The sequence below is a fragment of the Panicum virgatum genome, chromosome 7N (assembly GCF_016808335.1).
Source record: "Panicum virgatum strain AP13 chromosome 7N, P.virgatum_v5, whole genome shotgun sequence".
NCBI lineage: Eukaryota > Viridiplantae > Streptophyta > Magnoliopsida > Poales > Poaceae > Panicum > Panicum virgatum.
In genome coordinates, this window is record NC_053151.1 from 48,897,499 (window position 1) to 48,966,391 (window position 68,893).

Here is a 68,893-nt window from a genome sequence, read left to right on the forward strand (position 1 = left end):
TGTGCGTCGCCACTGCGACACCTCAGAGCCGGCGTGGCAGCGCACAGCGGAGGCGCCGCTGCGCACTGCCGCCCCTACGTCGACTCAAGGTTTTCTCTCAAGCAACGGCCACGCCTCCTCTGCGGTGGCATGGCGTCGGCTCAAGGCTTTCTCTCAACATGGAGCCTGGAGCCGACGGCCATCCCGGAGGAAGTTGACCGTGTCGTCCTGCTGTCTCCAGCGCCGGAGATCCACCTCAGCGTTGCTCGGCGCTGCTGCAGACAGGACCCCGCCTCCTCGTGCGGGGGCCCCTGGCGCTAGCACCAAGGACAAGCCGGCGAACGACCGCACTTCTCCACGCGTCGCACCGGCCCATCTGCTGCGCAAGCGCTCTGGTTTCCATCGGCAACGGCGACGGCAGGGGGAGGGGGCCTCTCCCATTCAAAGCCAAAGAATTTGTCTCATGCCATGTAAGCATGTGACAGCTCTTAGGCAAGAAGGGGTCCCCCGAGCTCCCGAAGTGATGCTGGATGATGCGGTTCAGGCATGTCCAGGGCGCCTTCACCTCCGAAGAACACGCTGTATAGCATGCAGCCGTAGGTTACTCCTAAGAAAAAACTAAGAGAATTCCTCCTTTGTAATAGCGTGGCGTCTACGTGTGTGCCCAGAGCGGTCAAGGTCCGACCTTGTAAACCCGACCTCTGGCCCTATCACACAAACAGGCAAAAGCGGTCCGGAGCGGTGGAGGTCCGACCTCGTAATCCCGACCTCCGATGTATACCGTGACAACCACAATAATAAAGGAGACTTTCTTTTTCAGTTTTACCTAGGCTCCACCCTGATTACATCTATTCGCCTTGGTTTAACTATTCTTTTCCCTTGACCGGAGTTTCCCTTATTGCTAACAATCCAAGTTAAGTTGCTGGCTTGTGGTCAGGTGAAGACACCCCTTCTAGCTAGAAGGCGGTCCGGACCCCTAGGGACCTGCTCTGGGGAAGTGGTATTTGTATCCTGGGGTAGAGAAGCTCCGCGTGGCTTAGCCTGGTAATGTACCCTAAAGTTTACGTACTTCACTACCCTGTTACAAGTACTCTAGTATCCAAGACTGCTGTCTTTAGAGGTCCCGGGCTCTCTTCTAGTATAAGGCTTGGTTTCTTTGCACCTTACTATGAGGTCCGGTAACAAGCTTCATCGGATTGTCAGCAACGGTCGCTCCAAGTCCACTCCGGTGGCCCGCTCCGGCGGAGACCGCTCGCCACGGTCGCTCCAAGTCCACTCCGGTGGCCCGCTCCGGCGGAGACCGCTCGCCACGGTCGCTCCAAGTCCACTCCGGTGGCCCGCTCCGGCGGAGACCGCTCGCCACGGTCGCTCCAAGTCCACTCCGGTGGCCCGCTCCGGCGGAGACCGCTCGCCACGGTCGCTCCAAGTCCACTCGGGTGGCCCGCTCCGGCGGAGACCGCTCGCCACGGTCGCTCCAAGTCCACTCCGGTGGCCCGCTCCGGCGGAGACCGCTCGCCACGGTCGACAAAAGCCAGGTCCGGGAAGCGGTGCTTGCTCCCTGGGCGATCCGAAGTCTGTGTAGCCGCTTAGCTTGGTTCCGTACCCTAAGCCTACACCTTCGTCGCCCCATGGAGAGCACTCTAGTACCTAAACCTAGCAACAGGCATACCGGCCTCAGGGGTCCGGGATGCCCGCTCTCTCCGTGGGCACACCAACGCAATCAACTTGCGTAGGAACTCATCACGATGGTGGCCCCACCTGCGGGTTCGTACCTCACCCGAGGCGGGCCCGGGGGCCACTGTCGGTACCCCAGGACTGGGGTACCCCCTCTTGCTGTGTCTAGGCAAGGATCTTATAGTTATCCTTAACTACATCCAAACAACCGGACCCCTGCGGTCCGGAATCCTGTTCTCCCAGCAGCGGCCTGGGCAGTTCCTCAGTTGGGAAAGGTCCGGAGACACCACGTGTCCCGGAAAAGGCAGGAACTCGTGCGCAAGCAGTCGGGACTCCGGACCTCCCCGAGGAGACCGGACCCCCGCAGGGTCCCGGACCCCACATGGGGTCCCGGACCCCCTGTATAATAACCGGACACCTCGCTAAGGGAAGAGATCGACGCCCCGCGTCGGGGTGGTCCGGGGCCGCCACGTGTCTGCAAGACATGGCCGTTTGGGTTTCCATACCAATGTTCACCCACCATTGCATTTATTGCAGTAGGTGAACGTCTGCATTGATATGACAGAAGCTGAGGCGTTTCATTGACCAGGGGATACTATTGATCGCGTATTACCAAGGCAGTGGAGCCGCTGGCGCCGCCCATACTGCGTCTGCCAGATGGATACGACGGCTCAGCTTCGCCCATTATGACGCTACATAATAGCCTCAGCAGGCCACGCCGCAAGCTACGCTACTCCAACGAGCGCCTAGTTGACGGGACAAGAAAAGACCCCCCTGAGTCAGGAGAGCAGCAGTAAAGATTCGCTACCGCTGTAGCCACAGTCACGTTGGGCCCACCTGTCGGGGCATCCACGCCCTATGTATCCGCTCCCCCTTGATCTATAAAAGGGGGAGGACGCCGCTAGAAAACCTCAGGCTGAGCAAGAACCAAGGCCAGCAGAGGATAGGTTCATACACAACCAAGAACAATACATCTCACAGTGGACGTAGGGTATTACGCTCCGGCGGCCCGAACCACTCTAAATCGTGTGTTCTTGAGTCCCCTTTCTCAGCGTAGATCTAGCCCCATTGCCTAGTACTTCCCCGAGTACTCCCTCACTGGGAATAGGCGGGTGCGTTCCGCCACCCGGCTGTGGGTACCCCTAGAATCCCCACGACAGTAAGTGACAGTCTTATCAAGCGTACACGAGCAAAATAAGATATTTAATTTTTTTTGACCAAGAGGTTAATTTAATTTCCTTCTCTTTGGAAAAAGAAGAAGAGAACAACAATACATCCCTTGTTGTCAACGTCTGTTATTAGTTTCAGATAGGCATCAATTTGGCATATAAAAAATATCGTCAGCAGCATAGTACTGTATACTCCACCCGTTTCAAATTATAAGTCATTCCAAAAATCTTAGAGAGTCAAAATTTTCTAAATTTGACCAAATTTATACAACAATATAATAATATTTACGGTACCAATTAAGTATCATTAGCTTTTTTGTTAGTTATATTTTTATAGTATACCTATTTGATATCATAAATCTTTGTGTTTCTCTCTATAATTTTGGTCAAATTTTGATATGATTTGACTCTCCAAAATTCTTAGAATGACTTATAATTTGGAACGGAGGGAGTACTAATTAACAAAAGTCCACTGATGAAAGTCAATAAACGAAGTGACAAGGACCTCTCAAATTGAAAGGTTGGGCGATGCAACGCGTGCATGTACACTTGGTTTCTGGCAGGTGGGGATTAACTTTTAAGACCGTACTCGTCATCCCGTATGTACCTGTATGTATATCTTTATTTGTTTTCTCATCCTCATCTTCATCCATGTGTGCCCAGCAGCTGTCCTTCTCTTCCTGTTCCTGGTCCTTTCATCGAGTTGAAAAGTTGAGGCGTCGTCAGGCGGGTACGTGTGCATCAGTGCATGAATGCGTGCGGTTGAACAATATAATCATCATGTAACACGTACAAGCCAGAACTAACGACCCTTGACGAACAGGAACTGCTTTAAGTTTTAGGAGTCAACTTGTTTGGGTGTCAATGTCAACTAGCTAGCTAGTCGGCCCTGATGACAGCTTCACTGCTCTGCGATGAATCCCCTCTAGCCATTCCTGTGACTCAATTGGCAAAGAGTTTGCCCTATCAAATTCCAGCAAGTAGGCGATTGGGGATGCAACTAAATCTCCCAATAATCCGAATTTAGGCGCCATGGTTTAAAGGAGATTAGGACCTTGAAAGCTCCAACCACCATATATACAAAAGCTGGCCGTTGCATTGGGTACTACTTTACACTAGAGCGAGATAGTCCATGAATCCGAGTATCAGCGTACGCAACTTTTGGCATGGTAAACTGTACAAAAGACCCCAATTGGACGTACTGCCGTGTCCACTAGATCTATTGACCTGCTACGAAAACAGGAGAATTCGAACCTTATAGTCCACGGATCCGTGTTGTTTGCTATGAAACGGGAGAGGGAAAACGAGGCTCAAAACAAGCACGCTTTCATACGTGCCCATCCCAGGGACACACACACACACACACACATAGGGAACTCTCTCTCTTCAAGATGTGGTGACAAAGGATTGGACGCTGCAGCGACGACTTGGTGAGCTAGTATTGACATGGACGACGTACGCTTCGTTCCTCTCTTTGTTTTGCACATCAGGGTTACTGGGTTAGGTAGCTAGGTGGTTTATCTGTTACTGGATCCGATCCTCCACTAGTGCTCGTGAAGAAAACTTTGCATTAAGCTTTCACTGGATATATAAAAGTGACCTCTGCGTGAGTAGTTATCAGAAGTGATATGACTGTATTAGAACGAGATCGCGACTCCCTTTTATTTTCCTTTTCTCATTAAAATCGTGTTGCTGTCGACGTGACAGGGCCCTGTGCGCAACAGGGAATTAAGTGGGCGCACGCCCGTTGCACAAGTCCTGGTGCGTGGTTTTGGAGTAAACAATGGTTCATGTCTGTCGACTGATTAAGTTATCAGCGGGACTAGCGGCGGAACAGGAAAGAAATTTTAAGGGGGTGATGCTGAACAAAATTCGATAATATTTGTAGGTACAAAAATTTGACAATTTGTATTATTTTTTTATTGACCACACTAATACGCGCTAGTTAGTCGCGATATATATTATTTAATCATGTAATGATAATTCACAAAGCAAAATAGAAGCGGAAGTTAATATATCTTGTTTATTTTAGTTTTGCCTTGGTTTTCTATAAAGATTAGGCTTAATTTAAAAAATATATTTTATTATGCGTGCGAAATCAACAATGTCGGGGGATTTTTAGGGTACCCACAACCGGGTGGCGGAGCGCACCCGCCTATTCCCAGTGAGGGAGTACTCGGGGAAGTACTTGGCGATTGGGCTGGTCGGACACTGAGACAAGCACACAAGAACTCACGATTTAGAGTGGTTCGGGCCGCCGGAGCGTAATGCCCTACGTCCACTGGGAGAAGTATTGTTCTTGATTGTGTATGAACCTATCCTCTGCCGGGTCTTGGCTTTTTCCCAGCCTGAGTTTTTCTTCTAGCGGGCGCCCCCTTTTATAGACCAAGGGGTGCGGATACATAGGACGTTGGGGCCCCGACAAGTGGGCTCAACGTACTGTGCAGCATACTACGCAGAGTACTCAAATGACTACAGTGGTTACGAATCTTTCCTCCGATATGTTTCCATGCCCTGCTGACTCTCTGACGAAAGGAGGTCTTCTCTTGTCGTGTCAGCAAGGTGCCCGTTGGGGGAACGTAGCTTGCGGCGTGACCTGTTGAGGCTATTATGTAGGCGTCATAATGGGTGGAGCCGAGCCGTCGTATCCATCTGTTATGGCAGACTGACAGGCGCGGCGTGGGCGGCGCCAGCAGCTCCACTATGTACCTTGGTAATACGCGATCAATAGTGCCCCCTGGTCAAAGAATCGCCTCGGCTTCTGTTGCATCAATGCGGACGTCCACCTACCACAATGAATGCAGTGGTGGGTGAGGCTTAGTATGGAGACCAAGCGACCTTGTATACGTGTCTGTGCTTGTAGACACGTGTCGGCTCCGGACCCCCCCGGGGAGGGGTGCCGATTCCTTCCCACGGTGAGGGGTCCGGTTACTATTCAGGGTCCCGGACCCCTGTGGGGGTCCGGGACTCCGCGGGGGTCCGGACTTCCACGGGAGGTCCGGATCCCCCGGTTGTTCGGGCTGAGCGCCTGCTTCTCCCGGAACACGTGGTGCTCCCGGACATTTCCCAACCAGGGGATGGGTCCGGGACCGTTGTTGGGCGAACATGGCTTTCGGTCCGCAGAGGTCCGGGCGCTGGATGTAGTTAAGGATGACTACAAAGCTCTTCTCGCCTAGACACAGCAAGAGGGGGTACCCCAGTCCTGGGGTACCGACAAACAATGTTTACATAGCATACGATAATATATCTATATAGGTTTAAATTGAAGAAGTATAGACAGAAGCCATGGATTTGATACTAATGCGATCGCATTAGTGGGGCAAGTGGTTTGTTGTTGCCATTCATCTCGGCTGTGGCTGCCTCCTATTTGCCATTGGTGTCTTGTCGCGCATTTGCGCGATGCCAATCGTGAGACGTGAGTCCGCTGGCACCCTCTACTGAGACACTGATGAGTTGTGATTAGCGGGCAGCCACACACGAGGAATGGAGAGAACTTCTGAGGCTAGAGATCAGTGTGGATTGTGTGGACTTTCGAGGAACCGAATGATATTGTGGGTTTTTGTTGTGGGTTGAAATGGGTTAAGATCAAGAGGCATTTAAAAATTTGAGATGAGACTAAGCTGAGATTAAAGAGTGAAAACTTGAACTAAGATTAAGTTAAGATTAAATAATACTTAAAAATTTAACTAAGGTTAAGATAATATTAAAAGATACTTAACAAAAATTATTTTGTTAGGGAGAGCTATGGCCCCTGCCAGCCCCCCTCCACCGAGCATGACAAGCAAGATCGGATGGTGGTAATGGTATAGTATCCGGTCGGCAGAAGGTCTCTGCTTTAGTTTCTTCCCGGAAACAGCTTGACGCAACGGGTTATCCTAGTTTCCAAGCTTCATTTTCAGGTCTTGAAAGAGGAGGATGCAGCTGGTGCATGAACGCGCGGGATTGATTGCGGTGTGCTTCGTAGCACTGTTGCCGTACAGCAACGGATCGGAGGAGCTAGCGCGCCCCGGCCGGGATCTTGTTTTGCAGATTCATCTCGGCCTTGAGCTTGCCATCTCGATCGGTCGTGCCCAGGATTATGGCCATTTGGGGGTAATTGGGTTTGGGTGAGCACGGCAGGGCAAACCGTGTGGTCTTTTCATGCCTGCCACAGCCTCACGGCAGCCGCAAGAGACCAGACCTTGTTCTCAAATAAAGGTCTTTGGGGCTAGGTTAGAGTTAACCATCGCAATCGGTTGCATTTTTTTTTGAACACCGAAGGAAGTATCGTATCTTTTAAATGGCTAGAAGCTAAGATATTTGAATGGTTACCGGCGCTGGCTGTTGCAGACGCACCGCAAATTGGCAGATGGAGCAACAGATGAGGTAGGGAGCCAGCCAACTAGCTAGTAGGTATTGCCGGCCAGAGTCCGGGGAGGTGGGGGTCAGTCCGCAGGGGTCACGTGGTTGGAGTCGCGATCCGGATGCCCGGTGACTTCCCTTCGTCGCGCTGGCGCCGAGCGTGTGCGGTGGGCGCGCATGGCTCGGGCGCTCGGCTAGCATGGCACGGGCAGGCAGGCGATCTGGCCCCGCTGATGACGGGAGTGGCCGGCCGGCCGTTGCGGTGCAGCTACCGAGCTCGCGAGGCGACGCGCCCACACGGCAGCGGCACGGCTGATCGTGACTCCCGCTGCGCGCCGCGCCCGTGCCTGCCTGTGATCCTGAGACGGAGGCGCGGAAGAATCTGCCTGCCGCCCGTCTGTGTGTTGTGTGACTGTGAGCGGTGATGATGGGCTGGCTGGGCGGAGAGGTACGGGAGAGTGGTTGGGATTCCGAAAACGGCCCAAAGCTCGTGTTTGGGTTGGGATCCCATGGATGACGAGGAAGGACTGAGTGCTCTGTGCTGTCTCGCTTGAGAGGAGAAGTCTACGCCTCCCCTCCCCTTGGGTGTGCTAATTTATGGTCGATTCTAGAGAGCCTCTCCCTTCGGCCGATTTTCGGACATTTTTTTCTTTTTCAGTATTATTTTTTTTCGATAAAAGTTTTTTAAAGAAAATTTTCAGGACAATTTTGGAGTGATGAAAAAAAAAATCATGAGAAAAAGATTGAAAGACAAAGTTTTGAGGAAAAAATTGAAAATTATGAAGAAAAGTTTTCTGGATCCAAAACAAAAAAATTGGGAAGTTTTTGTAAAAACTTTTGCATCCAAAAAAATAAAAAAGAAAAAAAAGGCGCAGCTACCCAGGGGCTCGCCACCGCCAATGGTGGGGGCGAGCGCGCTGCTGTGCTACGCGCGGAGCTCCCCGCCGCCGTGTCGTGCTACCTTCGCCAGGCTGCGCTGCTTAGCTCCTCCGCTCCACCGCCGCAACCCTGCCCAGCCGCGCCGCTCCGCCGCCGCCGACGCGCCCGGTCACTGTCGCAGACCCGCCCAGCTGTTGCTGCTGCGAGCTCGCCGGGGGGAGTGCCGCCCCTCTGTGCCTCATCTACAGAGGAATGGAGGGGAAAGAGGAAGGAGAAAGGGGAAGGGGAAAGAAAGGAAAGTTAAAGGGGGAGGTCGGGAGGTGGAGGGGGGCTGCGGGACCGAGACTCATGGAGTCATGGTGTTAGAGGGGGGTGAGTCGATCGTAAGTCTAGGAATTTACTGTTACCCGTAGATCTAGCATTGGACTTCGTTGCTTTTCCTCCCCGTCATGTCAGCATCTCTTTTCCTTTCTGTTTCATTCAAAGAGAGGGAGATGGGAGAAGTTGGTGAGTCAATCCGTGTGGGCTGCACTAGTTGGGCCACTAGGAACAACAGCAAGAATCTGTTCAGGCCCATATTTTCCTCGGCAGGCCGCACCTTCTTATCCCTTCTTCTACAGGCCCAAACGAAAGGAGAATTTTGCAGAGTTGTTTTCCTCGGTAGGACTAGTTTTGCATTCAAACTTGGCAGCTGACAAAGGTAGAATGCGAACGAATGTGACGGCTGTTATCATATTTACAGTCTGGCATATTTGGAAAGAAAGAAATCGCTGCGTTTTCGAAGGCAAAACCTGCTCCTCTGGCTAGGTTTACGGCTTCATTTGAGAAGACATCACCTTGCACAAAGTAACCTGCAATACTCCTGAGATCGAGTGCGACATCGTTCCCCCATGAAGACTTTCTCCTTTCACTTAGTGTTCGTTTCGGAGTTGTTTTGTGCGCCTATGTTTGTTTCTGTCCGTTTAGAGAGTGTGTGTCAGTTTAAGTGTGCCTGATTTCGTGTAATACTAGAAATGGTCACGGCGTTGCCGCGTATGGCCAGTGTGTGGGCTATATTTTTCATCGTATGTTCATCGAGGGAGGAGAAGATGGAGGCAACATAACGGATATATGGTGCAAGAAGAACATAAACATCTTATTCACTTAATGGCTAGGTAGAACTATATAGGGAAAGCTCACTACTACAAAATTCCATTAACAACGAACTTTTAAAATGGGCCTTGAGGTGGGTAGGCCGGCGGCTTGCCTCTGTTAATCGTAGAAGAGAGAACTTTGTTTAGTTTAATTCTTGAATAAGAGAAATAAAATATGCTTATGCTGCAGAATTTTTTTACAACCACATCAAGAAATGAGTTTACCAATTCTTAATAACAATCAGAATTTACATAATTTTTAATGAAAATTATAAAGAATATTAATAACTGTTTACCATTGGGGGGAAATATTCCAGAAATCTTTGTGGTGGCAGCATGGTCCGGGAGTGATTAGAAAGTTCAAAATAATAGGGTCAGGGACACAAGTTCCTTGCCAAAGGATGACAAGTTGCATCACAAAAGCAATACTAATTTACTATAGGGTTCATGCCTACCCCAATCAACTGCGCTTCATTTTCTTTGCAGGATCATGGATAATATGGACATACATGGTGAGCCTCCTCCTTCAGCAGTTCAAACAGGCAGATGTCTCTCTATCGCAGCGTGTTTGTCTTTGATGAATCGATTCTAGCATCCACCAAGATGATACAATCCATCGCTCTGATCAAGAGTTTAGCTTCCCACTCTTTAGTATGAGCAGCGCCCTTCTTACGCCTTCGGAGCATCAGCGGTTGCTCTTCGTGTGGGAGATACTTTACAGCCAGTATTTTTCAAGCCTTGGTTGCGATGTGCATGGAAAATGTTATATAGGAATCGAAACATTCAACTGCACAACCGAGATCTAATAGCAATTTTTTGCCCTTGTAAAATGGTAAAAATTAATAAGTTGTTGAACATACCACACTCACGAACAATCCATTTGTCCAATGGTGATGCAGCTAGGAAATCCAAACCCTTGGAATTATAATTCAGACCATTTGATCTTCTGATGTAACACAGTTGTACAAACGTGTTGTTAGTGTAGCAGCACTCTTCAGTAACTGTTGAAAAACAAGTTATGTAACTCACCATCTTGTAATCCCCACTTCACCCCTTGGCAAAAACAAAAATTGGGTTTCAAAACTGAATAGCTTCGACCTTTTGACTATTTCATCTTCTGCTGATTATCTGGAGTCTAGACAGGTTCTTTATCAGACACTCAGACCGCATATCAAGGTTCGGTATCTTCATATACAGAAATTTTAGAAGATGTAATTCCTTCCGCATAATTTGTTTCATGTCTAAAGTGTATCATATAAGGAATAAGTGCGAACTGCACTGCATAGGTCTACACCTAAAGCTCATATCTGGTACAACATGCTGGTAGTATACAAAAACACCTGATGGATGGTATCTTTTAAGAAGATTAACGGTCATTGTTGTCCTTGTCTGGCCTCTTCGATGCTTCAGATATAGAAATATCATCTTCTTGCAACCCATTATCATGAAAAAAATCTGATAAGCCAATAGAAGAATGCGTGTACCATCTGTGTTGAACTTGAAACCGGCATGCCATTTCTTGATGTTGCTACGATGGCAAAGTGTGATGATCTGATATTCATGTGAAAGATGCTTGATAGCATAATTCTTGTCAATTATCAATTACCTATAATGAATATATGGAGGTTAAAATAATATCACTGGCTTCCATTAACATCTCTGGAAACTGTAGCTTCTAGCCGTTAAACAAGTAGAAAGAAGAGTAATGTTTTGTCAATGAGTTCAACAAAGTTAGATGGTCGAATCTGAAAAAATTAATATTTCCTGTTAAAAAAATTATCATGCAATAAAAGGTACAGTCTGAGTCAATTGCAATATGCAATTGAACATACCAGAAATCTACCAGACAGACTTGACTTGTCTTGTTAAAGTTTGTGACATACAATCCAATGTGGTGCCTAAGTTTCTGCTCAAGCATGAAAACTCTAGCCTTTTACACTGTAATCCGATTGCACCCTGTGGCTAAGACACAATGAGATTGGGTGGGTGCCCCATGTTGTGCTATAAGCGTGTTGCGTGTATGCATAATACATAAGAAAGTTAGAAGGTAAGGATCACTTTAAATCTATATTTAAACTTCAGAGAGATGTTACATTCTACTGCTGTCAGAGGGTTTGAAGTATGATTTCTTAACAATAAAACATAGAATGAACTCCGTCTATCAAATATGTAATGATCACTCATAGTCTAGGAAACATGAAAAAAAGGAAGAGGTGATTGGCTGGAGCAGAACATCGAATACCTTATGGGCTGCTGGCTGCCTCGTCGCCACCGTCACAATCCTTGCACTGCTTGTTGGAATTATCTTGCAGCACCTCATAACGAACACACATAACTTATCAATTTTTTTCTCCTAAATCCTAATGCACAATGAGGCCACAGAGCTACAGCAAACGAAGGCAAGAGTGCAGGAGGCTGGTTGGGTTACTTGCGTCGAGCGGATAGGCAAGGATGAGCATCATATGCTGCTCTGCTCCTTTCAATGCTTGCGAGGAGGAGCTGTGGAGGGGATAAGACACCACGCATCGGCCCCGGTTCTTGCTTTGTGCTCAGCACCGGGTCGCCACGGGAGCCACGCTCAGCTCGGCGGCCTTGATTTTGAGCAGGGAGGTGGTGAGCAACGGAACGCACAGGGCACTTTCCCCGGGCCGGTTTCACTTTTTGGTGGCTGTGTCGGATGTTCGAGGCTGGAAGCCTGGGACCAGAGGGGAGAGCTCTAGTGCGGGGCACTGAAGAACAGAGCGAGGAGGTGGCGTGGCTGGAGGAGGCAGAGGGTGGCCGGATAGGCAAGCACAAGCGGCGTAAGAGGCATGTAAGGAGGTGGCAGCAACGTCGAAGAGGCCAGCCGCAAGGCTTTGCCTTTGCGCAATAACCAGATTCAGGAGCTTCGGCGTAGAAGCGAAGGGGAGGCCCGAGAGCTGGGGTACGAGGTGGCTACCGCAGCACGTCAAGCGTCGGGCGACGAGCAACGCTGCAAGTGGTGGGGATGAGGTCCTCGCTCGGGCAGATTTTGCCGTCAGGCGACGAGCGGCGCAGCAGCGGAGCCGGCAGGTAGAGGGCTCCACCGTCTCGCGGAAGCCGCCGCGCCATGGCCTCGGCCTGGTCGCGGGATCTCGGTCCGCCCAGCACCAAGGAGGTCGCGCAGGATCTCTGTCCGCGCAGCGGAGATCGCGCCGAAGCTCCGCTCCACCCAGGGGAGCTCACGGAGGGGGCGCTGGAGGTCCGCTTGGGGAGCTCGCGGAGGGGTCACCGGCGGGAGGGAGCGTCGGAGCTGCAGACGAACCAGGAGTGGTAGGCGGAGGGCGCGATGGCGGACTCGGGAGGCGACGGGACGTCGCGGCCAGCCGAAGGCTCGAGACTCGGGGCGGACCTGGAAGAGGGAGGCGAAGGGCAGAGGCCAGCGGGCGGAGGGTACGATGGTGGGCTCGCGAGGCGGCGGCGGCGATGTTGAGGTGGAGAAAGAGAAAGAGGAAGAGGGAAAGGGGGAGGGGACTGCGGTCTAATTTTGGTAGAGATCGAGGGCTTTTTTGAAAAATTACTAGGATTTGCCCGATCTAAACCGTCCGCCCGGCCGATCGGACGGCCGGGAACCTTTTGGCACGCTGACGTCGCACCTTTTGGTGCGCGAATCGTAGTTTAGAGATTAAACTTACTGTAAGACTCGCTTGCTTCTTTCCTTAAAAAAAACCAACAGAAGGCCCAACAGAGAAAGCTTCTGCGGCCTACTATGTGGCGGCGACATCAGTTTTTTTTTCTTTTTAATAACACATAGCGCGTGCGATTTGGAATCAGCGCGATCCGGTCCCGTGAACTACGCGGCTTGTTTTTTTAAATATTAATACACATTTAGAAAATGGAAATCCCGTAGCATCACGATCGGCCCAAAAGTCAAAATCCATGAGCCACGAGGAGAAGAGAAACGGAAAACGCGTCGGTTCCCGTAACCGACATGGAGCCGCCGCCATAGCCCCTGCCCCTGGGCCCTGGAAATCTTCCGATCAGAGCGCGACGGGCGCGGAATCTTCCGTCCTAGCTTCCCCACCACGAATATAATTCGAATTCAAACGGAAACCGTGCGGGGTAAGGAACCGCGCCGAACCGACCTCCATGGCTCCAACCCCGGCCCACGCCTCCGATCCGATCTCCGCGCGCTCCCCCCGAATAAAACCGCTGCCTCCCGGCCGGCAGCCACGCACAGCTTCGACGAAAAGACTCCACACGACCGGAAGCAGCGCGATCGATATGGCCGCCACGGACGACGTCGCCGCCGTGGCGCCCGACCCCGTCGACCTCGACTTCAACATCGACGACTTCGACGTCCGAGACCTCGACTTGGACTTCGACTTCGGCGACCAGCTTGCCGCCGACGAGTTCTGCGACGCTTACTCCGCCTTTGTTGCCAACGCAGATGCCCAGGGCGTCGGCGGCGGAGCGGCCTCGGCTGGGTGGCTCGCGGGGCTCTGCGTCGGCGGCGACGAGGCTAGCCGCAGCGGCATGGAGGGGACGCCGGAGTCCGGGCTGACGGACGACGGGGCTCTGGCCAGAGACGAGGCCATGTCGGCGTACGTGGCCGAGCTGGAGCGCTTCATGATGGCGGAGGAGGAGCCGCTCTGCCCCGCCGCCGACTTCATCGGCGATCTGCTCGCCGCCAGCGATCCCGATGGCGCCGTCGTCACGGCGGCGGCGGCGGCGGCGGCGGCGGCCGGTGCTCTCCACAACGGGGAGCAGGGGAATAGCGACGACGACGTTCTTGCTGCGCGAGAGGAGGATGAACCTACCTCGAGGAAGCGCGCAAGGTACGAGTGAATTTAATAGCTTCCATGAATCTTTTGCATGCGCAGTTTATTACTGATCTCGCATCATGATTCGTGAAGTTTTGAATCTTGCCCGTGGTAGAAATGCTGTAAATATAGTTATTAGCACTTTGTTTTAGGCAAATCTGATCGATCGACCGATGGAAAATTTATCAAGAGGTTGTAGGAATTGCTAATTTGTTAGCAACCGTTCTTCATATATATGGTACCCAAAAAACAAAAGCGTGTCTGGTTTCATGATGTCTGTGATTGCCCTATTGATGTTCCATCGCTTCATTTGAGGCGCTCTCTCGCTTTCAATTGATCTGTGAGCTATATATGTATTATGCTCGATCAGTGTATCTTACAGTAATTGTTGCTGGATATGGCAAGGATTTTTGAATCTTTTTGCTGCTCGTCTTAACCTTAGGCACAAGATCAAGGGCACCACCATGGCGCCATGGTGGGCAGAGCTTGAGGTGACGAGGAGACATCTCGCTCGGATCCAAGTGCCGGCGCTGCCTTGGCCGCCAGCTGCATCTGCTCTCCTGTGCTGCAACATGTAGCCCAATGGCTCATCACTTGATCTTGTGGAGCTCTCTGATTGCTTTAGCGGCCAATGCTTCGGTCACCTCTGATTCCCGTTTGGTGCATTTGCAAGGTGCATTTCCAAATTATTATCATTTTAATTTTTTTACTTTTTAACTTCAAATTTGACCGCTCGTTTTATTTAAAAAGGATTTTGCAAATATAGTCAAATTTACAACTAGACCAAATGAATTATTTCAAATTTTTCTAGGTACAAGAACTATTTTTCTTGATTTAGTGCATTTACCTTAGTCATAATTCATTTGGTCTAGTTGTGCTTATCTAAAATTTACCAAACTTTTTTTATAGCTCTTAGGAAATAAAATAATGGTATTGTAAAAGTTATGGCTTCTAAAACTCAGTATAACAGCATGGATAAATAACCCATTTAAACCAGACATATTGCAAGATTTAATTTAAAAACTTATTCTAGAAATGTTTTCTGGATCTACCAATTTTGTACAAGCCTATGCTCACCATATGAAACACTCTAGCCAAAGGTGACCTGCATCCAAAGGATGGATCTTGAGATTTAAATAAAAGTGCATTAAACTAGTATTTAAAATAGAGCAAGATACATTGATCAAATGAAAAACTTTATATAACAAAAGTTGTAGATATTGTTTCATAGAATCAAGAACAGTTGAGTTTGTATTTTTCCGATTTTTCTACGATTTTATATCAATTTTACAAGTTCGCTGTTTAATACGTCCCGGGTGCCGGGACCAAAATATAATTTTTTTTACATTTAGGTCCTGTCGCCTAGCCAGAGGGCGACAGGGGTATAGTTTTGAAATTTTTCGAAACCGCCATATATTTTTGAAATTTTAATTTTTTTTAAATACAAAAATGAAAAAAATCCCTCAGCTGGGGGCAGCAAGGTCCGAGGGGTCATGCACCAGGATCAAGGAGGAAAAGAGCTTTCGATTTCTCTGAAGGAAGCAAGCAGCAAGGATGGCGTCCTCCATCGGAAGCGGCAGCTCGAGCTCGCTCTCCGCGGCCCTCGCCGCTACCTGTGCTCATGGAGCAGCGCTGCGCCATGGTCGCCTAGCTCGCGTATGCTCGATCTGCTCTGAGAAGATGGGCAGAAGAGCAAAAGATAAGAAAGAGACAGAAGATTGGAAAAGAACGAAGAGATAACGAGGGAAGACCGAAAAGATAAGAAAGAGATATTTCTCTGCATGTACTGCTCACCGGACGCGCCCACTTAACTTTTAATTTCTTTTAGCGGCCAGTGATTTTAGGAGGGATGAGATGATGTCATCCGTTTTTAAAAATGCATTTTCAGGAATGGAATCAAATGCTATAGTAACTCATTTTATTTGTAAGTTACATTTTAATTCGCCTTTGAAAATATTCAGAATGTTAATATAAATCTTTTTTAAGTAGTGCTAGCAGCCAAGTCCACGGTGAATACGTTCGATACTTAACAATAACTGGCATGTGGTGCCCACCGGTGATTGTTCCTTTTGATGCCGAGTCGACTGTAGTAAAAATGTTTAGAGTCAACTAGGTAGGCGGCAAGCATGGATGGAGGCGCCCCCGATTATTGAAAGCCAAGCCCAAGGGCCAAGGCAATGCAGTCTTGTAAGTCTCGCTTCTTCCAACTGCCAAAGCGTAGCTTCTTGCGGTGACCATGGTGGCCACGGTAAAAGGAGTCGAAGCTCAACAAGATGAGGTCGTGAAGAATTGCTTCTGCATGGAGGGTGGGCAGGGGGAGACCAGCTACATCAACAACAGCCAAGTTCAGGTAAAAAACAACAATTCTTTAAATTTGGGAGATCTTCGTTTACAGTTTCTAGTTCCTTCCTCGCTCTTTGAAATACAGTCACGGAATCTCGAGATGGTTGTGCCCGTGCTCAAGGAGACGCTGGACACGATCCGCCTCCCTCGCCGGCCGGAGAAGCTCCTGGCGGCGGCCGACCTGGGGTGCTCCTGCTGCCAGAACACGCTCGTCGTCGCCGATGCCATCGTGCAGCACATGACGGACATGTATGTCTCCCAGGGCCACGATCCCCCGGAGTTCTGCATCTACTTCTCCGACCTACCGAGCAACGACTTCAACACCCTCTTCCGCCTCCTCCCGGGTCGTTCCACGACCGCCTGTTCCCGGAGAGGTCCATCCACGCGTTCACCTCCACCTTCTCGGTGCACTGGCTCTCCCGGGTCCCGGAAGAAGTGCTGGACAAGGGGTCCCCGGCGTACAACGCCGGGAAGGTGTTCGTGCACGGCGCGTCGGAGGCGATGGGCGCAGCGTACCGGCGGCAGTTCCAGTCCGACCTGGCGCGCTTCCTTCGCTGCCGCGCCGCCGAGCTGAAGCGCGGCGGCGCCATGTTCCTGCTCTGCCTCGGCCGGCCGTCCTCCGCCGCCCCCTCCGACCAAGGCCGCGTGAGGCTCCTGTACGGGACGCTCTTCGAGGACTCGTGGGCCGACCTCGTCCGCGAGGTGAGCTTTGGACTCGTGTCGTGTGCTGCAACATCGGTGATCGAGCATGTCGATGCCAATGAGTACTGTTTGCAGGGGCTGATGGACAAGGACAAGATGGACGGCTTCAACGTGCCGCTGTACGCGCCGACCCTCGACGAGGTCCGGGAGGCGGTGGAGGCGGCCGGCGCGTTCAGGATCAACCGGCTGGAGATGTTGACGGGGAGCCCTCCGGTGGTCGACCGCCCAGACGACCCCGGCGCCGTCGGCCGCACGGTGGCGAACAACGTGCGCTCGGTCGTCGGCGCGCTCGTGGATGCGCACGTCGGGAAGGCGCTGGCGGATGAGCTGTTCGGCCGGCTGCAGCGGCGAGCGGAGGGGCGCGCCGGGGAGCTGATGGCGGAGATGCGGCTCCCACATGTCGTGTGCTCGCTCTCGCTCGCGCGAGACAACGCCAACTGAAAGTGAAAGAGGAGTCCTTGGTTCCGATCGCATTATTTACCGGAGTGCGTGCCACACCTAAGGAACTGTAAAACCGAGCAACACATTCATGAATAAAGATTAGATTTAAATCATTGGCTCCGTACAGATGCCGACATGTTTTTATTCGAACAATTACCAGAGTTGTACAAAGATATAAATCTGCACGTGGGCCCATTTTCCGTTCGATCAGTGAGCCAGGGTGAAGTACATGTCGAAGACGACGACGATGGAGCTGCCCTTGGAGCTGACAAGGCTGTTGGTCATGTACCCGCGCGCGAACCGGAGCCTGCCGCTGCCGGTGCCCCCCCACGATGCTGCGCTCCGACGGGCCCGACACGGTGAGGTGCCCCAGCGTCGCCAGCGTGCTGCCGCTGTACTCCCCGTAGTCGGAGAAGGCGAAGACGATGGCCGTGAGCCCGCCGGACTCGTCCAGCGACGCGTGCACGCCGATCCCCTGCGCCCTGCCGACGAGCCGCGACGCTGGGTCCGGCCCCTCCCGCAGCGCGTTGTCGAACACGTTCAGGTCGCCGAACGTCGACGCGTTCCTGTGCAGGCTGGCGACGTTGACGACGGTGGCGTTGGGCGCGCCGGCCTCGACCTCGTGGAAGTAGAAGTGGAGGTGGGTCAGCACCTCGTCCGCGGCGGAAGCCCCCGCGACGCAGCAGGCCAGCAGTAGCAGCATGAGAACCACCGGAGAGCACCGAGCAGCAGCCATGGCTTCAGCCTTCAGCCCGACACTCTTTCCCTTTATGGATGTGTGCGTATGTTTGAAGAACGAATGAAGAAGTGAAGAGTTTCAAACTTTCATATGAGGACGAGGTAGGATCGTCGTAAGGCGAGCAGTCACACTAAGACAGACTAAGCATTTCGCCAAGAAGAAAAACATTTGGCGTACATATAGTAGGTATAGGTAGTTTTTTTTATGTAATTATTATGCAGAGTCACCAAGAGCATGTTAAGGATCCTTGGATGCTACCTCCCCGGTTCTTGCTCTGGCAATCTACCATCCAACAGGTGCAAGCAACTGCTCTTATTTCTTATGAATTTCTAGGAGTCTAGGTCAACTTCATGTTGGATGTACTAAAATAATACTTTTCGGCTCTGATAAATCTTTTGAGGCAACGGAGATCCACCGAGGGCTCAAATGCATGCTCAAGCAAAGACCTCAAACAGGGTTGCACAGGATCAATGAATTGCAACCAAGGCCAGTTATCCAGAATAACGAGGTCTGGAAACAATTTGCACCCATTTCATTTTGGTCATCAGGCGACAACCTGACACCCAAGGCTTAAAAGAAATAAGAACTTGGTGAGAGAACGCTGATGATCAAATATCTGCTACACGGATAACACGTGATCCAGCTGTTAGCCCTAACAACTTTTCCCCTTCTATCAATGTGTGCTACACTCTTTGTACAAACGGGCATCGCTGCCATAATGTAATATGCAACTACTATACAATTAGTGTACAACACCGTCAGATCATATCAGAACGTTCTGTTAGAGAGTGATTGCAGAACTCAACGCTGTCGCAAATTCTTAACACTGAAGAACACGACCAGGAGCATTCAGGGGTGGCACCTCGCTGTCAGCCAGTCAGTCGATTGTCTGCTTTCTCTTTTGAGACCCTCTCTTCCTGTATTTCTTCCAGTTCGTCATCACTTCGCTTGCCTGCTTGCTCCTTCCAATAGGCAATCAATTTCTTCAGCCTCACGATTTCTTTTGGGGCAACATGCTTGCTTGTATCATTAACAATGCAACGAACCCGTGAAGCATACCTATAAGGGTTTCAATAGACATGTGAATAGCTGCACAAAGAATTCACCATACCACAAAAATGATTATAATGAAACAAATTTGCAAAAAATGAAGATCCCTATCAGTGAAAACAAAATTAACCTAGCCATCATACCCGTTTGATAAGAACATCTGAAATGATCCTACTCATGGGAAAAACTAAGACATCAAAACTAAATTGATGGCGAGCCGACGACAGCAACAAACAACAAACCAGAACAGCAGCCAAACATACACTCAATGAGCAAGGAGTAAGTGAGAAATGGAAGTACATACAAGAGTGAGTTGTAAGTCTCCTCCAAGTTAGACTCTGCTGGTGAAACATTCACGAACATCAAGGTCTTCGCATTGCCTCCAAGAGAATCACTCATAAGCATTGTTAACTTATGGTTCCGGTAAGGTATATGTTGTCCATCAGATGATAAAGCACCAATAACATCAGCCAATGCTGAAAGAGATTTATTGATACTTTGTGCTTCTTTCAGTTGTTTTCCTGCTGAACCAGATTTTTTCACCCTCTCAGAACCAGCAAGGTCCACAAAACTTAGCTGCCCAAACAGAGGAACACTGTTAATGCTTCACTTTAATATGAAACAAACTCCGAAATTAATTATGGCAGACCAAGGACTGTTTAGAATGCAATAGTTTCACAGGAAACTGTTTAGTGAGAAATCCCAACTTTCCAAAGAGGGCATAGGCAACTTGTTGGTTTTTCTTCTTTTTACGTACAAGATATTCTATGCAGCTTGCCTATTTCAACTAATCATATCAACCAAGAGAAACAAGAGTAAGCACTTCACATTAGCATACTATAAATCTATAATTGTCTAAATTAGTATTAGATCGCATACAAAACAAAACTGAACCTCTCTAAAAAAAGATGCACTATAGACCGCATAGTGCAAAGCACAAAGACAAAATAATGCAAAGCAGAAATAATATGAGTAACTACTAACTAGACTACCAGGGACAAGATCACGAGATACTATAGAAAGTATCAAAATACACAAATTTTTAATCTTATGGAACAGTTGAAATATGATTAGTTTTTCAGTTTGGTTTCCAGGTAATGTTTCCCAATGACCTCCCCATCAGGATACATGTGTATTATTTTCTACAGAAGGGAAAGTTCAATGATGTGCAGGAGGTGGCCATGACACTAATAAAGGGAGACACGATCTTTTTATGTTTATTATTATAGTTCAAAACATTGTCATTAGACTCAACCAAATTGGAGTCAAGTTCCGAGCTTCATCCTGTCGTACCTTGCCTCTTGCATATGATTGAGTCTGGAGATTTGTACTTTCAATAATGATTGAAAGGATTAAATGAGACCTTGAGCTCTCATCATTCATATTTGTTCCGGCAGTGTGCCTTCTCTCAGAACCTCTTGAAATTATAGCCCTCAGTTCTTCAATACTTGAAATGCTCACAACTGTCGCATTTTCAACTGTAACAACACCCTAAAATAAAAAACATGGAATTATTAGCTCTATAAAATAGATAGAATTGTACATGGAGAAAAAAAAGCCTCCGAATTCCCAAAGGAAGACTGCAGGATTAGGTGATGATTGGTCTGTTGCAATCAGTGTCACACAGAACACGGGTCGCAGCCACGTTCCGCGTCCCGGGATCGACCGCTCCGGAACGCGGTTCGGGGACGAAGCGGTACGAGTGACAGATCGATGCTTGGGACGCAGGTTGGAACGCTGTCCCAAGATAAACCGGATCGTCGATGAAGACAGGGAAACTAACTTGCATTCTTTGCTTCATTGAATGATGGCCTCCGGCAACCCGCGAAGCAGCAAAGCTGCAGACAGCGGTGGTGGAGCTGGAGCTGGGCGGTGGCGCAACGCTAGAGCTGGAGCAAAAGATGGGCGCTAGTGCGATGCTAGAGTCGCTAGGCGGCGGCGCGACGACACAGGAACTTCGGCGGTGGCTGTACGTACAACTGAGCTGGTTGGAGATCTAATATGATTGGTAAATGGGCCTGTCCACGTACTGTAGGCCCAAAGGACCTAACTTAATCAGAGAGAGCGGCATGAAAATAATACTAAGATCAAAATCTATTTTACAGCAGATGAATAAAATTCAAGGAATTGTCATGATTATCTTAAGATAATGATTCTTGTTCCATAGTTACGTTCCGGATACGTTCCAATTCTCTAGGGATCATGATCCCAACCTCGTACCAAATGTTCCAAAGAGGTATACCCTCCTACGATCCGGGAACTTAAAATTATCAATCCATGTTCCACGTACCACATTCCTCGTACCTACGTACCGGGAACTTTTGTGACTGTGGTTGCAATTACTGTTATCAGATTATAGCTATTTCAATATTTGAACAAAATTGTTATGGAGAGGTGCAGAAACAGTCACGCACTAAAGTAGGTAATTTAGTGTCCAAAATGAGAAAAATCTAACCGCATGTCCTTGTAACTACAACAGTAAACAAAATAGGAAAGCATTAATATCTGAATACTGTGTATCTAGAAAGCACAAAAAGGTCAATTGAGAAAAATGAAAATCAAATATGCAAATAATGCAGGTAGAAATGCAAGAACAATAAAAGAAAATCTTATACCTTAGAATCTTTTTTTATCTCTAACTTTTGCTGTTTTGCATTTTTGGGCAACAATAGGTCCACAAGATTATCTTGATAAAGCTCCACCATATACGCCTGCCCATTGTATGAAACACAATTAAAAGATAATATAGAAGGCGTATTTGGATTTAAAGAACATGTTAAACCATGTGAAATAGTGTCATTAAATCCCTTTTTTTTCTTTCCCAAACCATGTAAATAGCAAGAACAATGTATTGGCCAACATTACAAATCAATAGCCCATAAATGAATAAAGCATATGACTAGTACTCAGGATACACATGATAAACATATATTCCTCTTACCTTCAAAGAAAATGAATATTTATTACCATCACGCTTTATCACCCTAAAAAGTTCAGATGTTGCCCTTGGGGTAAGACCAGGATTGTTATCTGAACCATAAATTGTGAAAGTCTTTCCAGAACCAGTTTGGCCATAGGCAAATATACAAACATTATATCCATCAACAGCTGATTGTACCAGATACTGCATCACATAAATTCAATAGTCCATATGAGACCTAAAGTGAATAATCTTAGAAATAAAGTTTATATTACTGATAATGTCAACAACACCATAGCCTTTTGTCTCAAGCAAGTTGGGGTAGGCTAGAGATGAAACCCAAAAGAAACAAGGATAAGAGAAACACAAAAAAGACACAAGACAGAAGGTAGAGACAGGTGTAAACAGAAACAGAAACAAAGGTCATGTTTATATTACTGATAATGTCAACAAAAAACAAAAACATTTTAAAATACTTCACCTTCGTGTCCTCAAAGACTTCTTCTTGAGTAGTGTTTGCATCAAAAACATGATCATATATATGTTGCTTCGACTTGTCATCTTTCCATGGATGTGCAATTGTAAATTCATCAGGACTGCAAACTATATTTTTCTCCTCTAAAGAAAGCTCCTTATCATTTAGAGGACGCAACCGACAAAAAACTCTTATTTTTCCTTTCATATCTGCCAAGAGTTGCAACAAGTCATGGACTCATTGTCAATTTATCACAAATTGTCATAAACTAAACCAACTCTAGTTTACCTTCAATTGTATTATAGTAACGCTTCCGCAGAACCTGTTCTTGCTTATAAAGATTTTCAAGTTCCACCAGTTGTGTTCCTTGCCTTTTAAGAATCTCAGCAGTTTGTTGGTTCTTTCTGTCAACATCCTGAAATGGAAGAAAACGAAGAGTATGTAATTTTTTGAAAGACCTAAGAAAACAAATGTATCTATTGTACATCTCATACCGCTTTGAACTCTCGTAACTCATCAAGTTCTTTCAGACTACTTTGCAAGCTATCCACCTCAGAATTTCTTGCGGCAAGATTTGATTCAGCCACATTTAAGCATCGTGTTGTAACTTCCAATTTCTGCTCCAAATCAGCGATCTGAGATTTCAGTTTACGGCATTCATCCGCATAAATCTTTTCCATTGAGCTTTTCTGCTTAGTAATATTAACCATATGTAAGAAATATTAAATGAATAAACTGTCACTGTGAAATCACAGGAAAAAGATGAGTAGCACAACTAATTAAGGAAAATAACCTCTTCACTTTTCATTCTTTCAAGCCTTTGAACCTTCTGGTCAAGAAGATTTTTTTCAGACATTAACTTCTTCAAGGCTTCTTTCGATGCATCCAGCTCTTTGTGGCATGATTTTAACTCCTCCTTAAGCTTTGTAACCATCTTTTTAGACACAAAAAGATTAAATACATCATAAGTTTGCAAAAACTTTCAGAAATAAGTGTGGTCAAACCGTCAAAGTTATAAACAAGTCACAGATACCTCAATGTCACTGTTGACGCTGGCTACAGTTGTGAAAGTATCTCTCTCACGGCCCTGGCCACTTGTTAATCTGGTCTCAAGTCTACTTTTTTCCATCAGGGTAGCCTAATAAAATTGAAAGTCCGATGATTTAAACGATTTTAAGTAAACCAACTATCTGTCAGACTGTCACCATACCTGCAAAGCATATTCTTTCTCATCACATAGCGATTTTAGCTTATCCAGCTCACTTTTTAAATCTTTAAAACTTTGGCGTTCAGATTGCAAGGTGTCTCTTAGTCCTTCCAACTCTTCTTGCATCTCTGTTTCTTGTTTTGTCTTTAGCTGTAGGTCTTCTCGCAACTAAACATAATATAAAGACAATTAGTTAAGAAGGTAAATGACGATTTATGCATGTATCTAAGTGTCCACTTTTATAAGATAGGCAACACCATTTTCTTAGCTCTGTGTAAGACTTACAAAAGATACCATCTACAAAAGGTGGAATTTACGGCCTTTATTAGAAGTTACACAATTGCAGCACTAGCAACAGGCAATCTGGTTGCAAAGAAACAATTCAGAAATATCAATTTATACTAGCAAGTAGCAACAAATGTACTACTAGATCAAACATTGACCCAATGGCAGTGTATATATTTTTTTCCCTCACAAATTATGAACTGCAAATACCTTGAGTTGCCAGTATTATATGTGGCCGAAAGGTGCTTACCTGATCTGCTTTCTTCTGAGATTCCTCAACTGTTTTTGTCAGTTCTTGGACTCGCTTCTCATACATTTCAATATTTGGTGGCTTATATGATTGGTTAATATCATTCTGAGAAGTCACACTAGTAGCAGAGCGTGCTTTTGAATATCTGCGGAGCATGACGTCATTTATATGTGTTTGAAGTGCTACACATATTTCCTCACCCTAAAAGAAAACATGGTTATGTTGACAGCTAGATGATATAACAGGATTGTATGTAGTATATATGTACTATTGCCTCAGCTTTAATACCTGCTTCGTTTCAAACTGAAAGATATGAAGGACACCAGCAACTCGCATTTTAAAGAAAACAGCTGTATTGCTGCTACCAAATTGCATGATGTCTCTTAGCTCTGCAGAATGTAGATATTCCTTGGGAACTGGGCGGAAAAAGTGAACCTGCATTCATGCGGAAATTCAAAGTTAGTTTTACTTAGCAGAAAGAATATGCATTTTCCATGACATGTTTAGGATCAGACCCCTCTTTTGTTGATACCCAAGATGATTTTTCCAGGTAGCAGTCCTATTGGATCATCAATCTTCCGAACACTGAAGAAAACTGAGTTCCCATACGGAAGAGTCCTCAAGATTCTGAGAAATTGTTGCCGTGCATCGTCCTTTGACAAATGTTCCTGGGATGAAACAGCAGAGTACTTGGTAAGCTAGAGTTTCCAGGATGCTTTACCAGTTGTAAACACAAATTGCTTATATTGAATTATTGGTAGACTACTAATGAAAAGTTCAGCTAGATAAATACCATTAACTGATAGCGTGAAATGATGTCAAGCTCCCAGTCTCGCTTTGCTCTAGTAATCGCAACTTGTCTAGGAAGAAATCTCTCTAAAAGTGATATCCATTCACTGGAAAGAAAAAGGAAATGAATAGATGGACACAATTTATTCTTGTTACCACCAGAAATACTAAATGGAAAAGTGACATGAGAGATCAGGTAGAACCTTAAGCAATACTTACACACAGGACTCAGGATTGTCAACGAATCCAATCTCAACCAATATTTGCAAAGCAGAGAGTTGTGCAGCATCATCCCTGCCAACCGGATAGTTTCCCAAAATGTAATCATGTTGCAACTGCAGAACAATGCTATTTGTCAGAGCTGTTCTGGGAACAAAATTACTTGCATAATAAAAACATATGAACCGGCAGTCCTTCAATTAGCTATTAGAAGACTATCAAACCAGTACCTGCACATATGATAGCTGAACAAACATTGGATCAGTCACAGCCTCATCTGACTCGCGGAAGAGGCGTTTTTTGAATACAAGTTTGCAATGCAGAATTTCTCCTTTGTTGCGATCCTTCGCTGACTTGAATTCAGATAGCAAGTCACCGATATATTTGTTATCATCTAAGCCAATGTATTCCTCTGCATACAAAGATAATGAAATGCACATTTATCAGTTTATGCGAAAAAACCTCTACCAATCCTGCATTTCCTTCTACTTCATGATATCCAAACCACATGCACTAAATAATAAAACAGAAAAGAAAATTTACATATGACTTGGTTGTGAAAAGATATACCATGGCCAACTTCTGAAGACTTGGATCCATTAACAACCTTTCGACATTCAAATAGGCTGAAACTTGAATACACTGAAAGTTTGATAATGCCAGCAAGTTCCTGTAATTAAATGAATTTTTTGTTTCCTTAGAACATATAACTTCAAATGATATTGTAACTATGAAAATTTAACAAGAAGTTGCAGGCTTGCAGCAACAGGTATAAAGGGAGAACTGGTTAAGAAAAGTACAACATAAAAGGTACGAGTAATATACTAATATCCCATAATACTGAACGGTATATAACACTGGACAACTGCACAAACCCCGCCCTCCGACCCCCACCCCACCCCCACGGGGAAAAAGGACATGGAGAATTGGAAGTAAAACTACTCTCTTTCAGTCAAACATAAAGGTCCACTAGTTTTAGTTTTAGGTTTCAAAACATCGAAAGAGTTAGCAAAAGAATAACAACAATACGTGATCCATGTGGCATCAAGAACCATGTTACAACATCTTTTCCAGGTTGAGTTGAAGCCAAGAATATGATTACTCTATGATTCGTTATGACTACTTTTAATGAAGAAAACAGCCACCAGCTGAGTACTTAATACATACCTACATATATATAGCCTAATTGTAAATGGAGGTCAGGTGATAAAATCCTGACTCTCAGCATAGACTGTGCTTGCTTTTGTAGCATCAAACAGCTGCCTGAAATGCACTATTTTTGTGTATTCTTCCAGCCTAATATGTCAATTTTAGCTAATTTATTAACAAAACATTATTTGGAAACATGTCACATAACTAAATAAGCCACTTATTTACAACATCATTGAACTATAAAACATTCTTTAAAAGATTTTTGACAGTTTATGGCATATATCAACTCCAAAACCGATAGCTCCGGAAAAATGCAGTTACCTCAACAGCATCAGCAACTGTTGTTGCCATGTCATAAGTTATTTCCTCGAAAGTTTCGTCCAAGAAAAATACAATTGTTGTAAGCTTCCGGCTTGTTAAAAGAGCTTCTATTTCCTCTCGTGCCGGAATTGTAATCCTAGGACCTGCCTTGACTGATCGTTTCAATGCATTTAGCGTGTTCAGTGCTAGAACTCGAACATCAGAATCAGTTGTGGCTCCGTGGGCAATATAGTGAACATACTCAGACAAGTATGCCCCAATATCTTTACTTGGTGGCATAGATGATGCACAAAGATACATAAGCTCCCAAGCTCTTATTGACCAACTCCTGTAGGTTCAATAAAATATATGATTTGTACAATAAGTGTGATATCCACAGATGCTTGTCATCTATGAGAAGACGACAAGACTAACTCACCTATCAGGATTATTACGTGTTTGTTTTGAAATCTGTGCAAAGAGTTCATCTCGAAGTTCAGAACGCTTCAATGTATGCTTATAGAGCTTCGCAACTAGCTCTATTCTCTCCTCCAAACTTAATATTGCTGGTGAGTCAATGCCCATGTACTTCAGTATGACCTGGAACAACTTAATTGAGCGGCTTACAAGGTCGCTGCTTATTTTTAGTAATGAAGTTGGAATAGGATCCTGCAGAAGATACATCAGAGAAGCACTAAATTATTATAAAAAAAATGCTATCAATTGATGATGACATTAAACTTTAGAAAAAAAAATAAAGAAGACAAATAAGTTGAACCAAGTGCAACATTATAACTTCACAGATGGAATGAGATTTGACAGCATCACCTTTTGGAAGCACAACATATCTTCCAAAGTGAATTTCTCACGAGCTTGTGGTCCAACAGACTTTTTAGAAAAAAATCCACGTTTTCCAGCCGAATGAATCTGCTTCTGCATTGCTTTGAGAAAACCCTCCACCTGTCATTTTTCAGCACTGGTATCAGAGTGGGTATCAGAGTCAGGATGATTAGGATAACTGCTGGTATCGCCCTATAGAATTTCCTTGTATCTAATGCCAGTGCTAAAGATAAGTGCTGCTATTGCCCAATTGAATGGTGAAAATATATAGGGTTTAGAGTTGGAAACCTACATTTTACTATGTTTTGTTCATCTAGAAGAGAAATGTAAAATTAGAATTGAATGTTGAGCTAGCTGTCCTTAGTTTTGATTCACCTCTTAATTTCTAAAGAACATAATTCGAATTATTATAGAGGAAATACATAGGACTCATTTAGCTTCCATCTATTTCACTCTATTTCAATCGTGACATAATTGTGGGTAGTTTGCCAAATCTCACTTCTGTTTCCAAATTGACAACTGGGATATTCTGTTTTTACAAAGGTTGCACACGTTGCTGAGGATGTCGGAATGAAGTAGTCACATACCTGGAATCTATCAATTAATGGAATGGCTCCAGCAAGCTCTGGAGGTATGGACATTGACAAAGTTGATGGTGTACTGCAATACAGCAAGCTCAGTGATTAAATGTGGATCATAATTCTCAGCAACAAACAGAGCCTGCATTTGCGAGTGTGAAACAGAAGGAAGCATGGTACGCTGCCTAGTGCCTTGGCTTCAAAACAAGCACAAAATTGGTACCTACCGCATTAAACAAGTGTGGTGGTAGGGCATGGATGAGCAGCACCGCACAGGTAGCCAATTATAGCGACATGAACGCGAAATAACAGTTAAATAAATCTCAGCCGCAAGTTATGAACCCAACTTTTCGTCTGCTTTCCACTAGGCAGGCAGGGAACTCTTTCGGTAATCATAATACGCGATAGAAAATTCAAGGGAAACCTCAGACATACGAACCAGTAATAACTAACTAAAAATCAAACGTAGGCTGCAACACGAAATCAACTCACTAGGACTGTACTGGAGCCGGAACAGCAGCACGAGACGGCGGCGAGAGGGGAGGTGGAACTCACGGCGGCGCGAAGCTGTAGCCGTCGCTGTCGTAGCCGTCGTCGGCGGCGCCGTTGGCGGTGGAGGCCGCCGAGCTGTGCAGCGGCGTGGCTGCTGCCGAAGCAGCGCCGTTGCTGACGCTGCCCGAGGCGCCGTTGGGCGCCTGGTGCCCCACCCCGCCGGCCGCCATCTGCTCTACCTGCGTTCCTCTCGTCCCCCTAGCTGAGGAACCAGCGCCCCTCGGAGGCTCCCCCCTCAAGCCTCGAGTCCTCGCCCACCAGTTCACCGAGCTCCAATCGCCATCACGGGAAGCAAAGCCTCGCGACCAACCCCCGCGAACGCCGCCTCAGATCGGCCGGTCCCGGGAGCAAAAGCCAAGCAGAAGGCGCCGCCTCCGAGTCCAAGCCGCTTCGGCGCTTCGCTGCAGCGCCCCCGACCCTGCGCGGCGATTGGGTGGACAAATGGAAGCGAACCCCGGCAATGCGCGCGGTATTAGTAAGCAGACAAGCGCGCGGTCGGCGGGGGTGAGTCGGACCGGGTCGGCGCCTCGTCCGGCCGCGGCCGGCAGGACGAGATCCAAACGCGAGGAGGGGAGGAGGGGGAGGACGAGGTGTGCACTGGAGAGAGGTGGGGGGCGAGGAGGAAGGGAGAGGGGCTCACGAGGGGGCGGCAGCGGATTAAAGAAATCACGAGCCGCAGCGGAGCGAGGGAATTACTCGCCTTCCTCCTTCCCCTCCGCGCCGTGCTCTCATGATTTTTGGGAGGGGGCCGAGGGCGTGCGCGGAGATTTTGAATTTAATTTCGGGAATGGGAAATGGAATGAGAGCGGGTAGGGTGGAGTGGTCTGCGCGGTGTTTTGTTGCCGGTTGCGTTACGGCCTTGCGGGCAGGCAGGGGGGCTGCCCTGGTTGTTGGAGGAAGAGGGGGCGACCTCACCTGACCGCTCTCCGGGCCGCCGTGAGCCTGTGACCGGCCACCGGGTCCGGGTTGAACATTTAAGGCTTACTCCAACCGAGTAGGCAGCAGGGTACCCAAACCAAAAAAGGTGCTGGAAGTGCACTGTAGCAGGACCTATCTCTCTCCAACCGAATAGATAAACGCGATACGCATTTTAGGCTGAGGGGTATTGGAGACGCAGAAATGGGTCATCCCTCTCCGCTTTTTACCTGCGAACCAGAGTCCAACCTGCCCACTACGCTTTTTACCTGCTCGGGTTTTTGCCTACCCAGGTGCCCGTCGCCCATCTCCTGGCCGCGAGACCTATACAGCAAAATGGGTCTCAGTTTTTTGCCTACTCGGTTGGAAGCTGAAAAGGAGCACTGAGTGACCTGCAGCCGAATCTCGACGATAAATTGTTGATCCATCCAATTCGTGAAAATTGCTGATCCATCCATTTCGTGATAGTTACTGGTATCGCCTGTGTTTCTACTTTTTATCTGATCATTTTGCTCGTGTAATGTAATTTCATGATGACCTTCAGAGTACACTGTTGCCTCTGCCGGTGCTCTGGAACAGGATGATATGCATGACACGGCGCACTTCCATTCCTTTCCCCAGCTCATGATTATTATTATTATTATTAACAAGGTTCCAAATACGAGATCTGTTGTAATTTCGGTGACCAAATATCCAATCCAACAATCCTTTTTACTATGTCCTAAGCTGTCTCGATCCTGCCCAGCCAGAAGAAAAAAGATTGCAAAGAATCGGGTGACACAAGAGGGGAGGCCCTGTGGACGAGCCTCTTGGCAGGCCGTCGTCGCATTGGCCGCTAATGCGAAGGCAGCAGCGTTAAAATACTGCAACCACCCACGGCAACCTCTACCACTAATAACCTCTTACCGGCTGCGGCATCATGCTGCTGTGTGTTTGTCTTGCCACCGAATTCTCTCTGCCTACGTTATCTATGCTATGGCTCTCGATCGACGACGGTGGTTGCGCAAAGCTTTGTGGAGCTGCTGGCCACCGATCGACCAACAAGTCGGTCAGGTGCCAATGGAGCCATGGAGGTGTCCTCTCTTTGAAGCAGTACAGTACAAGCAAAGGGTAAGCTACTAGTACTACTACTGCTAGTACTTAGCAGCAGTAGTAAAAAGGAAAAAGAAAACGACACGGCAATGCACAGGCACGTATGCCATCATGCGGCTGGACCTGGACGTACGGTGCATCGTCAGGCTCCTTTTGCTGCTGGCCCTTGCACACATACACGTACGAGGTAGACACGGGCACACGGCTGTCGTGCTGTGCTCATCGGCCTGGTCCACCGTCGTCCACGCACGGGAGGTACGGTGCGTCGGTGCGCCACCAACCGTTGGCGTCACGGTCCCGGCCGCTGGGCGGCATTCCCATTCCGGATTCCGAAGGAACAGAGCGTGCCAGCAGGCTCAATTTTTGTTCTGTGCTGTACTCACTGTACCGCCAAGACACGGGCCGGTCCCCCTGGCCGGCCTATGCTGGTTAGCTTGGCCAGTGTCAGAACTCGGAGGAAATGGTTCTTCTGCGAACACAGAACAGAGAGGCAGCCGTGTCAATACATAGGGTGTGTTTAGTTGGTGAAATTTTTTTGGATTCGGCTACTGTAGCACTTTCGTTTTTATTTAACAATTAGTGTCCAATTATGGATTAATTAGGCTCAAAAGTTTCATCTCATCATTTACCGTTAAACTGTGTAATTGATTATTTTCTTTAACTACATTTAATGCTCCGTGCATGTGTCCAAAAATTTGATGTGACGGAAAATCTTGAAAATTTTTGGGAACTAAACATGGCCATACATGCGAGCATTTTGGATGGTTGCAAGATTTTTGTTTTGGCCTATGGAGCTAGTCGTGCCACGATCAATGCAATCTTATCATGTATCGGAGTTGATCCCAAATCAAATGGCAAAAGCATCATGGATTCATGGTAGTTACTAGTACTTACTAGTTACTAGTAGTAGTAGTATCTGTGACCCCTTCCCCCCTTAATAAAGGCAGTGGTTGTGGATGAAAGCATCATGTGTGTTGTATCGCCTGCGTCATGGTTCGTGGACACTAGCTCTTGTCGTCTGCGCAAGACGAGTACTATCCCAGAGAGATTCTTAGAGAATTTAAACAAGGATCTAGCGGCAAGGACGCAGGCGAAGTCGGGTCGTCCCTTTTGTTTATGTATTTCGTTCGCTGCTTGTTCTGGTGCTTTTTGGATTTTCCGACGTACTGCTCTACCACCACACCACGTGAAAAGGCCAAAAAGCCAGGGCGAGAACACCGATGCGTTGTGCATGCTTGTGCACTCGATGGAGCGCGAGAACTAACGGGTAACAGGGACGTGCCAATGATGATTAAGTGTGACAGGTCGAGTAAGTCCTCGATCTGCCTAATAGCGCTGTCACGGCCCGGCCACAGACAGTGCCATCTTGGATCTAGTAGTAGTTCTTCCGAGTCAGAGTCAGCGTCACCCGGCACGTTCAGGCAGCTCGTGCTTTGCGTGTCAGGTTCTCTGCAGTGGGCTCTGCATCCCGCTCTCAACACGTTTTAGAGTTGAAGATTGGAGAAAAAATCCCCGCAGCGGCACTCTGTAAACGGCGCGGTAAGTTAGCGAGCCCAATATTTTGTGTCAAATCCAGCGCGGTAGAGAAGGAACTCCACAGCCGACGTGGTGCGGGGCCCGCACATCCGCGCGCCGAGCTCGGATCCCGCCGCCGCCCGCCATGGCCGCCAAATCCAGCCGAGCTCGAGCGGGCCCGCCATGGACCCGTGCGGCTGCGCGCCTCCGCCCCACCTCGCTCTCGAGGCCAACGCCATGGACCCGTGCTCGCGCTCGAGGAGCAGAGCAGAGGAGGGCTGCCCGGCCGCTGCTGCCTCGCCGCGCGCCGCGGTCCGGGCGCCCAGCCATGGCCGCCGGGGAGGGCGGACTAATCGAGCCGCGGCGGAGGGGAGCTCGGCCAGGGCCTTTGCCGCGCGCGGATCCGCGCCACGGGCCGGCGGCGGAGGCCGCCCCGCCGCGCCTCGCCATGGCCCGCTCCCGCGTCGAGGTAGGGAGGGGGGAGGGGCACGCGCACGGCCCCGCCGTGGCCGACCTCGTGCCGTCCCGCCCTGATCCTCGCCGGCGCCCCTCGGTCCGTGCCGCGGCCGCCTCACCGGCGCCCCTCCGCCCTGCAGAGCTCCCTCCCTCCCACGGCTCCGCGTTGCCGAGCCGCCACGCTGCGGAGCTGGTGCCTCACCTCGGTGCCGAGCAGGGTATGGGGCGGCGGCGGCCTGGCGTGGAGCAGGGCCTCCGCCTCTCCGCTCGCCGCGTCGCCGCTCCGCACGCCCGCCCGCCACCGCGGCCTCTGCTCCGTTCGAGCTCGGCGCGCCTCCTTGGGAGGAGGGAGGACGACCGACGGGAGCGAGGATGCACGGCAGGTGGGCCGCGGCGAGGCCTCGCACGGAGGGAAGAGGGAGGTGGAGTTCCGCCGCCGCCTCCCCTCGCCCTGCGACCCCGCAGCGCGCGGATCTGGCCGGCGGGGCAGAGGGGTGCGGCGAGGCCCCGCGCGGAAGGGGAGCAAGCTCGAGCCGGAGGCATGGGGTCGAGCCGGAGGCATGGGGAAGGAGGTGGCCGGCTCCGGCGCGCGGGCCAGCTCCGCCACGCCCGTTCGCCGTCCGGCGAGCCCGCTCCGCCGCGCCCGGTCGTCTCCATGGCGAGCTCCATGGGCGGACGGAGCTCGCGCGCGGGGGCGGGGCCCCTGCCCCGGCGGAGAGAGAGAGCAGGGAGGGAGAGAAGGGAGGGAGGCGCGGGGTAAAAAAGAATTCTGACACGAGGCCCCACGAGTGGGTAGTTGGGATAGAGTAGAGATATAGAGAGTGAACGAGCGCAGCGAAACTGAATATAGAGAGGAGAATCTCGATGACTAGGCAGAAATATTTCTTTTGGAGAGTGAATTTAGAGAGTGACGAGTGCGGAGAGCCTCGTGGTGGATTGAGAGTCAAAGGAAGCTCGGGAGTTCACTTCAAGTCTCGCCAAAAACTTGTGCTAGTTAACCAGCTAGTTAGCTACTCCTAGCTATGTAGTACTAGTACGCGATCGTTATTCGTTCAGACAGCCAGCTAAGGGCGTCTGCAACGGGAGCCCAAATCGCCAGCATATATACTCTCTCCATCCCAAAAAACAGGGCGTATAGTTTTTGGCACGAAAATTAGCGCATGTCTCAAGAGAAGATTTGTTTCCCTCGGTGCCTCTAAGCAGGATTAACGGAGCCCAGTCCACGACGCCCCATTCTGCATGCAATGGAAGGTAATCAATGAGCTGCATGCAAGGAGAGTGATCGGCATACAAGGAGAGCGATCGGCAGGGAGAAAAATCTGGCGTCTCTCCTTGGCCTGGATGCAATCCTTTCCGATGCAAGGAGAGCAAAATTTTTTGTTCCACCTAATCTCCCATCCCGTAGAATTTTGGGCCTGAAAATAAGTCACATGACACTATAAATACACCCCCATGTAGGAACCCAATTCGTTCACGTTGCCTCTCTCTCACTAGCTATGGCTCTGTTTGCTCGATGGCTCGTTCTCTTGACCTGTCTTATTGGTCTAAACGAGCAGCCTCAAATCTTGGTGGACGAAGGTAGAGCATTGCTTCTCATTTCCTATCTTACTATTGTGATTTGTCTCTAATTTTTTTGTTGGTTTTGCCACTTAATTTGTCGATGTGTTTCATCACTCATGTAGAGCATGAGGACGTACATTCGCAAGACGAAAACGTTGATGCCGGCGGCGGCGGTGTCCATCCCCAGAATGGAAGTAAGGAAATTTTATTTGTAAGTTCCGGTAAATTGTATGAACCCTATGCGTTTTGTAATCAAGTGGATGATGCAACTACAGATACGGTGGAGAGTCATGTTCACGCTAGGCTTGGTCTAGCAGGTCGACGCCGTGGTGGTGGTTTCAACGTGAGCGGCGGTGCCGTTCATGGCAGTAGTGGTCGCGCTCGCACAAGTCTAGGACTGACACGACGTGGCCGAGCAACGAATGGGCAGCAAGCCGTCGAACATGGGCTCCAAGCTGAGAGCTCCAACGTTGCCGAACCTGCAAGATCTGATGTCAACCGTGCTGAACAAGGAGGTCATGATGAAGGTGGTTCTAGCGTTCCTCGAGGTAAGCAATTTTGGTGTGTTGTCGTGCATTTTTTTCGAGTCAAATTTTGTTCGTCACGGTTAGTACTTAAGCGTTTAATTTTATTCTCATTTTGTAGATGCGAACGCTAGGAGGAGGAACACATACAGCGATGAACAAAAGCAGTCCATTTATGCCATGCTTTTAGAGCGAACTAGTTTGGGGAAGTTAAATCATGGTGTTACTAGGATTGTTTCGCACATAACAGGGGTGCCTTGGAGAGTTGTCCAGCGCATATGGCACAATGGACAACAGGGTGATGGGGTTAACGGTGTTGTTAGCAAAAAACCAAGAAATTGTGGTCGTAAAAAGAAGCCATTTGACCCACAAATAATCAAAACAGTAGAGTTGAAAAAGAGAACGACTATCAAGGATTTAGCCAATGAGATACATATAGTGGACGGACGGTGTGGAGTGTCCGTGGACGTACAGTGGAACAGGCTATAAGAACGTCTCCAAACAGCCATACAAGGAAACAGCATGCATGTATAGAAGGAATCGTCATGCCATCTGCCTCGTCGGAAATTCTGGAGTGACCGTTTGAATATTGCATCAAGAAGGAAACATGCATGCGGTCATTAACAGGATACAGGTCATTAATAGGATACCAAACCAAGGAGAAGGGTACATGTGTCCAGATTAGGGGAGAAAAGCTAATACGCCTAGTTTTTTTGGAATATGATCCAAAACTCTATACACCTTGTTTTTTGGGATGGAGGGAGTATTATTTTATGCCACCTGGATGCGAGAGAATGCAAAGAATGGACTCGCTAGCGAGTCCTGAAGCAGCTAGCTCGCACGGAAACCAAAAAAGCTCTGAGTCTCTGATCCTCAGTCCCATCTCATCTAATCAGACTAGGGTATCGTATTCTTCAATATTTTAACTTTCTTTCCGTTCTCGTCGCTAGCGATTTCAACCGGTCCGTTGCGGAAGCCCTAAGCTAGGACACGCCAACTGCAAATCAGCAAGCTAGTATTGCCACTGTAATTTTTTTAGAATAGTATTGCCCCTGTAATAATCCGATTTTAAATGGCCACTGTAGACATTAGACAAATTAGTGGAGTGCAATTACCTAGTGTCAAAAAAAAAACGTTGCGTAGGTTGGTGTAGTTAGTAGAAGACCAGGAGCGCGCGGCGGCACGTGCTGGATGGAGAAGGATCGGAGGCTCATCGTGAAGCCCCCAAATGGAGAAGGGGGAGCGCGTGACGACCGCGCATCCGCACCGCCGAAAATGACGTGCCCGCGCGGGTGCCGTGCCGGGCGGCGGATCAACGGCGACCCCGCGGCGCTGCGCCCAACAGGCAACAGCGACGGTGGATCTCCCCGGGCGAGGGCGACGCCGCGTCGCCGCGTACATGCTCTGGAATCTGAAATTCTGAATTGCCCCGTGACCGACTCCTGCCCACCACGCGCCCCGTCGTGAGGCCACTGACATTCTCCGGCCTGCCACGGATTGTTTGCAACCATTTTTTTTCCTGAAAGTTTTTTGTTCGCGACCTGGACCCCACATGGTATGGTAGGGGACTACGGGCAGCTTAGCCGGACCGGGAGGCGATTAAGATGGATCGCTCTGACGTGCACCAATGGCCATTTTTAGTGGGAGTGTTATAGTAGTGTCATAGATATTAAATTTGCTAACATTACCAATAGTATGAGGAGAGAGGAGAGATGAATGTCATGAAATATGAAAGGAGTGTTATCACCATGATACTCCACTGGTACAGTTCTCAATTTTTTAATTTTGATAACAGTGTCGATGACACTTACACTAAAACTGGTCAACCACTTTGGAACGGGCCCTACTGATGCTCCGCATATTTACCAGCTCGAGTGGACTACCAGTTGCACTGTTCCCGTATGTGCGCCGCATTAATTCATTTCCCTTGGCTGGGACAGCGGCCAGCCGGTGACCTTAGGCTGGTTCCAACAGCGGGTCTGCAGCCCCAGCCCACAGCCACAGCCACGTCAGCTCTCGCCAGCCCACTCGACCCCAGCGCTCCATCAGTCAGCCTGCAGCCTCAGCCCACAGCAACATCAGCGCCACGTCAGTTTCTCCATTCCAGACTTAACCATTTCAGAACGCGTTGCTCTATGATTTAAATTGACACAACAAAACTACTTTATTAAATTTAAAAATTTAGAAATTACATAAAAATTCGAAATAAAAATTACACGACAATTTAAAATAAAGAAAATTACATAAAAATATAAAAATTACATAAATCTACTCGTCGTCGTCGTTGAGGTGAAGCTGTTGTTGCAGACGTTTTAACGCTCGGTCATGAACCTTCTTCTGAGCATCCGTCATACCGTCCGTCGAGCGTGAACTGAGTATGTTCCACTGCTTCCACAGTTTTGCTTGAGCGTACTCGTGGGTGATCTTGCAAAGATCTTCCAACTTTTCGCCCATCTCTGCGGAATCAGTAGAAGTATGGCTGCTTGAGCCTACCTTCCCCTTACCCTTCCGCGCAGCCGCCTTCGATCTATCACGACCCGGGGGACGGTTCACCTCCTCGTCGGTCTCCCGAGAGCCGGAGCTATACTCACCGGAAGCTCCGAGACGTGATCTCTTCGACACGTCTATATTCGGCCCACCACCATGCTTCACTGACCATTTCGGCTGGTGACGGACAGCTTCCCACCAATGAAAAAGCTTAAACTCATGGCCAGCCCTTCGTGCATACCTTGCTTTGGCTTCGTCCATCACCATGTCGTCGTCGGCTCCACTTTGCCGCTTCGACACTTCTTGGTTGTATATTGCATTGAACAAGGAGACCCGTGCATTGTACATGGACCAATGATCCTTCAGTTGCTTGGCGGTGCGGTGTCGGAGTGGGTCGGTGGTGGCGTTGTAGGTGTCGCTTATTTGGCCCCAAAAGGTTGGGCCGCTCTTGCTGTTTCCGTCCACGCAATCGACCGAGTGCATCAACCAAGCATTAACCTATACAAAACTAACTTAGTAAAACTATACTTCAACTGACATTAGCGAACACGAGAAACGAATGAGGACGTACCAGTTTCTCCTCGTCTGCGGGCGTCCACTCATTCCTCTTTTTGGGAATGGCTGGACGACATGGTGCGGTCGTACCCCCGCCTTCATTCTCCGAGCCAGCGGAGGCAGCACCTCCAGCATGACCGTGAGGGGCAGATGTCGTGAATGTGGGAGGCGGAGGGTAGGGGTATGGAGGGTACGGATATGGAGGGTAGGGATATGGCGGAGGAGCATCGGTCATGGGAGCAGGATATGGATACGGTGGGGGAGCGACTCTGGAAGTGGCGGGAGCTGGAGGATACGGGTACGGTGGGTAGGGATACGATGGGTACGGATACGGCGGAGGAGCACCTATGAAAGCGCCGGGAGCTGGAGGAAACAGCGCTCGGGGTTGCGAGGGTGGAGCAGTCTCCGAGCGGCGATGGAGCGGCGAGTAGTCGAATTCCTCCTCGGAAGCATTGGTACCCGGCGTATTGTTAGTCGAACGCTCGGGGTCGGCGTTGAGCAGGTCGAAGTATGACTGCATATTTGGACTCCAGTTTGCCATGGTGGAAGAATTTGAGAGAGGAAGTGGGTGAAATAGGGAGTGAGAGGTGTGGAATGAGCTCCAACTAGCCCTCTCTATTTATAGATGAGTTGGGGATGAAATTTGTGATTTTTTGGAATTTTTTTCGAATTTTTTGGAGTCCAAACGGTCAAAAACGGCTAATTGCAACGGCTAGCTGACGTGGCGCTGACGTGGCAGCCGTTGGCCAATCACAGAGCGCCGCGTGGCAGCCGACCGGACGCGGGGTCGGTACCGACCAGTCGGTACCGACCGCGCGCGGCTCCAACGCCGGTCGGTACCGACCGCCCGGCCGGTCGGTAGCGCTACCGCCCCGCGCTCTCGGTTTCCGCGCTTACCGACCGGCGCGGGTCGGTAGCCGGGTCGGTACCGACCGGCGGGGGTCGGTACCGACCCCCGTTGGAACCAGCCTTATGATGGATGTAGTTGCCGTTGCTCGGCTGGTAGTCTGGCCGGCCGGCCGGTACCTGACCCCGGCCGTGTCTTCTGACACGTCCGCTTGAGGGTGTGTTTAGTTTAATTTGCATTTTGTGTTTTTATACGAAAATATTTAATATTTAAAGTATTAAATGTAAAGTAATTACAGATCTCATCTGTAAACTACGAGACAAATTTAATGAGTCTAATTAGAGGATCATTAGAGCATGTTTACTGTAGTAATTTAGTGTCTAATCACGTTCTAATTAGGCAAGGATACCCACTCCTACTACAGCAAGGCAGGACTCGCGTAGTCATCCGTAACTACGCCATAAGAGGCGGAACAGCTGGGCCCCACGGGTCAGGCTCTTACCTCACCGGGCCAACGGCCCCGGACCCGCTCCCCACTCTGGGACGAGTCCGGTGACGCCACATGTCCCTGAGGAGGGGAAGCTCCGCGCCAACAGCCGAGGGTTCGGACCCCCTATAAGGGTCCGAGACCTCCCCGCGTCCGTCCGGACCTCCCACGCGCGTAGAACCAACTTACCGCCGGGGCAGGGTCCGGGGGCGCTACGTGTCCTGCAGGCGCGGCCACGAGTCTTCCGCTGGAAGACTCGCCCACCCATCGCATTCAATGCGGGTGGTTGAGGCGTTCTCTGCCGCCACGGCACGCGGGGCAGCCTTTGACAGGCCTCACTGTAGAACCGCGTATTACCGAGGTACACAGTGCAGCCGCATCCGCGCAGAGCCCGTATGCCGCATTAAATGGATACGACGGCACGGCACCTTTTCATCATACCGCCTACGCCGCAAGCTACACGGCCCATTCAGCTACGCTGCAGGCAACGCCGCAAGCTACACCCTGACGTCGTTTCGACAAGACAGGGCATGGCTATGCCGGACGAAAGATTCCCACGGGCAGAGCAAGGAAATCCAGGAATAAGATCTTCGTCGCCTGCAATGCCATGATGTCTGTACAGTATGTTATTTTATACTACATCGTTGGCCCACCTGTCGGGGACTCAACGGCTATGTACGCGCCTCCCTTGAGATGTAAAAGGGAGGCGCTCACTGCACTCTCGAGACTCTCTTGGGCTGGAGACACGCCAAGACTCTCACAACACAAGCTCGGTTTCACTCCGAACAACCCTGCTCTCAACCTCTTGAGAGCGCAAGCAATACAACACACAGTGGACGTAGGGTATTACTCTCCGGCGGCCCGAACCACTCTAAATCTGCTGTGTTCATCGCGTTCTTCCATCGAGATTGGGCTAATCCCAGCTAACCCCCGAGTACTCACCCTTTGGGTTTAGGCGGGTGCACTACGCTACCCGGCTGTGGGTTTGCACACCACGACATTTGGCGCGTCAGGTAGAGAAATCTTTAGTTGGTCTTAGTTCATCTCTTGTTCATCTCCATGGTTCGGGGGGTTGAGCACTCCCACCATGACGACGACGTGGAGATGACGGAGGGTGTGGCGTCATCCGCGCTACACGCCTCTCGCCTTCCTGCGCCAGGGGCAACCGTGCCCGTGGAGCAGCCACCGTCGGCAGCGGTGCACGCTGCACGTCGGCAAGAGTCAGGGCGCCCATCGAGGGCCCCTCACATGCTGCGAGCGGCGGAGCGCTGGCGGTAGCTAGGGAGCTGCTTCGCAACCCTCCGGCTGCTGCAGCCTCGTCAGACGCCCTGAGGCAGTGGCGGGACGACGTTGACCGTCTCCTCCATCTGGCTCAGGCCTCCCCCAGTTCTGCAAGGACTGGGCAACGACCTCCGCCTGGCAATGTGGTGGTACCCTACCACTGGCGCCAGGGCGGTGCGTCGGTGTCCGTGCGCTCCCCCACGATAAGGGGTGCACGAACAGAAGACCTGCGGGCGGAGCTCAACCGCAGGCACGCGGGTGAGGACGTCCGCATCTCTCTGGAAAGGGCGCGAGAACACCGTCTCAATATTGAGGGCTGCAACCTCAACGCCGACTTGGATGCAGCGGCACCCAAGCCTCCGGGAAACGCCCGGATACAGGCGGGCACCCCGGTGGCTGGGGTGGGTTGCGCTGCGCTGGCGGACCACCTCCGCGCGGTGGCATGGCCGTCCAAGTTCCGCTCGCACCTGCCGGAGAAGTACAACGGTACCACTAATCCGTCGGAATTCCTGCAGGTGTACGTTACAGCCATCACAGCAGCTGGTGGTAACGACGCTGTCATGGCGAGCTACTTTCATGTAGCCTTGACTGGGCCAGCCCGGACTTGGCTCATGAGCCTCACTCCTGGGACGATTCAGTTCTGGGAGGAGCTCTGTGCGAGGTTCACTGCGAACTTCGCCAGTGCGTACCAGCAGCATGGTGTGGAGGCTCACCTCCACGCCGTGAGGCAGAAACCCGGAGAGATGCTACGGGCATTCATCTCGCGCTTCACCAAGGTACGGGGTACCATTTCTCGTATCTCTGACGCATCTATCATTACTGCTTTCCGTCAGGGGGTACGTGAAGAGAAGATGCTCGTTACCACGCTTTTCTCCCTGGCTGACAAGTGTGCCAGGGCCGCTGAGGGCCGCGCATGGCACTCAGCCCCCCAAGACGGAGACGCAAAGGCTGGTGGCTCCGGGGCTACCGCCCAGGGCGGTGGCAAGAAAAAGAAGAACAAGAACCGGGGGCACGGAGAGCCACATCCCGGCGGTCCAGTCGCTGCAGCAACGGCACCAGCTGCTGCAGCAGCAGCTGGGGGCCAGAATGCGCATGGCAAGCGCCCGCGCCCGCAAGGTGGCAACGGAGGTTCATGCCCAGTTCATCCCACCGCTCGCCACAGCGCCGCTGACTGCCGCGAGATCCAGAAACTCGCGAAGCGGGTCAGTGGGCGGCACGAGTAGGCCTCCAAGGACGGCTCACCCCCTCCTCGCCAGCGGTCTGGCAAGGAGAAAGCCTCCGACAGCAAGACCGCTATCGGGGAGAAGGAGCTGGGGTACCAATGCCCCGCTCGAGAGCTGAAGGGCGTTTACAGCCGCGACAACTCCGACTCCGACAACGAGGAGCGCCGCAAGAAGTTGTACGTAATGTACGACGGAAGCTGGGAGCTTGACTCCCGACGGGACGTGAAGACCCTTCGCCGAGAGGTCCTTTCGGTGAAGCCTGGGGTCCCGAAAGCGGCGCCGCACCACAGGTGGAGGAACACCACCATCTCTTTCGGGCCATCTGACTGCCCGGAGAACATGGCCGGGGCTGGTGTACTACCTCTAGTCACCGCCCCTGTCATAGCCAACATCAGGCTCTATCACGTGCTGATTGATGGTGGGGCTGGCCTCAACGTCATCAGCTATGCAGCGTTCAAGCAGCTGCAAATCCCAGAGTCCAAGCTGACTCCCTCTCGCCCATTCTCCGGAGTGGGCCCACATCCGATGTTCCCTCTGGGGAGCATCACTCTGCCGGTCACGTTCGGGACTGAGGAGAACTTCCGCACAGAGAGCGTCCAGTTCGATGTTGCGGAGGTAAACCTCCCGTTCAATGCCATCATTGGCAGGCCGGCTCTCTACCGCTTCATGGCCATTGCCCATTACGGGTATTTGGTCCTGAAGATGCCTTCCCCTGCCGGTGTCCTCACCGTGCGGGGTGACCGCATCGCTGTCGTCGCTGCAGCTGAGAAACTGCATGCTCTGGCGGCAGAGGCTGCACGTTCCGAGGACACATCCACCTCGCGAGCCAGGGCACCCGCAAAGGCACCTAAGGTTCAGCCGTCTGATCCGGACAATGTTCCCGTGAAGACTGTGCAGATCGGAGCGGACTCCTCCAGGACCACCCGCATCGCGGGAAACCTGGAGGAGAAATAGGAAGACGCGCTCATCACTTTCCTCCGGGCAAATGTGGACGTGTTCGCCTGGGAACCGTCACAGATGCCCGGGATCCCCAGGGAAGTGATCGAGCACCATCTGAGAATCTACCCCGACGCCACGCCGGTACGCCAGAAACCCCAGAAGCAGTCTGTGGAGCGGCAGAACTTCATCCGTGAAGAAGTCCGCAAGCTGTTACGCGCTGGCTTCATCGAGGAGGTCCACCACCCCGAGTGGTTGGCCAACCCGGTCGTCGTCCCAAAGGCCAACGGTAAGCTTCGGATGTGCATCGACTACACCAGCCTCAACAAGGCATGTCCTAGAGACCCCTATCCTCTTCCACGTATCGATCAGATTGTGGACTCCACCTCCGGGTGTGACCTTTTGACTTTCCTAGATGCATACTCTGGTTTTCACCAGATTCAGATGTCTAGAGAGGATAGGAAACATACTGCTTTTGTAACAGTGGATGGACTTTATTGCTATATTGTCATGCCATATGGTCTGTGGAATGCCTTACCCACGTTTGTACGAGCTATGAACAAAACTTTCTATAACCTAATTAGAGATATTGTTGAGGTGTACGTCGATGACATTGTGGTCAAGACTAAGGTAGGGTCAACACTAGTTGAGGACATGTCCCTCATCTTCGACCGACTGCGCGCCACGCGCACGAAGCTGAATCCCGAGAAGTGCGTTTTCGGCGTCTCGGCAGGGAAGCTACTGGGTTTCCTGGTCTCACATCGAGGCATCGAGGCAAACCCAGCCAAGATCAAGGCGATCGAGGCGATGAGGCCCCCGGCCGCATCAAGGACGTCCAGAAGCTTACTGGATCTATGGCCGCTCTTAGCCGCTTCATTTCGAGGCTGGCTAAGAGGGCCATCCCCTTCTTCAAGTTATTGAGGAGGTCCGGTCCATTCTCTTGGACTGAAGAGGCTGAACAAGCCTTCCAGGAGCTGAAGCAGCACCTCACCTCACTGCCAGTATTAGTGGCTCCAGAGCCAGGTGAGACGTTGTTTTTATATCTTGCTACGTCTGCAGAAGCGGTCAGCATGGTGCTGGTCGCCGAGAGGACGGAGCAAGCTCGCCAGGGGGACACCAGGGTCTCCCCGGCCAAGGATGGTGAGCCGGACCACGGACATGGGGGTCCGGCAGCCACTCCTCTATCTAAAGGTCCGGACCCCGGACAAGAGGGTTCGGAGGAGCCTCGACCCGGTGGGAACCCAGGACCGCTGGGGGCCCAAGGACCTGACGTGGTGGACACGGGCGAGCCGGACCCGGTGGTGTAAGCATCTAGGCCCTCAAGGTATGTTTCGGTGATTAATGACAACCATTATTGTGACTAATGAGTTTGTGCAGCTTAATAGATCATTATCGCTCATTTGGTCATATGTCAAAAGAGGCCCCTCAATTTCTTTATTCAAAAAGGCAATCTCGGTATTCAACTCTTATATATGTCAAGACTAAGGATCTTTCTAGTCCTAAGTGTCATAAGGTTGAGAAGGACACTTAGGTTAGTATAGGTTTTATAGTTTTGTAGTGATCGCACTATTAAGAGGGGTTAAGGCTAAGTAACTTGAGCATGGACATGGTCATTTGAAAATGGATGCACACAATGGTCACTCAGGTTTCTAGAAGTTCAAATAAGTGGTTCTCAAACTATATCTCAAGAATATTTGGATTTCATTCAAAGACTCAAATCAGAAAAGACAAAATCAGAAAAAGTCTATACACCGGTTTAACCGACGACCTCAATTTTCTATACGTCGGTTAAACGAAGTCAGCAGAGTCTGGACAAGTCAATACACCGGTTAAACCGACGTGTTTGAATTTAACGTCGATGCATTAGTCCAGAGTTGGTTTTTCCAGGGTATTTCAAGTTCTATACACCGGTTAAACCGACGATGTTTGAAATGGGACGTCGGTGCAATTGACCAGTGAGATGGTTTTTCCAAGGACTTCAGAAGTTGTACTCACCGGTTAAACCGACGATAAGTTTGAGTTAACGTCGGTGCAGTTGTCCAGAGACTTGGTTTTCAGTTGATCAGTGGACAACTACACTCACCGGATAAACCGATGATACGTCGGTTAATCTGCCCAAGTCATAACGGCTAGTTTTCAGAAGGGGCAGTTTACATTCACCGGTTAAACCGACGATGGCTGTTGGAGGGACGTCGGATTAACCGGCGCTACGCAGTTTTCTGGCAGCTTTTGTCCAACGGCTCTATTCGTGTGAGCTGCCTATATATACCCCTCCAATGGGTCATTTTGCTACTCTTGACACCAGGCAACATCCATACACTCAATACTATAGTCAAGAGCCACCTTGAGCTTCATCATTCACATACTTGTTCATTCAATCAATCAAGAAGTAAGATTAAGGACTTGAGTAGAGAGAAGCTTGTGTGCATCCGTTCTTGGTGATCAGTTCTTGCTCAAGTGAAGGCCTTAGCTTGTTACTCTTGGTGATTGGCATCACCTAGGCGATCTTGGTGATCGAGGTGTTTCTCGCGGAGCTTGCCAAGGATTGTGGGAGCCCGGAGAAGAAGATTGTACGTGGCTTGATCTCCACCACGCCGGGATGGTGAACGGAGACTCTTAGTGAGCGCCCTCGTCTCGGTGACTTGGGAGGTGACAAGACTCTTTGTGAGTGTCACAACGTGGATTAGGGGTGTGTGCCAACACATCGATACCACGGGAAAAAATCCGGTTGTCTCTTGTCCACTCTCTTTATTCAAGCATTTTCTTTCATGCAATTTATTCATGAGCTTGACTTAGAGATCATAACTTAGCTCTACCTTGCTAGGCTTTACTTCTCTTTTTATCTCTCTTAGCTTGTGTAGGTAGCTTAGTTATCCGGTTGGTGAATTGGTGCCTTACTAGCATTGCATAGGTTAAAGTTGCTTTACTTTGTTTTAGAAATTGAAAAAGGCCCAATTCACCCCCCCTCTTGGTCCATCGATCCTTACAGGTGGCCAGGGTCCGGACCATCCATAAGCCAGTCTACTACGTCAGCGAAGTCCTCCACGAGACAAAGACCAGGTATCTTGAGACGCATAAGATTATCTATGCCATACTTATTGCGTCCAGGAAACTGCGCCACTATTTTCAGGCACACAGAGTTGTCGTAGTGACCTCTTACCCGCTAAGAGCGATCCTGCACAACTCCAACGCCACGGACAACATCGCCAAGTGGGCAGCAGAGTTGGCTGAATTCCAGCTGGACTTCCAGCCCCGCCATGCAGTCAAAAGTCAAATCCTGGCTGATTTCATAGCAGAATGGACTCCTTCCCCCAAGCAATTCTGGGGGTCCGGACCTCAACGCCGGACCCCCGGAGCCGGAAGTCAGGACACCAGTCTTCACCGAGCCCCACTGGACACTCTTCTTTGACGGGTCCGTCCGCAAGCAGTGGGCTAGAGCTGGTGTGGTCCTCATCGACCCAAACGAAGATCGGCTGAAATACATGGTGCACCTTGAGTTCAAGGCCACCAACAACATGACTGAATACGAAGCTTTGATCTTTGGCCTGATACAAGCCCTGTCTCTGGGGGTCCGGCAGCTCCTGGTGAAGGGAGATTCTCAGCTAATCATCAAGTAGGTCCGGGGGGATTGCAGCTGCAACAATCCCCGGCTCGCGGCATACCTCATCCACGTGAGGAAGCTCGAGAAGGACTTCGACGCCTTGGAACTGCAACATGTTCCCCGCGAATTCAACTCAGCAGCAGATGATCTCTCCACGAGAGCATCTACCTAGGCATCCGTGCCCGAGGGCGTCTTCGAAAGACGGCTGCTGAGACCTACCGCCCAGCCTGCCGAACTGGGTGAAGGGGATCAAGCTAGCACCTCGAAGCTAGCGGTCCTGGCGGCATTCCATCTGTGGTGCCCGCCCTGGGTTGTGTGCTCTGTTGAGGACCCTGGAGACCTCATAGAGCCACTCCCACCTGCTCAGGGAGGCCCCGATACATGGATCTCCGAGATACGGGACTACCTGAAAGACAATATCCTTCCTGATGACGATGTGTCCGCTGAGCGCATAGTACGATTGGCTAAACGCTACGCGGTGGTAGAAGGGGATCTCTACCGCCGTGGCACCAATGGTATCCTCATGCGGTGTATTTCCCAGGGAGAGGGCCGCGAGTTGCTCGCGGAGATCCATGGAGGCGAGTATGGAAGTCATTCCTCATCTCGCACGCTTGTTGGTAAGGCCTTTCAGCATGGCTTCTACTGGCCGACAGCACTCCAGGATGCGGCTGAGCTGGTAAGGTCTTGCAAAGCATGCCAGTTCCATGCAAAGCATGCCAGTTTCATGCAAAGCAAATACACACACCGGCTTAAGATCTGCAAATGATCCCGCCCTCATGGCCATTCACCGTGTGGGCGTGGATATCCTGGGGCCGTCCCCCCGGGCCGTCGGTGGGTACCGGTTCCTCTACGTCGCCATTGACAAATTCACAAAATGGCCGGAGGTTACCCCTGTGGTGAACATCACCAAAAAATCAGCAGTCGCATTCCTCAAGTCCATTGTATGCAGATTTGGCATCCCAAGCCGCATCATCGCGGACAACAGGACCCAATTCAAAAGCAGACTCTTCCAAGAGTACTGCGAGGACATCGGCATCCAGTTATGCTTTGCGTCCGTGGCACACCCCCGCAGCAATGGACAGGTCGAGAGAGCGAATGCAGAGGTCCTTAGGGGACTAAAGACCCGCACCTATAACTGCTTGAAGAAGCATGGTGCAAAATGGGTTGATGAGCTTCCATGCGTACTATGGGGCAACCGGACCACACCCAACCGAGCAACCGGGGAGATCCCATTCTTCCTGGTCTACAGGGCTGAAGCATGCCTTCCCCCGGAAATTCACCAGGGCTCACCACAGGTCCAGGCTTTTGACGAATCCATGCAAAAACAACTGTGGCGTGACGATGTGGACTTCGTTGACGAACGAAGGCGGCGAGCAGCAATCCGAAACGCATGCTACAACCAGGCGCTCAGGCGCTATCATCAACAGTTCGTGCACAGTAGGGAGCTCCGGGCTGGGGATCTCGTTCTAAGGCGAATTCTGAACCGAGCAGGGCTCCACAAACTCTCCCCCAGCTGGGAGGGTCCCTTCAAGGTTACAGAAGTATGCCGGCTCGGATGCGTTCGCCTTGCCACAGAAGAAGGGGTGCTGCTACCCAACCCATGGAACATAGAGCATCTGCGTAAGTTCTACACTTAGACAGAGCAGAAAAATGAATTTTTCCTTTGTAATAAGATAGAATTAGTGTGCGGTCCAGAGCGGTGGGGGTCCGTTCTCGTAAACCCGGCCTCTGGCATCCATCGCACCATCGGCTAGCATTAACACGCGGCTTAGAGCGGTAGAGGTCCGCCCTCATAAACCCGGCCTCTGGCATCCATCGCGCAAGCCATGTATATCAAGTTGCAAAGGAAAGATTCGCCCCCAGTTCTGCCTTTGTGTCAAAATCTTATTTTGCATTTCGATTCGCGAGTTTTTACATTTCTAACCTCCGCGCGGACTTCCACTCATGTCGCTGCAGCTAAGATCTGTATTGAGTTGCCGGACTGCCGTACAGGTCCGGACCCCTTGCTGCTGTGAGAGGGGTCTGGACCCCTAGGGACCTGCTCTGGAGAGGGGGTGTTTGTTTCCTGGGGTGGTCCGGAGTCCTGTGTAGCCGCTTAGCCGGTTCCGTACCCAAAGCCTACACACTCGACCACCCTGTAACGAATGCTCTAGTACCCGGAGCTGGGTAATTAGGGGCCCGGACCTCGTTCTAGCTCAAGGGTTGGCTTACTAAGTCCTACACGGCAGTTCCAGCTCCATATCTCAAAGGATCGAGTACGATAGAATGGCCTCACCCACTGCTAGGGAGGGGTCCGGAACGTCGGAGCCAGGTCCGGTAAAGTCGTGTTTGTTTCCTGGAGTGGTCTGGAGCCCTGTGTAGCGCCTTAGCCTGGTTCCATACCCTAAGCCTACCACTCCACCACTCTGTAACAAGCATTGGGCTGCCTGGACCTGCGTATCCGGAGCCCCGGACCTCGTGCTAGTTTGGGGGCCGGTCCAGAATAAGTCTCGCGGGCCTGCTACTAAACTTTGACTTTGAGTGGTATGCAAGTTAGGCCTTGACTAGTGGTAGCTAGCCTCAAACCATTGAGCCTACCTACCAGGGGGTCCCGGCATCCGCTTTAAGGCTTCATGCAGATCGAGATCCAGTCTTAGTGGTACACAGACTCAAAACAACTGAGGCTGTCTCCCAGGGGGCCCGGAGCGTTCGCTTTGAGCTAGACACTAAGGATCGATTCTGCATGCGTCAAACAGCTAAGTTGCAGTATCATTACTACCATCCCAGCGAGTTTGATTTTCCTCTCTGTAGTTTTTTCTGCTATACAGGGAATAAGTCGCTCGTTTGACTTGCAATCTATGCTACATCTATGCCCAAGGACACTTGCTCAACCTCATACGGGGGTCCGGAGCGTCTTCTCGGCTTGGATGACAGATAGGTTCTAACAACTGAACCTATCTACCAGGGGGCCAGGGCGCCGGGGTGCTGCATACCGCAAACCAGAGCAACTGATAAACAACTAAGTTGAAATTTTCTTCTATTAAAGTTTCAACAAGTACAATATTTTTACATAACACAAAAAACAAAAATTTGCCTGCTGTGATGGTCCAGCTCAGGAATCTGCAGGCTCCCGCTTGAAATAAGCAGCTACGAAGTCGACGACATCCCGCACGCTTTCCCGAGCGGAGGCCTCCGTCTCCGCCACTGGACCATCGACGACGGGGGCTAGCGAGATAGCAGGGTCGTGGCTCCGGAGGCAGGTCAGAATGTACTCCACCACCATCCGGCACAGCTCGCGGAACTCAGCTTCAAGGTGGCCAGCAAGGATCGGCTCCAGGCGCCGGAGTCTATCTGAAGCAGAGTTCAGCACTGGGAGGGCGTCAGCAATTGAAGCTGGCGGCTCCGCCACTTGGATTGGACTCATTCCAAGTGGCACCAGAGCTGAGCTTGCTTCGCTCGCCCAGTCGATGATTCGCTGGCCCCCCCTGAGCTGGTCCTCCTGCAGCTTCCAGACTGCCTCCTGGACCGCCTCCTGCACCTGGGCATCCAGTGCCGCCTGAGCCGCCTCCAACTGGCAGGCCTTCTCCTGGAGCGAGGCCTCTTTCCGCGCCGCTGACTCCTTCAGGGTCTTAAGACTCTCGCGCTGGCGCGCAAGGGCCTGCTCCATGCTAGTGGTGATGGATTCCCGCCGGGCAAGGGACTTCCTCTCCCCCTCGAGCTCTATCTCGGCAACAGCCTGCTGGCTGGCGGTCTCCTGCAGCTCATGGCGCCATTGATGCAGGGACTCGGAGAGTTTGTCGAGCTCCAGCTTGCGGACCTCGAGTCCCTGGCTGCGAGACTCGAACTCGGACCGCTGGGCCGCGAGGCTGGCCTCCTCCTTGGCAATAGCCTCCTCCCGCAGCGCCAGGGCTTTCTCCCTTCTCGACGCAGCGAACTCCCGGTCGAACACCTTCCAGGGCTATAAATCGCGAGACGAATCTAATGAGCCTACTTAATCCATGATTTGCAATAGTAATGCTACAGTAACCGTCCACTAATTATAAATTAATTAGCATCATTAGATTCGTCTCGCGATTTACAATCCATCTGTACAAAAAAAATTTATAAATAGACTTCATTTAGTACTTCAAATTAACAAAATTCCATCACAATTTTTTTTTTCGTTTTATCTAAACACGGCCTGGGTGTACGAACGTAGGATCGGCCGTGCTCGGAGGCTGTGGACAGCTGCCAGCCATCCCTTGGCTGTGCGTTGGGTCGCTTTCCGTAGAACAGTGCGAGCGAGCGAGCGGCACAGTTATCGGATCATGTGATTCCAGGTATCCTCCAACTTGCAAGCTCAAACAAAACGAACAAAATCATGCTCACCCTGTAGCTCTTCCGCCAAATCTGCCTGTTGCTTCTTTCTCGCCTTTTTTTTCTTGACTTGAGACTTGAGAGAGGAAGTGCGTTTGAGGTTAATCGCAAAAGAAAAAAAAATGCGTTTGAGGTCAAGAATTGTGTAATTGGGTCCATCGGGGCCCAAATCTATTTTTTATGGACGGTTTGCTCAGACCACGTGCATTGTACACAACTCTGGGCCCCATTTTGGCAACCTTTGCCTTTCAGGGGCCAATAGATACAGCAGGATACCTTTCGAAAAAAAAAGATACAGCAGGATGGAATAACGTAAACTCCGGTACCTCCTTTAGACCTTACAACAGCTGACAGGGACAGGTAAAACTATCAAAAAGAGGATCTATGCAATTGAACAGTAGAAGGCTTTGTTCATGCCGCAATAAAATTGGCACTTGAACTGTTGATAGTAAAATAATGAAGAAATCATTCAAAACTACTGCCCATAAAAGACAACACATGTACCAATCTGGACTCTAATTCTATTCCAATAGCTCTGGCTCATAATTTTGGCAGTTGTGACGGACATTCACCCATTTGTGTATAAATTGAAATAACCAGTGCTTGTTAATAAATCCTAACCAAGGGTAGGTGCAAAAAGCAACAGAAACCTACCATGGTCTTATAGAAGAAGAGCAAAAAGATCAGTGCTGCTTCAGATTCAGAAGTTTTTTCCGCAGTCTCTCCATCACAGACTGGATCTTATCTGACATCTTCTGGTAAAGCCATCTCTGTGCAGCCTCGTCTAGCCCACCTGGTGTAATGGTCGGCCACCCCTTCCTTACAGAGGATGGATCGTGGGGTACCATTGCTGCCTCTTGCTTCAAGCTTGCCATGTCAAACTCTATTGGCTCTCCAATGATGATATCTATCTTCTTGCCCCAGAGTGGCACTGGTGGTCGCCGTCCAAAGAACAAATTCTCTGGCATGACCTGAAAGTAAATGGCAGCATGCTAAGAGTATATTCATATTTCTGAAAGAACGTTCTATACAGCATTTTATGATGTCCTCATTGTAACACAGGTAGGAGATGCAACTATATGCTAAAAGGATGGCATCTTGATTCCATTACCTTTTCAAAACCAGAGTGAACAATTGGTAAAACAATTGGAGTTATTGGTGCTCGGACAATAAGACTGGGAGTTCCCCATTTCAATCTTCTAATTGGCTGATCATCCTGGGCAATTTTTCCTTCAGGGAATGAATGCAACTGTTTGAATATGTCATGACGAAATTTGGAATTAAATAAAGGCCAAAGTTCATGAGTCAGGATATGGCGGCTTTCAGTGACAGAAAAATAGGTATGTAATTGCAAAAGATGTATATACCCAGCCTCCATTGACAAGCACGTCAAGAGCTTCATTCATGTGTTCTTGATAGATTCCACCCCCTCGTGTGATTGGTACACATTTCCCTGTGCATACAATTATTTGTGTCATTAAAAGTGAAGTGCAGGACAAACTAGAGAACATGAAGTACTGAAGATTTAAATGGCAGTTGAACAAGAGACAACAGAGGTGCTACATTTGATACATTGTTTCTTGAACTAGTACCACAGTGCATAGCTTAGCAAGCATCAGCCAGTCTTCATACAAGATACTACAAGCGAGGGATTAAAGAGGCGAAGACAAATGACCATTGATGTATTTGTCAAATGCAGTGCCCAAAAGGTCAAACAAGGGTCAGGGTTATATAATGCTTGAAAGTGTCTTAATAAAATCTCCAAGACTCATTAATCCTGGTCATAGTAAATTTAGTGTCATGAAATATGAACTTTAAGTTAACACAGAGACTGAATTTCTAAATAGTTGCTGCACCTGAATTGGAATTGGATTTGGATCTCACAATTAACAGAAAACTGCTCGCTGGATTAGATAGGACTGTACTAGATGTTTACCATCTTGCATGCTTCATTGGATGCACCCAAAACGATCCACAAAGAAACATCACGTATATTCATACGAGCTGTTACCTGACTAACCGAGCTAGAGCATATAACATCATCTTTTTATTTTATTTTTTTAAAAAAGAGAGGAACATATAATGTCATCTTGTTTCTGAAATCACAAAAATGCCTCATTCACCCACAAAACCTGCAACTTTATCAATAAATCTACTTTCACCCACAAAACCAGTGTAAATAGACATTCATATAAAAAAAAGGGCAGCCCGGTGCATGTGGCTCCCGCTTGTGCAGGGTCCGGGGAGGGGGTCCGACCACATGGGTCTTTTGTAGGCAGCCTTTCCCTGCATTTCAGCAAGAGGCTGTTTCCAGGAATTGAACCCATGACCTCATGGTCACAAGGCAACAGCTTTACCGCTACGCCAGGGCTCCCCTTCTAAATAAACATTCATATTAAAGTGATAATTTTCTACGCACAACCTGAACTGCAATAAATCAGAAGCTAGTGGGGTACCACTGGAACTTGCAACCAATACAGGAATGCAAATGGAAATAACAAATAAGAATGATATGGCTCACCAAGTCGAAACACGTAAGACATGACTACATTCCTGAAGCATATATCTTCTGCTGTCAGCACCCACCTTCCAAGCATTGCATCTGAAGTTGGAAAACCCTTGAATCCCCACATAAGCGGATCATCTACCCTGATAGAAGGAAGTACAAACCGTTACTGAAATTCCAACAAATGGAGATTATACACAGCACATTACACAATCAACAAACTGACAACAATTACAAGCAGTGATATGTAACACGTGTACAATACGACATCATCATGGAGTAGCATGTGAATATGATTTTTGTCATCTCATGCACATTTTATGGTGAAAAAAGGAACATATTGTAGTTTCCTAAAAATATGCTACTAATGTACATTGGTTTTCATGTTGGTGCTGTAGGCAGCAAGTGAATATTTTATATCAAAGATCACAGCAAGACAAATGTGCATTCGAGCTTTCCCTTGCCTAGACCACATCTAACTTAAGTAAAACCTCAGCACTGCTACATGTAGGAGACTGCAGGTGTCTCAGGGCAACTATGTCCCTACGAAAATAGAGGAGCAATGACATCCATGGATGCTAATGCTGAATAGATTTACATGTGCAGGGAAAAAAACACTACTCCGAGATCCACCATACTCTGTAGGCTGAAATCCGAATCAACACCGGCTCCAATCGTTCCACAAGTCCACTGATATGTGGCACCAATGCTGTCGAAAATAGCATCATCACAGACACGAATTTCAGACTAAACTCGTCCAGAATCTACAACCAGCGCTGGAACGAAGACAGATCAAGCATACGAAGCGACGCAACACATCCCTGATCTCAGCTACTGTTCCTAGTCTGAATCGACAGGCATCAAGGGTTATGGAAAGGGGGATGAATGAGGAGGATAGGGCGTACGTACGTGGACATGTGGTTGCTGACGGTGAGGAGCGGAGTCCCGAGGGGCCGCGCCGAGACGAGGCGGAGCAGCACGTCGGCGTTGTGGACGGTGGTGGTGTTAAGCAGCGAGGCGTAGGCCTTGGCGAACGCGCCCACGGCGGCGAACACCGCAGCGCGGGGGAAGCCGCCCAGGTGCCCAGCGCGGCCCGCCCACCGCAGCGTTCGCGCAGCGGCAGCGGCGGCGGCGGCCGCCGCCCCCGCGTCCGCTGACGCCTCCATTTTTTCCCCAACCGCGGCCGCGTTCGCGTGGGCTCGGTTTTTCGACTCTGAGCCCGTTTAGTTACCAAAAATTTTCACCTCCCCTTTGAACACATATATGAAGCACTAAATGTAATTAAATAACAAAACTAATTACACAGTTTGAATGTACACGACGAGACGAATCTTTTGAGCCTAATTAGTGCATGATTAGCCATAAGTGCTACAGTAACCCACATGTGCTAATGATGCGGTCAAAGGCCTCAAAAAATTCGTCTCGCAGTTTCCAAGTGAGTTCTGAAATTAGTTTTTTAATTAGTGTTCGAAAAGTCCTCCCGACATCTAATCAAATATTGACGTGACACAAAAAAAAATTTCTTGTTTGGAAACTAAACGCCCCTGTTCCTCTGACGATGTAGGGACAGTAGTAGGTTTCGGTGGGTCCGGAATGGACATGAGCTTGGGGCCGCCGGCTGATTTCGCGTTTTTACAGACAGCTTTCCTTTCCTTTTCAGACAAACTACTTATTTTACTTTTCCCGGGTAAAAACCGTATCACAAACCGTCGCCTTTGCCAGCACCTAGGTGGCCTTGGCTAGTCTACGGATGAATTACCTACATGGCTTGGTAAAAATTTTGGGCACCTTTAACCACTAATTAGAAGTATTAAATATAGACTAGTTATAAAACTAATTATACGAATGGACGGATCGCGAGACGAATCTATTAAATCTAATTAATTTATCATTACAGGTTGTTACTGTAGCACGATATTATTCAATTATTGCATAATTATGTTCATTACATTCGTCTCACGATTTCACCAGAGATTATGGAATGGATTTTGTCAATTATCTATATTTAAGTACTAATTAGTGGTCAAATATTTGAAGTTACAAAAAAAATTAAAACTAAACGGACCGTGAGTGAAGCCGGATCTGTAACCCAGAATACCAAACCGTGGGCGCTGCCTGCTGCCGCAGATTCCGACGTGCTACACGGTGCTTCTGAGCCATCGGCTCCCATGATCCATGCCATCCACCCCAGTCGCACAGGATTCCGGGCCGGCGGACCGCGAGCTCGGGGCTCGTGCTGTGTGCACGGTGCACTGCACCACCACCGCCCGCGGGCGGAGACGTCAGGCGGCAGCCGACCGGCCGCGCACAAACGCGGGCCGACCTAGACCGGCCGCGAGCCTATGAAATTATATAATATATGAAAATTATAACAAATTTACTTGTATAAATATGGTTAAATACAAAATATTATATAAAAATGTATGGAAATAGAATTATATGTCAAATTTTGTAAAACAGAAAATAAAAATGATGAATTTCGGAGGAAACATCGGAAAATTTTCAGGACACCAGGTTTTGAAATAAAATTTTGGAGAAATTTTGGAAAATATAAGAGTCACATGTAAACTCCACCTCAGCAAAAATACTTCCGCTTTATAACTCAAAAATGATTATTTGGATTTTGCGAGACACACTTAGCAAGTTTGAGGATATGAATATGCATTTTGAAAGTTTCAAGACCTAGATAACACCATGAGCCAAATTCGAGGATCAAAGGTGCATTTTACTCTTCTAAATAATTACTTTGACAGGGCAGAAACACTCGTATCTTCTTCATGGCATTCTTCCAAACTAGACAGAGCAGCACGAATTATTGACATCTGAAACGTAAGCAACATTATTATATTACACTTGCAACCATGCAGTGCAACTTGAGTCATCTCCACGATGAAAAGACAAGGTTCAACGAACAGCAAGTACCTTGATGACAAACAAACCGGCCTCCCATGAAGGTCCCTGTCCTCTGCTGCACCAGCATCTAGTAAATGATTTCCTGATCTCATGAGTGTCAGCACATCGAACTCAAAACACCCTGAACCTGGACAGGGGTCAGCACCCTGCACAAAACCGCTCGTCCGACTGCTCATGTGGCTGGAGATCAACCACCATGCTCCCCCTCGCAGTCAAGTAGTCAACACACACCATGCCAAGAGCACCCTTTTTGGGACCAGTGCCACTGTGCCACAACACCATATATAACTGACGAATCATTTAGGCGTTATGCCCACATGAGAACCCCCTGGGCAACAATTCAGCAACATCAGCAAAACAAGTCGCCCCCAAACAATATTATCCACGTGAACCTTGGGTCATAAGAAAACACCAGTTGCATGCTGCCGCCGCCGCCGCGATGTTAACACGCTATGGAGAACTCAAAGAAAAGCGGCAGAGTGAGAGGCCTGGAGCTGGAGCTCTATCCAGCCTATGATGCTTGCAATTCTTTACTTGCATGGTGCACAGCCCAACAGGAACGTCCATGCAGCGCCAGCCCAGGACCTTCTCCTGGACCAGAATGCTGACGATTGGCCCGACGTGTATATGCTTTGACCTCTCCTTTGGAGCAAAGCACGGTCCAGGTGAAGACCATCAGGTGTATGTACGCTTCTATACTTTCATTCCTAAGGAGCAAGCACTGCAAAGCCAAGAGGCGGTGTCTCACGTACCTGGGATTTCAGCATCCTATAAGTAGATGGAGTCACAACGGTTGTACCCCATTCCATGTTCTGATTCTGAATAGTAGATTGACCTCTCTGTGTCTGGTGCTGTGGTTTGTCAGCCAACATGTCTGACTTGTCAAGGACTGTCCCTCAGGAGCTGCTCCCGTCGGATGACCTGCATCCGCAGCCAATGCCGGTGATCAACCTCGGCCACCTCAGCCTTGATTCCGCAACCCGATGCCGTGTGGTTGATGATATTGCCAAAGCATGCCGTGATCTAGGGTACTTCCAGGTATGCTCCTTTAGAACACTGCATAACTTTTTTTTGGTCCTTTCCTTGTCTTTGCCTTGACCTTTTCCTTTGTCTGAGACTGATAATTAATATTGCCACCTGTGACATCTGCTGAAGTATACCGAGTAAGCTTACTTGTCACTTGTCCAAGGCAAAAACTGACAAACTAACATATTCTTGAAGCCATTCTACAGAAGATAAACAGCTTGAGAAGCTTTGACATCAGACCTTCTTTTGAACCCAGCAGCTAGCTCTGATATCATCTCACTGTTAGTACATCCAGATGATTATGATACAAGCATTGTCTCTAGTCAACTGCATTGTTTCATGAACTACATTCACACTTTTGGCTCCAAAAATTAAGATTCTGACGCTTTAAGTTGTGTGAGATTTGGAGTATATGTAGAACCTTTGACAATTGACTGGGTCAATCAGCTAGTTTTACTGAACTGAAAGTACTGGAAGTGAGGAGGACCGGCTCCAGGTTGACAAGAACTCCAATTCCAATCTTGCCCTTCAGTTTTCATCACAATGGCTAGAATTTCCATTACAAACTCCAGGGTAGATCGTTTAAGTACTTTGGATGGCAGATTGTAAAATGTCCCGTCTGTCGTGGTCAGTTTTTAGGGTGTGATGCCAAATTTTGTTTTCAGAAGAGAACTTGGTCTATTGCCTTTTCATAAATCATTGCCAGATCCTAAACTATAAGAGAACAAAGACAGCTTATTTCCCTTTCCTAATCTCTGATGATTGCTCCATTTTGCAGGTTATAAACCATGGGATCAGTCAATCTGTCATGGATTGTGCTCTTGAAGCAGCTTCAGATTTCTTCAAACTACCAAGTGAGACAAAGGAAAAGTTTGCATCGGAGGACCTCCGACGACCTGTTAGATATGATACAAGCTCAAAAGATAGCATTAGCATGTCCCGGGCATTCCTAAAGCATTATGCCCATCCACTCAGCGAATGGATTCAATATTGGCCACAGCAACCACCAATCTACAGGTAAACAGTTTTTTTATGTAAAAAAATCGTTTTACAAACCAGAACTACAAAAATGAGCCGAACATGTTTCTAAGAATTGATATGACCCATTTTTTCTTACTGAAACCAGGAAATACATGGGAAAGTATGCTTCTGAAGTAAGGATGGTGGCTTTGCAACTGATGGAAGCAATAGTAGAAGGCCTAGGATTGGGCCAGGAATACCTGAACGAGAAATTTCATGAAGGCTCCCAACTATTGTCAGTGAACTGCTACCCTAAAGCATCACAAAGTGCCACGACTATAGGACTGGCTCCACATTCTGATTATGGATTTCTTACCATCTTGCTCACAAGTTGTGGGGGGCTTGAAGTTGTTGACCCCAGCAGCAAAATCTGGAAAAGGGTTCAGCAACTTCCACACGCTTTGCATGTTCACATTGGTGACCACATGGAAGTCCTGAGCAATGGCAGAATGAAAACAGTTGTGCATCGCGCCCTTCTGAATCCTGAAGAAGCAAGGATTTCTATAGCTAGCATTCATGGTTTTGCACTAAATGAGAAGGTCACCTGTGCCAAGGAGCTAGTGGATGAAGAAAATCCCCCAAAGTACAAAGAGAGCAGCTTCAGTGACTTCCTTGACCATCTCAAAGCTAATATGGACAACAAGCACAGGAACTTTCTCGAAAGCCTTCGAATGTAAGGATTGCAGAGCATAATTAGGGTATAATCTTCACTACAAGTCCAAAAGGTGGTAACAAGACATGCTACTCAGTTCATAACTTCATATCTATCTATTTCAGAGTTCAGACTAATGCTGACAGTGTAAAGTTCTGTGATGTGTATTTGTTCCTTTGATGAAGAGGTACTAACCTGTGGTTTTCTGCAGGTAGTTTTCCCCTTTCATCCCACTGCATTATTATGGGTCTGTCACAGGTAAAGAAACCCAATCAATTTTTTTTTTAAAAAATCTACCCCGTGGTGTGCATCTGTTATCTTTAAAACACACTAGGAAGGTGAAACTAATATCAGTTCTATGAATGCGCACCGTTTATCACAAAACATCACACTATACACCAGACCTATCTCAGCTACGGTTACTAATAAACAATTGATTAACCTTTTATATTATCATATAGACACAAACAGTCAAACAAAAAATCAGTGAGGCCCAATAGTAACAGTGTAGTTTAGCAGACACTTGGTATGCCCAACAGAGCGCACTTGCACACACACAATGGATGAGTACACAAGACAGCAACACTGTAAAAAAGATGACTCGGTACTGCACTAAAGGGCTGGGTAGTGGGTAGGTCGGGGCAACACTGCCCAAGTCTTCATTGCGTGGTTAGAGGGAACCATATAAGTGCACTAATGTGATATGTAGTTTTCTTTTTCTGGAAAAATTTGACATCATCCAATCGTGCAGGCTAACTGGTGCTATGGGATTTGAGAAGGCAGATCGAGCTATGGTTCATTGTCACATGTTGAAATCTGAAGTGTCCGTGTAATCTTCAAATAAAGCCATATCTGTGGCTGCTGGTGTCCATTTCCAGTTTTACATGAAGCATTCAAAACTCGCATGTGTAATCATCTTTGGCCATCATCCACAACCTTGAGGCTCAGAAACCATCTTTGGGAACTTGGAGTGCATGTGAATATGGCTTAGATGACTCGATGAATGTAAAATATCTTTATATTCATGCATGGCAATTACTTTGCGCTTCTGAATCAGTTCATGTATTGCTGTTCTATGTTCAATTTGAATTCCATTCCCTTAAAGGAAATGGGAGGTCCTGAATGAGAACCCTGCATGAAGTAGTCGATATTATTGAAGCCCAGTATTTTCCAACCTTAAAAGTTGGATCGTAAGCATGGCAGCATGCATCTATTTTGGCTGCCAAGGCTACCTCCTGCTCAAATGCCTTTTTCATTCAAGTATTCAACTATGATGCTGCATACAGTTCTCACTTAACCCCAAATGCATTCGCACTAGATTGGACTTTGTTGGAAACTAAAATTATCCCTGGAATATGTTCACAAGTGACAATTAGTGATTCAGCATCGTAAGTTCTTAACATCAATCTCTGAATAATTGTATCCTCGTATGAATACTTCACTCTATTATGCAGGCATTGCACAGGCACATGGAGGGGCAAGGGTGTCGAAGAGAACCTGCAGTTTATATGCCACTAACCAATCTAGCAATTGTGTGGAGCCATGGATTCGATTGTGCTTCAGACTCACCATTCAGGATGCATGTTAATACTAATGCTAACCAGGGGCAGATCCGGATACAGTACGAATAGCTTACATTAGGGTTTGGGATGCTCGGTTTCGCACAGCAGGAAGGGCAGAGAAGGGTCCGGGCATACCTGGTGGGTGTTGGTCGCTGGCGAAGGGCGGCGGCGCTCCCAATCGTCGCCGCACGGAAAAAGGTGAGAGGAAGAGACAGAGAGGTGAAGGGAAGGGGGAAAGAGGAGGGACGCACACGCACCGCAGCGACGCGCTCGGGCCGTCCGATTGGATAGGATCACGCCTAATTTTTCCATCGATTATTTAAATCTGCCTCCTCAATCACTTTGTTTTAAATACCCCTCAAAAAATTATAAAAAAAGGGCGTACCCAGTGCCGTAGGATACGCCCTTTTTTTTATAATTTTTTTGAGGGGGTTTTAAAAAAATTCTTTTAAAATTGATACTCCCTCCGTTAACAAAAGAATGCAAGAGGCAAACAATTTCAAATTTTAATTACTATCATTCATATCTCTAAATTGATTTAGTATGAAAATATATTATACGGCTATTTATTTTGTAACATAAATATAAATACAATTTTGTATAAATTTAATCAAAATTAACATTATGTGACTTCTCAGGGAGATTTGGGTCCTATTTATTTTTTATTATAATTAGCTTATTGATGGAATTAGACGATAATAGCACGAAACGTCTCACTTATTTTTACTTATGTAATGTCATAAATTTTTCATGAAATCTTCGTTAAGAGCCAGTATTATGGTGGGCTAGAAGAAGACTGAATGGTGAGGTGGAGGAGAGAGAAGCACTACTACAAAAATAATTTGTAGCAATACCTCGATTTTTTTAGGGGCGGATCTAAATATAACCCGCCCTACAAAAAGACTGTGGGTACTGTAGCAACTGACTCACCCCTGAAAATACAATTTTAGGGACGAATGACTCTATCATCTGTTTTTAAAAATGAGTTATTTTTAAAAGCGGATGATGGATGACCCGTCCCTGAAAAGTTTGAATAAGATGGGGCGACTTAAAAAATTTCAGCAGACGTCGGCACCTCTCTCCTATATCTTCCCGTGAACCTCTCTCACCTTCTCTCTCCTTCTATTTTCTACCTTATCATCGGTTTCTCTTCCTGCAGCAGGAACGAGCACGTTCTTGCGGCCTGAATGCCTGATGGATGCAGGACGGGGACGTCTACAGCACGGAGGCCTCCTGCGACGTACTGCGGCGCGCGGCAAGTGTTAGAAATCTAGGCAATTTTCGGTATATTTTAATTCCAAATATTAATATCAATTTCATGATATAGATGAGTGATAATGTGTGTACAAGATATGTGCATGTGTTCATGTTATTCTCACTAATAAGCATGAACAAAGAATTAAACCAGAGTAGGTTTAGTAAGTACCCCAAGGCGGCACCAGTGCCGAAGGCACCGGTTGTGCCGTTACCAGCTGGAATAGACATACTATTCGACTGGTCTTGCTCGAAGTAGCCGAACTATGTCGATGCAGAAAGATGTTCGCAGTGCAGTCCCACGAACGGTTACGCCGGGAAGTAGACGAAGTAGTCGTTCGCACGAGCGGTTACGCCGGGAAGTAGACGAAATAGTCGTTCAGGGAGCGAGCAGTCGCGTCAAGACGCTTCCCAAAAACCTAATTGCCCGCGTCCCGTGCAGGACCTTCAGCGAGCAGAGGTTCCGGAGGCCCTGCTCTCGCTAGACCTGTGCGCGCAGTGCTAGCGGTGGGAAAGGCAGAAAGCAGCTGAGGGAGAAGGGAGAGGTCTCCTGAAGAGGAGTACCTGGATGAGTGCTTGAGATGAGTGAGGATGAGAGGAGAGGGTGCTGGTTTATATAGGCACGATATGCCTCAGGTTCAACGAACCTGGACATCATGAATGGCTTTGATGAGCGGCAGTTAATGTGCCTCAGGTTCAACGAACCTGAACGTCGTAAAGAGCCTTCAATGTCCGGTCATTAGTGACGACATTAACCCTCTGTTTTAATACTCTTTACTGCAAAACATCCTTCTCATCTCAGCACATCACGTCGCACCGCACCGCACCGCACCGGCACCTGCACGTCACGTCCGGCCGCGCACGCGCACGCGCACCGCACCGCCCGTCCGGCCGCGCCGCGCCGCGCCTCGTCTCGGCCACGGCCACGGCCCGGCCCGGCCCGGCGAGGCGAGCGAGCGCGCGCGCGCGTGTGGTTCACCGTCCTCCTCTTACCGGCTTCACAAGTGGTGTACACGAAGTCCACCTTTTAAGTCGGTTGAGATCCTTCTCAATTCCCGGTACGGAATTAAGCATTGATTCCCTAGCATTAATAGTGGGCTTTAAATTCTTTTAATGCTTTAGAAGTAATGGGCCAAGCCCATTACTCCAACAATCCCCACCAAGAAATTCAAGCCACACTAGAAATACCCCCATTCCCTCATTGATATACCAGTATTCGACAGAGACTGTTAAGTTGAACTTCCATCTAGGACAAAGGCTACACTTATTCACAACTGTGCAATGGACTATGCCTTGAATTGCCAGTTTTGTGCAAACAAGTTTGACCAGAGCCCTACACTGGTACTAGGCTGCAAAAGCATCCCCGCGGTTTGGAGCTTATAAGTCATACTCCAGGCTCTTCATGAGTTTCTAGAGAATACTCAATTCTCATAGACCATGACCAGTGGTCAAACTCATATAGGTGTGTTCCTTTCAGATGTTCTGTAGGACAACATCTTTGTTTCAAGAAAACAACTCATTTGTTTAAAAGAAACCACCTGGCACACATTAAGGTATAGACCAACCTGCCATACAGATTAGAAGACAAATGCACCTTATACACGGAATTAGCCCTTTTCACAAAGGTTCTCTTCTCACAGTCAGACTTTAGTTTGTTTCACCATCCTAATTCACGGGATCTCCGATCACATAGGACAGGTTTCCACTATAGAATGACTCACGTGGGTCTCAAGCCCAATTCCATAGATGCATTGTCTATCACATTTCGTGAAAGACCCTTTGTAAATTGATCTGCCAGATTTTTAGCCGTCTGAACATAGTCCAGGGCTATAACTCCGGAGTTTCTCAATTTTCTGACAGATTTCAACCGCCTTTTCACATGTCTAGATGACTTCATGTTATCCTTTGAACTATTCACCTTGACAATTACCGTTTGATTGTCACAGTTCATTAGGATTGCCGGTAACGGTTTTTCAACTATCGGCAAGTCCATAAGGAGCTCACGAAGCCACTCAGCCTCAACAGTGGCGGTATCTAATGCTGTGAGTTCTGCTTCCATAGTTGACCTCGTTAAGATGGTCTGCTTGCAAGACTTCCAGGAAACAGCTCCACCACCAAGTGTAAACACATATCCACTTGTGGCCTTTATCTCATCAGATCAGAAATCCAATTTGAATCACTATACCCTTCTAGTACCCTTGGGTACCCGGTGTAGTGAATTCCATAGTTCATTGTCCCCTTCAGATAGCGCATTACTCTTTCAAGAGCCTTCCAATGATCATCTCCCGGGTTTGAAACAAACCGGCTCAGTTTGCTTACAGCAAACGAGATGTCAGGTCTTGTAGCGCTCGCTAAATACATTAATGAACCAATGATCTGAGAATATATCAGCTGATCTCGCATTATCCATTTGTTCTTTCTAAGAATTAAACTGGCATCATATGGTGTTGAGACAGGTTTATAGTCGCTATAACCAAAGCGACTTAACACCTTCTCCACATAGTGAGACTGTGTAAGAATCACCCCACCATTGATCTCTTTTAGCAGTTTTATATTAAGGATAACATCAGCTTCTCCCAGATCCTTCATCTCAAAATTTTGAGATAAAAACTCTTTGACTTCCTTAATCACATTAAGGCTAGTGCCAAAGATCAGTATGTCATCCACGTACAAGCACAAAATCACTCCTTCAGCCCCACCATAGCGATAGTACACACATCTGTCAGCTTCGTTCACAACAAAGCCGGCAGAGGTCAAAGTTCTATCAAACTTTTCATGCCACTGCTTAGGCGCTTACTTGAGACCATATAAAGATTTTAACAACTTACAAACCATTCCTTCTCGACCCTTTGATACAAACCCATCCGGCTGATCCATATAGATCTCCTCTTCTAACTCTCCATTGAGGAAAGCCGTCTTAACGTCCATCTGATGAACGAGAAGACCATAAGAGGCTGCCAGGGAAAGTAACACTCGAATTGTGGTCAATCGGGCAACTGGTGAATAAGTGTCAAAGAAATCTTCTCCTTCTTTTTGGGTATAACCATTGGCCACAAGCCTAGCCTTGTACTTTTCAATAGTACCATCTGGCCTAAGCTTTTTCTTGAACACCCACTTGCATCCAACCGGTTTACATCCATAAGGACGTTCAACGACCTCCCAGGTTCCATTAGACATAATAGAATCCATCTCACTCCTTACTGCTTCCTTCCAATAGTCAGCATCAGGAGATGAATATGCCTCTTCAATGGTTCTGGGTGTATCATCTATGAGGTATACAATGAAATCATCACCAAAAGACTTTACAGTCCTTTGTCTCTTGCTCTTTCTCGGAGCATCATTGTTATCCTCCTCAGGATTTTCTACAAGTGTATGTTCATTGTGTTCTATCGGCTCAGCAGAGCCATCATCCTCGATGAACTCTTGCCTAGATGAACTTGTTTCATCTCTCATGGGAAAAATGTTTTCAAAAAATGTAGCATCTCTGGACTCCATTATAGTACCAACATGCATGTCAGGTACTCCAGATTTCACTATTAAAAATCTATATCCAACGCTGTGAATAGCATAACCTAGAAAGATACAATCCACAATTTTAGGTCCAAGCTTACGTTTCTTGGTTATTGGCACACTCACTTTTGCCAAACAACCCCATGTACGTAAGTATGACAGTGTTGGCATTTTCTTCTCCCATTCCTCGAATGGAGTTATCTCTTTATTCTTTGTAGGAACACGGTTTAGGACATGATATGCAGTCAATATAATCTCACCCCACCATTCCTTGGAAAGTCCCGCTGTATCTAACATGGCGTTAACCAAATCCGTTAGAGTGCGGTTCTTTCTTTCGGCAACCCCATTTGACTGAGGTGAATAGGGAGGCGTCCTTTTATGAATAATACCATGTTCCTCGCAGAATAAAGTAAATAAATTTGAGAAATACTCGCCACCACGATCTGACCTAACTCTTTTGATCTTTCTCTCAAGTTGGTTTTCTACTTCAGCTTTATAGATTTTAAAGTAGTGTAAAGCTTCATCTTTTGACTTCAACAAATAGATGTAACAAAATCTAGTACTATCATCAATCAAAGTCATGAAATATTTTTTATCACCTCTTGTCAACACTCCATTCATTTCGCACAAATCGGAATGAATTAATTCTAAGGGTGCCAAGCTCCTTGCCTCCGCGGTCTTATGAGGCTTACGAGTTTGTTTTGATTCAACACATACATGACACTTAGAATTTTTGACAAAAGTGAACTTTGGAATTAAGCTCAAATTAGCTAAGCGCATCATACAACCAAAATTAACGTGATAAAGCCTCGAATGCCAAACATTTGTTTCATCAACGTTAATAACATTGTATGCAATTTTATTACAAACATCTGACAAAGAAAGACGGAACAAGCCTCTGCTTTCATAACCTTTTCCAACAAAAGTACCAAACTTAGACAAGATACATTTATTGGACTCAAAGACTAATTTGAAACCATCTCTACACAGTAGAGAGCCGCTGACTAAATTCTTCTTGATGGTGGGGACATGCTGCACGTTCTTCAGCTGCACGGTCTTCCCCGAAGTAAACTTCAGATTTACCGTACCAACACCAAGAACACGCGCATGTGATCCGTTCCCCATCAGCAAGGAGGAAGTCCCGCCGGTCTGGTAAGAAGAGAACAAAGAAGCATCAGCACAAACATGAATATTAGCACCAGTGTCAACCCACCACTCGGGTGAACCAAAGACTGAAAGAACAGTAGGTAATAAATTACCGTACCCCGAAGTTCCTCTAGGCTCGCTAATAACCATGTTGGCGGAGTCGTTGCCTTTGCGGTTCGGACACTTTGCAGCAAAGTGATCCGTACTAGCGCACACATAGCAAGCTCCCGTCTTCTTCTTCTTCTTAAAAGTGGTTGTCTTCTTAGTCTTTGGTTGGTTCTGCGGTGGCTTTTTCTTGTTCTTGTGGGAGTTGTTCTTCTGAACAAGATTGGCACTTGAAGCACCAACAACTCCTTTCCCACGTATGTCCTTTGCTCTCGCCTTCTCCTCAACATCAAGAGTCCCTATGAGTCCATCTATTGTGAACTCCTGTCTCTTGTGTTTTAGAGAAGTAGCAAAGTCCCTCCAAGAAGGTGGCAGCTTAGAGATTATACCTCCGGCCACAAACTTATTGGGTAACACACATGGGGACTCTTTGCTGCAATTTTTGAGATCTTTTGCCAGAGTATGTATTTCATGAGCCTGTTCCACTACAGAACGGTCTTCGACCATCCTGTACTCAAGGAACTGCTCCATGATATACAACTCACTCCCGGCGTCAGATACTCCATATTGAGCCTCAAGAGCATCCCACAATGCTTTGCCAGTTGGCAGCCGGATATAAGAATCCATCAGGTTATCACCAAGAACACTAATGATCAAGCCTCGAAAGAGAATATCAGCCTCATCAAACGCACTCCCTTCCTCTGGAGAGAATTGTTCAGGCTTACCCTCTTTCACATGGATCACTCTCGATAGTGTTAACCACAGTATAAGCCGCTCTTGCCAACGTTTGTAATTTGAACCATCAAAAGGTGGTGGTTTGATTGATGCAGCAAAGCTAGATACCGAAAGCCTATTAACACAATTAGGTTTTTGGATTGTTAGAAATCTAGGCAATTTTCGGTATATTTTAATTCCAAATATTAATATCAATTTCATGATATAGATGAGTGATAATGTGTGTACAAGATATGTGCGTGTGTTCATGTTATTCTCACTAATAAGCATGAATAAAGAATTAAACCAGAGTAGGTTTAGTAAGTACCCCAAGGCGGCACCAGTGCCGGAGGCACCGGTTGCGCCGTTACCAGCTAGAATAGACATGCTATTCGACTGGTCTTGCTCGAAGTAGCCGAACTATGTCGATGCAGGAAGATGTTCGCAGTGCAGTCCCACGAACGGTTACGCCGGGAAGTAGACGAAGTAGTCGTTCGCACGAGCGGTTACGCCGGGAAGTAGACGAAGGAGTTATTCAGGGAGCGAGCAGTCGCGTCAAGACGCTTCCCAAAAACCTAATTGCCCGCGTCCCGTGCAGGACCTTCAGCGAGCAGAGGTTCCAGAGGCCCTGCTCTCGCTAGACCTGTGCGCGCAGTGCTAGCGGTGGGGAAGGCAGAAAGCAGCTGAGGGAGAAGGGAGAGGTCTCCTGAAGAGGAGTACCTGGATGAGTGCTTGAGATGAGTGAGGATGAGAGGAGAGGGTGCTGGTTTATATAGGCACGATATGCCTCAGGTTCAACGAACCTCGACATCATGAATGGCTTTGATGAGCGGCAGTTAATGTGCCTCAGGTTCAACGAACCTGGACGTCGTAAAGAGCCTTCAATGTCCGGTCATTAGTGACGACATTAACCCTCTGTTTTAATACTCTTTACTGCAAAACATCCTTCTCATCTCAGCACATCACGTCGCACCGCACCGCACCGGCACCTGCACGTCACGTCCGGCCGCGCACGCGCATGCGCACGCGCACCGCACCGCCCGTCCGGCCGGCCGCGCCGCGCCGCGCCGCGCCGCGCCTCGGCCTCGGCCACGGCCCGGTCCGGCCCGGCGAGGCGAGCGAGCGCGCGCGCGCGTGTGGTTCACCGTCCTCCTCTTACCGGCTTCACAAGTGGTGTACACGAAGTCCACCTTTTAAGTCGGTTGAGATCCTTCTCAATTCCCGGTACGGAATTAAGCATTGATTCCCTAGCATTAATAGTGGGCTTTAAATTCTTTTAATGCTTTAGAAGTAATGGGCCAAGCCCATTACTCCAACAGCAAGTGCGGCGACGGCGTGCGGCGGCGGTACATCCCCTGCTCAGCTGCCGGCACACGGCGCTGGCCGGCGGGCTCTGTCGCGGAGGCCAGCTGGCGGGCGGATCCTGCACGACGGCCAGCGAAAGCGGCTTGCGCGGCAGCCAGAGCAGCGGGCAGCTGCGGATCTAGGCAGCGGCGGAGTTCACGGCGGGCATAACGGCCGGCACGGCGGCGGCGGATCTGTGCATGGGCATGGAGGCAAGGGGCGGAGCTAGGTAGACTGCGGGGGTGTCCGGGCACACACGCTGAAATGAAAACTAAATGCTAATCATTAAATTTCTATCTTATAAATTAGAGAGCTAACAGCAGAACTATGGATAGGGCATTCCCCTTGATTTAGCTCTAGCTTCGCCCCTGATGGCGGCCCTGTGCCGAGCGCCGGCCTCTCCAGGCCCAGATCCGACCTCCGCAGCGGCGCATGGGTGGCGGCAGCGTCTGCAACCTGGACGCCTGGACTAGCGGCGGCGGCGCCGCCGTGGATGCACGGTGGGGGTTGCGCCGTGGACGCGCAGCGG

General features: G+C 48.6%; 6 protein-coding genes and 2 pseudogenes across 11 annotated transcripts; 4 read left to right on the forward strand and 4 right to left on the reverse strand.

Annotated features, from left to right (window-relative positions):
* Positions 1-15,407: 15,407 nt before the first annotated feature.
* LOC120680750 lies at positions 15,408-17,555 on the forward strand (annotated as a pseudogene).
* Positions 17,556-17,570: 15 nt separating this feature from the next.
* On the reverse strand, positions 17,571-18,189 carry LOC120680751 (annotated as a pseudogene).
* Positions 18,190-18,751: 562 nt separating this feature from the next.
* On the reverse strand, positions 18,752-29,506 carry LOC120681641 (kinesin-like protein KIN-14I). The gene is made up of 24 exons (XM_039963232.1): positions 29,033-29,506; positions 28,802-28,996; positions 28,256-28,328; positions 27,657-27,788; positions 27,268-27,497; positions 26,850-27,177; positions 25,947-26,046; positions 25,607-25,788; positions 25,377-25,492; positions 25,162-25,264; positions 24,884-25,036; positions 24,657-24,803; positions 24,369-24,569; positions 23,837-24,001; positions 23,660-23,764; positions 23,420-23,560; positions 23,121-23,315; positions 22,915-23,041; positions 22,633-22,835; positions 22,173-22,355; positions 21,847-21,942; positions 20,525-20,722; positions 19,536-19,807; positions 18,752-19,240 (listed from the first exon to the last, which is right to left on the reverse strand). Exons 2-24 carry the CDS (start codon positions 28,966-28,968, stop codon positions 19,051-19,053), a joined length of 3,807 nt encoding a protein of 1,268 aa, XP_039819166.1. The 5' UTR covers positions 28,969-28,996; positions 29,033-29,506; the 3' UTR covers positions 18,752-19,050.
* A 3,142-nt stretch (positions 29,507-32,648) lies between these two features.
* On the forward strand, positions 32,649-33,536 carry LOC120681380 (translation initiation factor IF-2-like). Its single transcript, XM_039962872.1, has one exon. The coding sequence runs from the start codon at positions 32,649-32,651 to the stop codon at positions 33,534-33,536; it is 888 nt and encodes a 295-aa protein (XP_039818806.1).
* A 680-nt stretch (positions 33,537-34,216) lies between these two features.
* On the forward strand, positions 34,217-35,349 carry LOC120681381. The gene is made up of 4 exons (XM_039962873.1): positions 34,217-34,354; positions 34,459-34,530; positions 34,612-34,884; positions 34,982-35,349. The coding sequence occupies exons 1-4, from the start codon at positions 34,273-34,275 to the stop codon at positions 35,347-35,349; spliced, it is 795 nt and encodes a 264-aa protein (XP_039818807.1). The 5' UTR covers positions 34,217-34,272.
* A 1,474-nt stretch (positions 35,350-36,823) lies between these two features.
* LOC120683975 (glutathione S-transferase T2-like) lies at positions 36,824-38,353 on the reverse strand. The gene is made up of 2 exons (XM_039966058.1): positions 37,919-38,353; positions 36,824-37,845 (listed from the first exon to the last, which is right to left on the reverse strand). Exons 1-2 carry the CDS (start codon positions 38,135-38,137, stop codon positions 37,129-37,131), a joined length of 936 nt encoding a protein of 311 aa, XP_039821992.1. The 5' UTR covers positions 38,138-38,353; the 3' UTR covers positions 36,824-37,128.
* Positions 38,354-50,979: 12,626 nt separating this feature from the next.
* Positions 50,980-60,491, reverse strand: LOC120682295 (N-acylphosphatidylethanolamine synthase-like). Of its 6 annotated transcripts, XM_039964126.1 has the most exons (9): positions 60,427-60,491; positions 58,925-58,978; positions 58,622-58,742; positions 56,041-58,511; positions 55,184-55,458; positions 53,134-53,261; positions 51,980-52,065; positions 51,724-51,861; positions 50,983-51,583 (listed from the first exon to the last, which is right to left on the reverse strand). In XM_039964126.1, the coding sequence occupies exons 5-9, from the start codon at positions 55,276-55,278 to the stop codon at positions 51,296-51,298; spliced, it is 735 nt and encodes a 244-aa protein (XP_039820060.1). In that variant the 5' UTR covers positions 55,279-55,458; positions 56,041-58,511; positions 58,622-58,742; positions 58,925-58,978; positions 60,427-60,491; the 3' UTR covers positions 50,983-51,295. The 6 variants fall into 6 exon arrangements, with proteins under 6 accessions (XP_039820055.1, XP_039820061.1, XP_039820056.1 ...); XM_039964125.1 differs by lacking the exons at positions 58,622-58,742; positions 58,925-58,978; positions 60,427-60,491 and adding an exon at positions 55,864-55,940 and having other exon boundaries at positions 56,041-56,664; XM_039964121.1 differs by lacking the exons at positions 55,184-55,458; positions 56,041-58,511; positions 58,622-58,742; positions 58,925-58,978; positions 60,427-60,491 and adding exons at positions 53,717-53,827; positions 54,028-54,322 and having other exon boundaries at positions 50,980-51,583.
* LOC120682296 (flavanone 3-dioxygenase 3-like) lies at positions 56,902-58,769 on the forward strand. Its single transcript, XM_039964128.1, has 3 exons — positions 56,902-57,069; positions 57,836-58,074; positions 58,184-58,769. The coding sequence occupies exons 1-3, from the start codon at positions 56,902-56,904 to the stop codon at positions 58,752-58,754; spliced, it is 978 nt and encodes a 325-aa protein (XP_039820062.1). The 3' UTR covers positions 58,755-58,769.
* Positions 60,492-68,893: the final 8,402 nt, after the last annotated feature.

What these genes read in the sequence shown, in the direction of transcription:
- LOC120681380 (XM_039962872.1), top strand. Translation starts at nt 32,649, where the DNA reads ATGGCCGCCGGGGAGGGCGGACTAATCGAGCCGCGGCGGAGGGGAGCT.
- LOC120683975 (XM_039966058.1), bottom strand. Translation starts at nt 38,137, where the DNA reads ATGACCGATGCTCCTCCGCCATATCCCTACCCTCCATATCCGTACCCT. An exon ending in CCGCAGACGAGGAGAAACTG is followed by an intron (nt 37,846 to 37,918) that starts GTACGTCCTCAT and finishes AGTTTTGTATAG; the next exon opens with GTTAATGCTTGGTTGATGCA.
- LOC120682296 (XM_039964128.1), top strand. Translation starts at nt 56,902, where the DNA reads ATGTCTGACTTGTCAAGGACTGTCCCTCAGGAGCTGCTCCCGTCGGAT. An exon ending in GTGATCTAGGGTACTTCCAG is followed by an intron (nt 57,070 to 57,835) that starts GTATGCTCCTTT and finishes TCCATTTTGCAG; the next exon opens with GTTATAAACCATGGGATCAG. An exon ending in CAGCAACCACCAATCTACAG is followed by an intron (nt 58,075 to 58,183) that starts GTAAACAGTTTT and finishes TACTGAAACCAG; the next exon opens with GAAATACATGGGAAAGTATG.
- LOC120681381 (XM_039962873.1), top strand. Translation starts at nt 34,273, where the DNA reads ATGGCTCTGTTTGCTCGATGGCTCGTTCTCTTGACCTGTCTTATTGGT. An exon ending in TGTCCATCCCCAGAATGGAA is followed by an intron (nt 34,531 to 34,611) that starts GTAAGGAAATTT and finishes ATGCAACTACAG; the next exon opens with ATACGGTGGAGAGTCATGTT. An exon ending in TGGTTCTAGCGTTCCTCGAG is followed by an intron (nt 34,885 to 34,981) that starts GTAAGCAATTTT and finishes CTCATTTTGTAG; the next exon opens with ATGCGAACGCTAGGAGGAGG.
- LOC120681641 (XM_039963232.1), bottom strand. Translation starts at nt 28,968, where the DNA reads ATGGCGGCCGGCGGGGTGGGGCACCAGGCGCCCAACGGCGCCTCGGGC. An exon ending in CAGTTGCTGATGCTGTTGAG is followed by an intron (nt 26,047 to 26,849) that starts GTAACTGCATTT and finishes ATTTAATTACAG; the next exon opens with GAACTTGCTGGCATTATCAA. An exon ending in TTTCACGCTATCAGTTAATG is followed by an intron (nt 25,037 to 25,161) that starts GTATTTATCTAG and finishes GTTTCATCCCAG; the next exon opens with GAACATTTGTCAAAGGACGA.
- LOC120682295 (XM_039964121.1), bottom strand. Translation starts at nt 54,284, where the DNA reads ATGGAGGCGTCAGCGGACGCGGGGGCGGCGGCCGCCGCCGCCGCTGCC. An exon ending in GTGTTTTTTTCCCTGCACAT is followed by an intron (nt 53,262 to 53,716) that starts GTAAATCTATTC and finishes TCCTTCTATCAG; the next exon opens with GGTAGATGATCCGCTTATGT. An exon ending in GTCTTACGTGTTTCGACTTG is followed by an intron (nt 52,066 to 53,133) that starts GTGAGCCATATC and finishes TTGTATGCACAG; the next exon opens with GGAAATGTGTACCAATCACA.